We start from the raw sequence: 72,089 nt of genomic DNA, 5'->3' as shown, positions 1-72,089 counted from the left end.
CTGGAAGCAGCAATAAGGACCAAGGAGAACACCTATCTTACTCCAGGCCCAGCAGGTAAGGACTGTTGGATAGAAAACCACCACCACTTGAGAGAGTTTCAGGGCCACAGGGTCCTCAGGGGAGAGTCAGATATCAGTGAGATTCATCATCATAAAACTGGTATTCAGTGTGCAGGTGGATCAAGGATGCTAAATGTCCTGCAAAACACAGTCCCACAAAATAAAGATTTGTCCCATCCAAGAGCGTCCCCACTGCAAAACACACAATACAGTTAGGAAGTGAGAGCATTCAACTTTCAATGGAAAGGTCAAGAGTATTGGTGATTGACACTAGTGGAAGGCTTGTAGAATTTGGGAAGAGTAAGAGTTAGAGTCAGAAAAGGGGGTGTCAGAATCAAAGTCTAGGGCGCTGGGTGATGAGCCAGGAGTCCCAGGCTTCTCCTAGTGACTGTCATAAGCACAGAAGAAGGGGCAGTGAGATGGCCCTGCTGGTCTCAGGGCAGGTGGTGGTGGAGGTGGTGACGCTGTGACTGGAAGGTGGGAGGGACACACAGTTCTGGATCCACCCTGCACTCCTACTGTTGAAAGCGTGGAGTCTTGGCAAGGAATGATCTGATCTGGAGCACCCAGAGCTCAGAATGCCCTCTTGGCCCTGGAGACTGGAGAAAGGGAGGCCCTACAAGGGCACTTTGAACTTCTCAACTCCCACCATGTCTAAGCTCTGTGTGTCCTTGGGCAAGTTTCCTAATCTTGCTGATCCAGTTTCGTAATCCATAAAGTGGCACCAAAATACCTATCTCTCAGGGTTGCTTCAAGAGTAGAAATTAGACGATGTCCAGAAACATCTAGAAGATACAGCCTGGCCTGTGATCGGTGCTCACCGCTAACAGGCCCGCAGCCTGCAGCTCAGGTTACACATATCTGAGTTCAGATCCTGACTCTGACTCTCACTACTATGACCTGGGGCTAGCCATGTAACATTTCTGAGCCTCAGTCTCTTGTTTTTAAGATTGGGAGAATAATACCAGGTACACAGAACTCTTAGAAGGAACAAATGGAAGGAAAAAATGAAAGGCTAATGTAATGAGCTATTAATTTGTCTTTGCTAAAAAAAAAAAAACAACAACAAATAAATAAATAAAAAACAACTCCAAAGCATAAACGAGAAATTTTCCCTCCCTACCCCTAATGACTTCTAAAGTGAGTCAGCAGGCCTGTGTGTGCTGGGCTCCCTGGTCCCAGGGGGAATTAGGAACTTCTTTAAAAAGGGCTTTGTTTGGGAGGTCAGAGCACATTAAGGAGTAAGGCGGGATCATGCTGAACTGGAGGGCAGCACAGACTAGAGCTTGGAGTTGACATTGTGCTGTGAGTAGCCCAACCCCAAGAGAAGAGAGGGGAATTCCCTGAGATGGGGAGAGAGGAGCCCAAGTTCGCAAGGAGATGGCAGTGGTTTGGACGGCAGCCTAAGGCACACATGGGCAGAGGCAGGCCTGCTCCTGGGAGGGCACCCAGTCTCACTCCTCTCCAGCCCTGCCTCACTGAGGCTGTTCCTGCATCCTAGAAGTCAAGGGCACACGCTGTGTGCACAGCAAACATGTGGCATTTTTCCCCATCGTGTACTTGGCTCAGAGTGTCACAGTCCACCTGTTGGAGATGCAGTCAGATAGCTATGGAGTCAAGGTCATCCTCTACACAGGTAGCCCTGGAGGTCACTTCACCCTCTCTGCGTGGGCTGGTGGCAGCTGCTTGCAGTGCAGTTGCCTTGCCAGAAATCGCGGGTGCCTGGGAGGAAGTCACCTGGCATCCAGTTACTCTCGACCCAGCCTCCCAGTGTCAACCTCCTGCTTTCCACTCCTTTCTTGGTGATTTAGGGCCAATCAATCAGGTAAAACTCACTGGGAGTTAGTTTTTCCCCCTGTAAAGCGGGAGTAATCCCCATGGCATAAGATTATTGTGACTCATATGGACACTATAAACCAGGGGTGGGCAAACTTTTTGACTCTAGGGCCACAATGGGTTCTTAAACTGGACCGGAGGGCCGGAACAAAAGCATGGATGGAGTGTTTGTGTGAACTAATATAAATTCAAAGTAAACATCATTACATAAAAGGGTACGGTCTTTTTTTTTTTTTTAGTTTTATTCATTTCAAACGGGCCGGATCCGGCCCGCGGGCCGTAGTTTGCCCACGGCTGCTATAAACCCTTGAAGTGGGCATGGCAGTTAGTAGCTGTTCAATGAATGGCAGAGGTGGTGATGGTTAGAAGAACTAGTAGTAATACTACTACTACTAACATAAAGTGCTGGCCGGTCCTGAATACATCAGCCCCAACAGCCCTGAGAACGCCATTCTGCTCCCGGCTTTGACTGCCTGGTAAAGCTGGGTGAACTCCCCAGCCCTCTGCCTCTGTTTCTGTCAAATAGGAACAGTCCCACTCACTTTAGGAAAAACCCTTGCAGCTAGAAGTGTCCTTTGCGAATATCTGGTCCAACCCCTTCTCCTCTACACCCCTTTATATAGAGGCAAACCTTCGGCCGAGAATGTAAAGCAGCCACCTACCTCATCAGTAAATACTGTTGCCAAAGACGCAGAAGCTTGGTTCGTTTCTATTTTGTTTTGCTACTTGGGGGGGGGGGGGGGGGGGGGGGGGGGGGACACACAAGTGATCTGGAAATGTGACATTCTTTTCCCTTGAGAAGCTTTTTTTATTGGAAAAACAAGATAAGTCCATGGAAAAACATTTTTAAAAAATGAGATAGTGTGTAAGTTCTCTGAAAAAAATGTAAAATATCTGTATAGACAAATTATGAGAGCTGGCCTGCAAGCTGGCCCTCAGTGACCCCGTGCCCTGGTATTCACCCCTCCCACACTGTCCCGGAGCTGACATCAGTGTGACCTATAGAATGTGGCAGAAATAATGGATGTCACGTCTCAGATGGGGCAAGAAAAGACTGCTGCTTCTGTCTTGGCCTCTCTCTCGGGTCATTGCTCTAGTGGAAGCCAGCTGCCATGACAGGAGGACCTGCAGGAAGCCAGTGGAGAGGCCCATGGGGTAAGGTATCCAGCCAACAGCCAGAGAGGAACCTCACCCCTGGGAGTGAGCTTGGAAGCAGGCCCACCACCCCTAGATGCCTACAGGCCTGGGTGACAACTTGACAGCCACCTCCTGAGAGACCCTAAACCAGAACCACCAAGTTCAATCTTGCCTCCAGTCCTGCCCCCACAGAAAGCATGAGATAATACATATGTGTTGCTTCACGCTTCTAGATTTTGGGATAATTTGTCAAGCAGCAAAAGATTGCTGATACGTAAACACAGACCATCATCATTCTTCATAGAGCACCTACTGTGTGTCAGCCCTGTGCTTCCTAAAGAAGAATAGGTGGTGCCCCAGCCAGTGTGTCTTAGTTGGTTGAGCAATGTCCCATGTATCAAGAAGCTGCTGGTTCAATTCCCGGGCAGGGCACATACCCAGGTTGCGGGCTCGATCTCCAGTACGGGGCTTGCAAGAGGCTTGATGTTTCTCTCTCAATGTTTCTCTCTCTTTCTCTCCCTCACCCCCCCTCTCAAATCAATTAAATATATATATATGTTAAAGGAGAATAGGTAGCAAAAAGTCAAGAAAGCTAGGAATTAAGACTGTATTGGGCTGAGGCTTCCCTTGAAGTGTCCCTTGGGAGCAGATCATGGTACACACTAATGGGAGGAGGTGCAGCGAGCTTATCAAAGTAAATGCATGCTTTCTTCCCAGAGTGAGATCACAAGGCTCACGTGTGTGCCTGGAGGGTGTATGTGAGAGACAAAGGGGCACAGGAATGTCAGGATGGGGCCGGGGTCGCAGGCATGGCTGTTTCCTACCTGGGCCTTAAAAGGAGGCAAATTCTAAAAGGTGCCTAACAACAGGTGGAAATAAAACAGCTCCTCTAGCTTAGGACCTTCGGCAGCTCCCCTGGAAAAGTCCGGCTGCTTCTGTGAACTAGGTTTCAGCCCTCCCTACATCAGGTCAAGGTCCTTACTTGCCCACCCACCCAGTGAAAATGCAATCCGAGATGCAGTAAAGGTGCTTTGCAGATATAAAGCACTGAGTATGAGAATGAGAATAAAGTGAGACCTTACACATTAAGGCCCTCGAACAGGGCCTGGCTTGCAGTCTAACCTTAACAAAGGGTAGTGCTAGGCTCTCGCCTGGTAACAGGAGAAAGCAGCAAGGAAAGTGATGGCAGCAGGTGTTCTCTGACCTGGGCCTGCGACCAGTTGTCCCAGGAAGCCCCAGCAATGTCCTGAAACACCCCCACCTGCCCCATCCCTCCTCCACTGGACACAGCCAGCAGGAACTGGCCAGCAGGATCTGGATCGGAAGCAGGGGGCAGCCAGCCAGGAGGGGTTAACAGCTTTCTCTGCTGGATCTGAGGAGCCGGAGATGCCTGAAGGCCTAAAATGGAGTGATAAGGAATGGGAAGACTCAAAGGGCAGGAAAAGGAGCACAAAGGTTCCTTTTACCCTCTGCCTGGGGCCTGGGTACCGATTTCCGTCTCCAACTATAGGGTTAATAGGACAGCGCAACAGACATCTGCACACGGGTGTGCTTCTCTCCCAAGAACTGGTTCCATAATTCACTAGAACACTCACAGCATTCAAGGAAGCACTCCTTATGTTTACTGGTTTATTATAAATGACATTTAAAAAGATAAAAATAAACAACTAGTTGAAGAGGTATATAAGGTGAACTCTGGAAGAGTCCTGGGCACAGGAGCTGTCCCCATGAAGTCGGGGTGCACCAGCCTCCTGGCACATGGATGTGCTCACCAACCTAAGAGCTCTCAGGACCTCATCAGTTTGGGTTTATATATATATATTATTGATTTAGAGAGGAAAGGAGAAGGATCAAGAGACAGAAACATCTATGGGAGAAAACATTGATCGGCTGTCTCCTGTGCCCCCTTACTAGGGATTGAGCCTACAACCCGGGCATGCGCCCTGACCGGGAATGGAACCTGCTACCTCTCAGTTCCTGGGTCAACGTTCAACCACTGAGTCGTACCAGCTGGGCCAGTTTGTGTTTTTATGGAGGTCCCATTACATAAATAGTTGATTAAATCACTGATCATTGGTGATTAATTCAATCCTCCTTGGAGGTTGCGGGAATGGAGCTGAAAGTTTCAATCCTTTAATCATAACCCTACATGCTGTCTAGCAGCCCGCCAAGTCACCTCAATAGCATCACTTGAGGCATGGTTGAGAGGGGCTTATTTTGGGTAACAAAAGACACTCTTCTCATTCCTGTCAATCCGGAAATTACAAGAAGTTTAGGAGCTCTGCGCCAAGAACCAGGCATGAAGACTAGACATATACTTCTTATTATACCACAATGTCACATGATCCTTCCACATTGCCCCCTCTATCGCAACAACAGAGAACTGAGAACTGAACAGCACAGTCCACCTCATGCTTTGACTTTTTCTGACTTCACCACTAGATGGAGAAAGCTCTCTGCTTTTATAAGGCTCATGGGATTGCATTATGCCCACCTGGACAATCTCCCATGTGTCATGTGTCATGTCACATAACATAATCACAGAAGTAACGCCAGGGAGCAAAGGCACCATCTCAATATTCTACCAACCACACAGGTTCTAGTCTTGCCTCTGCCACTGAGTAACTTTGGAAAAGTCCCTTGTCCCTTTTGGACCACAAATTCCCTTTAACTCCAATATTTTATAACTCTCCCCCAAATCAAGTTACATTTCTTAACTTTTATGGGACATGTGTTCTTCTTGACGGTAGCAAGTTTAAAAGAAAGCTTTGTCCTCAGAGAAGGGTTGCAACCTCAATGGAGTGTCGTTCATTTTTTAATGCAAATTGGAATAATCTGAAATCTTTAAAAATACAGATGCTGTAGCCCATGGACACGGACAGTAGGGTAGTGAAGACCTGGGGGCTGGTAGGAGAATGGGAAATATCTGTAATACTATCTATACTAATAAAAGGGTAATATGCTAATTTAAAAAAATACAGATGCTGGAGCCCCATCCTCAGAGATTCGGATTCTCAGAAACTCCAAGAAAGGATAGAAGGGACCCAGGCGAACATGCCCTCCCTGTGGTGGGAGCATACCTGAAAACGGATGGGAGTCTTCTGTCTGCACTTAGAGTCTTTCAAAGATGGGACGGCAGGCTGAGAGCAGTGGCAGCGTTTTAGCACAAGACATCCCTACGACTCACATACTTTCAGTTCTGTATGTTTGCATCTCCTGGTGCCCCTAGGTGTGAGCTGAGGATACAAGTTAGCAAACACATTTCCACAGGAGCCGAAACACTATTCCAGACACACAGTTCTCTGGGTGTTGTGCCCGTTAAGCTTCAACGCTCAAATCTAGGCTACCTGTCTTTGAGAGAAATGAATGGGCTGTACCTTGTCTTAGTAACCCTATGTATGTATGAGTGTATATATGTATGTGTGTATGTATGTGTGTATAGATGTGTGTTTGTATATACTGTGTATGTATATATATGTGTGTATGGATGTAAAGTATATGCATATATACATACATATAAACATAGGGAGACTACAGATATAGATAGGTAAACAATTCTCTCATTTATAACAAATGAACAGTTGGCAGTTGAAAGCTATATTCTTTACTAAGGTCTTGGTGTACACAATGTTGCCAAGAAAAATTATAAAAATTTTGTAATGGACAAAAAGATTACTGAGTATCATTTCAAAAGAATGCTAAGTATTTGGAGAAAGTCTCCAGGGTTACCTGATTCTGAAGAGGTCTGTATCTTTTATTGTCTGACTATTTTGAAATTCTGTAGAGAGAGAAGTTAACTTCTACAAGTCTAATAGGATGCAAATGTTAATAGAAATGTAAAATTTTGTTGGATGAAGATGCAATGGAGTATTACCCTATGGATAGTACACAGTTTTGTATCTTTTATCAAATTTTTGGAACATTTTATTCTATGCAGGGGGTGGGGGACAAGCCCCCTTCCTTTTCTTTGAAGGAAAATAAACCAACCCATTTATTTATTTACTAGAGGCCCAGTGCACAACATTCGTGCATTGGGGGAGAGATCCCTCAGCCTGGCCTGAGCCCTCTCGCAGTCCAGGACCCCTAGGGGGATGTCTGACTGCCAGCTAGTGGGTTTAAGCAGGCAGTTGGACATCCCCCAAGGGGTCCTTAGAGCTGCAGCAAAGGTGGGAGAGGCTCCTGCCACCACCACTGCCCGGCTTCTGGCTGAGCAGTGCTCCCCCTGTGGGAGTGCACTGACCACCAGGGGGCAACTCATATGTTGAGAGTCTGCCCCTGGTGGTCAGTGCGTGTCATAGCGACCGGTCATTCCTCCTTTTGGTCAATTTGCATATTGGCCTTTTATTATATAGGAGGATTTTCTTCCAAAGAGAAGGAAGGGGAACTGGGAATATACAGCCAGGTAAACAAGAGAGCTAGTCATTGAGGGAAGGGTGGAAGAGAGTCTGATCTCAGAAAGTGTGAGAACTGGGTGGTCCTTTGCAAGAAAACTTTTCCAGGTCCACAGGGCTCAGATCCAGTTGAACACTGTCAATATCATGAGCAGAATGAAGCAATCAGGGAAACATCTGCCTTTTGAATTAAATTACCCTGAATCCATACTTTTGATCTACAGCTGGAACATTGTTAAAACTGATAAAAACTGATCTTTATCTGGGGGAAGTTCTTAGACAGATGTAATAGATTCAAAAATATCTGTACTGTGAATTTAAATGTTTAAGTCACAAATTGAAAACATTTCTCCATAAACTTGTACATCCTTTGCTATAAAATGTACCCAGTGTATTAATTGAGCTATATCTTTAATATTGCATATAACTCATGGCTCACATAAAGCTAAAGAGAAGTACTTGCAATTTTGCACATTTAGAATCAACTGATATTTGATATTATTAGAAAAGTATTGTATTCTATGGGAAATTCTTTGTTTACTTAATTCATGATCTTTCCCCTTTTGTAAAATATGTTTAGGCTTCTCTTAATTATCTAACAAAGTTTCCATAACTGAAAAAAAATTTTTTTTACCATCTCTTCATCTAAAATTAGAGGTGGTGTGTGTGTGTGTGTGTGTGTGTGTGTGTGTGTGTGTGTATAAGAATCAAGCAAAGTTATGAGTTCAAATTCTGTTGAAAATCTTTTAAATTTATTTCTGCTTAACATTTAATTTTGATTTCAGGTGACTGTCAATTGTGTTTTGATTGGTAAGCAGAATTTCAGTATTATTGGCTTAAAATGCTTTTACAAGACAAACACCTTTTACATTCTGTAGCAAATTGCAATTGCCATTCTTTGTGAAATTTGCAATACACCTCCTTCTAGTTTTATAAGATAAAACTGTCTAGTTGTATCTTATAGAATGTTTGTGTCCTCTCAAAATTCATATGCTGAACCCTTGTCCCCAAAGTGACGGTGTTGGGGGGTCAGGCCCCTGGAAGGTACTTGGGTCATGAGGGTAGAGCCCTCATGAGTGAGATTAGTGCCCTTATAAGTGACCTCAGAGAGCTCCCTGGCCCCCACCTGTGAGAACACAGCTGTCATGAACCACGAAGTTGGCTCTTGTCTGACACCACATCTACCAGTGCCTTGAGCTTGGACTTCACAGCCTCCAGACTGTGAGGAAGAAGTTGTTCAAGCCACCCAGTCTGTGGCACTGTTATCGCAGCCAAATGGACTGAGGCTTTATAGCACTCGTGTCTTGGTCTCCACTCAATGCTGCATCAATATCATGCCTTAATTTTAAATGTAAAGATTTGTCCACTTGTATTTGTTTAACTAAAACACTGATTTAATTATAACTAAAATAATAAGTACTCAAGTTTAATTATCAATAACAATTTATATGATGGTAGCTCATACTGTATTTAAAATGTTCAAAGAAATTTACAATACTCTAGCAATATATAGAAAAAAATTCAGTGGAACTGAAACAATCCATTGGCACCGATCAGTGGTGGGTTCGTGAGGAACACCAGAAAACTAGAAGTGCCCAGCCTGCACACTACAACGCCCCGATGGATGTATTAAGTGATGCAATTAAAGCAGCGGTTTTCAACCTGTGGGTCACGACCCCTTTGGGAGTCAAACGACCCTTTCACAGGGGTTGCCCAAGACCATCGGAACATATATATAATTACATATTGTTTTTGTGATTAATCACTATGCTTTAATTATGTTCAACTTGTAACAATGAAATTGGGGGTCACCACAACATGAGGAACTGTATTAAAGGGTCGCGGCATTAGGAAGGTTGAGAACCACTGAATTAAAGTGAAATGTAGCCATACTACAAAAATACATTTGTGTTCCATGGCAAAATGCTTTATACTGCTTTGGCTTGTAAATTTAAATTAATTAAAATAAAAATTTAAAAATCAGTTTTTCAGTCAGCCTTGCCACACTCCCAGTGCGTGGCTAGTTGTGACTGTATTGAGTGCAGTTTAGAAAGCAGAGAAGAGAGATTTGGGGAGCTGCTGGGAGATGTGGAACTTTGAGAAGAGGGAACAATCACGGAAAAGAATTTTGTTTCCTTGTTGTGCTATGCTATCTTCCCTTTGCTGTTCCCTCAAGAAAATCTACAGGAAGTATATTTTTTCCAAGGCTTTCAGAATCAGATTAGTGATTGCTTTTAGTTATTGTATTAGTTTTCTTAAACTGTTATAACAAAATATCCCTTCTGGACAGTGTCTCTTCTTATAAGGAAACTAATCCTATCAGCTCAGGGCCCCACCGCTATGATCTCATTTAAACATAACTACTTCCTTATTCCACATATAGCCACGCTGGGGGTTAGGGCTTCAACATACGAACAAGGGGACACAAACATTCAGTTCATAACTGTTAAGAGACCCATGGGCATATTTTCTTTTATCCACTTACCATTTAAAATTTTAGAAGTTTTATTTTAAGAATTTTGCTAACTAAAGAACCACAGAAAAGTGGACCAATGAGAATCCACTGGCTGGCCCAGGGTTTTATAGCAAACTTACTTTTTTTTCCTGCCCAGATTCATGTTAGCTAATAAGTAACTAAATGTACCTTTCCCTTAATCACTCTATTGGGTAGCTAATTTGAGACAACTTCTGATCTAAACTGTTTTAAGTGGGAAAATATTAATTTGGATGATTCCCCGTCTTCTCTCTCATCCTAAAAGTGGCCCATGGGATCACAGGAAGTTTGTTAACAGTGTAACATGGTGGATGGGGCAGGGTGGGCATCTGGCCATGGTTGTTCTCTCCTGGCATCATCTGCTGAAGCAACTCATCCCTCTGTTCTTCGCTTACCTCATAACCTAAAGAATCTAAATGTATTCTCCCTTTGACTTCCAGAGAGACACTCTATTCTTTAAGATTGTGTGTTATGCAAACATCATTGAAAAGAATGTTTGGAACAAAAGCTACCAGTGCTCTGCTCACAAGATGTGCAGAAATACAAGAAAAGCATAAAGATTTTCTCCCACAAGGATAACAGCACCTCTAACTACTTCAGCATGTGTACTCTAAAAATAAAGACGTTCTCATGCATAATTACCATATTATCACAAGTAAGAAATTTGACAATGATTTCATAATATCACAACTTCAATAATTCATTAATGTCCGGTCCATATTAAAATTCCTATTTTCCCAATAAACTATTTCATGGCTTAAAAAAACAAAAATAACCCCAAAATATAATCCTATCAAGGTTAATCATTCCATTTGGTTGTCTCTTTACTTTTTGTCTAACACAGAACCTTCTCCATTTTTTCCCACTGGGGGAAAAAAATCCCATATTCTAAATTTGTCTGAGAGCTTTCTTGTGATATAAGTTAACCTGCTCCTCTTTCCCATATATTCCTGACAAATTGGAAATTGAGTCTGGAGACTAGATCAGATTCAAATTAAATCGTTTTGGCAACAATACTGCATAGGTGCTATTTATTTTAAATACAATGAGAGCTCACTTAATGTCAGTTTTTCTTGCTACTGGTGATATTAAGTGTGATTACAGTACTTGGATGGCAACTGCAAGATCTCTCCTCCAAGGCACCATCTTCCTTTTGAAGTTGGTAAGAAATCTGAGGTGCGATCCTTTTGGTTTCAAGCAAACAGTTCATTCTCCAACAGGTTTTCGCACCCACTGATAATTCTTCCCTGAATTAATTATTACACAGGGGTTAGGCTTTGTTATTAGTCACGAAAGCCAAGCTTTTAACATTAAAAAAAAGGGGGGGGGGTGAAAAGGGAAGAAGCAACAAGTCTCTCTTCCTGTAAAAGTGCCGGTTTCTTAAAATTGATAGCTGTGGCTTTCAATATCTTATTTTGGAATATCACATTAGGAATTTTACTCTGCTCTTTAAGTTCTCCAGCATCCAACCCCCACCCTGGGGGTAGCAAGACTTGGCCTTAGTCCCAGCAGTGGAAGGACTATAGAATAGAGTGGAATTGTGGAGAAGGAAACACACATCAGGGACCATTTCAAGCTCAGCTATACTTAGAAAGCAATCCTTTTGAATGGTAGAGTTAGAAAATCATCAATGAATGCTAAAACTAGTGGGCAAAGGCCTGATGAGACACAAGTATTTACATAGTCTTGGCATACAGCACCATAAGTTACTTAATTTATAAAGGAAAAGAAGTGGCTTTAAAGTTGGGTGGTTTTAACCTGATCAAAGTTAACATCACGGATAATAGGACAAACTGAAGGCAGGTGCCTCCTGACGCACCTGAAACACATGTCATTTCTGTGCTTTTTCTGCCCAAAATGCAAATTCTGGATTTAATCAGGCAAATCCAAGTTCAGGGCCATGCTAGAATAACTCTTCTGTGCTCTTAAAAAATGTTAAGGTCAAGAATGGGAAAGATCACAACTGAAGAACCATTTCAGAATACAGGAAACTAAAGAGGCATAACAACTAAACGTAATATGTGATTCTGGACCAGGTCAAAAAAAGGGAGGGGGGGAGCCATAAAGGGACATTATGGAGACAACTTGCAAAATTGGAATATGGACTATAGATTAGAAAATATTACATCCATGTTAAGTTTCCTGATTTTAAGAATTATTCTACGATTATGTGGGGAAAAATGTCCTTGTCTAAGAAGATGCACACAAGGAGGGATAAAGGAACATATCTCCAAGTTACCCTCAAGAGGTTTAAAAGTGTGCAGACACAAATATATTTAGAGAACAAAATAATGAAATAGGAGGCAAATACAATTGGTGAGTCTGGGTGAAGAGTATAATTCTTGCAACTTTAAGTTTAAAATTATATTCTCTCCACCATGAAAATAAGCTACTTTTGTTTCTTTCACTTTCCTTATCTCTGCTCTAAAGTTCTGGTGGGAAAATGAGAACTGGTCCTGGAGACAGGAAACCTGGTTAAAACGCTCACAGTCAACCAGGACTTGTTGGAATACCTTGGGGCTAGACACTTTCTCTCTCCAGGCGCCTGGTTGTTTTTATCTGCATAAAATTGAAGTAGGCCCCTGCGGTTCTAGGATTCCAGGGCAGGCTGCCAAAATGGAAAGGCCTGGATTTTTTGTTCACCTATTGGGGTTTTGCTATTCACACTTCCAGATGAGGTCTTCCTCTCCAAGCTGCCATTCATTTCCCCAGCTGACTCCGAAGCCCCCACAGCAGGTCGAGTTCATTGCTCTTTATGCGGCCCCCATGTGGACAGGTGTACACTCTTGGACTGTCAGGGTAGGACACTAGCCATTTAGGTAAGGTCTCATACATGACCACCTGTGGGTTGATTTCAGACTCACAAAGCAGCTTTGTGATCACACACTGGCTTTCTGTGTGGTTTTCCTAGAGAGGGAATGAACAGACCGGCAGAAACTGACCTCTTCGTCTTGTTTCCTACTGTATTCACAATACCTGTGCATAGCACACACTTGATGAATCTTCATTAAGCAACTGAACACAAGCTTTGATCTGCTTGACAGTTACACACTCATGCTACAAGTCAGTAAACTGACCTCCTGGGTTACACACTGGGCTGAGAGAGATGAGAGAGATCCACCACGATAATTATGATTTAGAGTTTACAAAGCTGACAACCAGTGAATTTTCATGACATCACCAAGGTCACGACTCCCAAGGGCCCAGACTTGGCTACACGCTGTCCTCCCTCTGCAGCTCTTCTATCTTGCCTCATTTCTCAAACTGCTAGCTAGGCAGGGTACCAAATCTATGTCTACATTTCTACCCTTATTTATATATGACAGATTTATATATGTGTATATATTTTTTTCCTATAACTTATTTTTTGCTAATGTAGGAGACCCTTAGAATGAAAAGGTAATTTGTACCATTCCTTCCCTCCTCCATAGTAGGACAGATAACCAAAATATTTGTTTTTCTTGTTGCTGCTCTTTGGTTTTGGTAGTTTTGATTTTTGATTCTCTTGACTCAGTGGGTTATGATTTAGGTACTTTACAATCACAATCAAGAATTATCAAAAGACTCCACTATAGCCCAGCTGGTATGGTTCAGTGGCTTAGCATCAACCTATGAACCAGGAGGTTATGGTTCGATTCCTGGTCAGGGCACAGGCCTGGGTTGTAGGCTTGATCCCCAGTGTGGGGTGTGCAGAAGGCAGCTAATCATTATTGGTGTTTCTATCTCCCTCTCCCTCTCCCTTCTCTGAAATCAATGAAAGTATATAATAATAATAAAAAAAAGAGTCCACTATGTAGTTTTTTATTTTGAAGTTGAGGGGATGGGATTATGTTGAGAACCAAAGAGGCAGGGGCTGGAAGCTGGTGCTTTGAGTTAAAGAGGTGGAACTGGCTGAGTCTGCTGGGGTGATAACTTCCTGAGCCCAGGAAGAGAGTAAGAATCCTGTTTCCGAAAGTCACTACCTGCACTCAGAGTCCCCCGGGGAGGGCGTCGGTGGGTCACTATGGCGCATGGACTTGAAGCACTGCAGCTTGGAAGCGGCATTCAAGGACAGAGCGGAAGACGGCTTGGAGGGGCCCTGTGGGGAGAGCAGTGCCCATCAGAGGGCGGAGGACCAGCTCTACAGCACCACTGGCAACAATGGTGACACCAGGACCTAGGATCAGGCTCTTCCCACAGTCTGGTGCCAGGTTTGTCAAGGCCTCATGTGAACGCATGGGTTGGAGGCCACAAGATCCTAATAATGACTGAAAATGGACTTCTTAGCTACTCTTAGGACAGGTTTAATTTGCCCAGGAAAAAATTTCTTACAGAGCTTCTCGACTTTATTTCCACCTCTGTGCACGTGAACAAGAGCTGGGAGGCTATGTTAACTTGGTGTGACTGCAGATGGGTCTTCCCGCTCAGGTTTGCTTTAACATTCCTCATTCCATGCCCTATGAGTTTTTATAATCATTTGTCTTCCAGACTAACATGATCCACAAACTATTCACATATAACCAATGACTTTTAAATTACTTTGCTTTAACTTGTAAATCCCTTATAAAAAGCCCATTTCCTATAGTATTTATTTCAAATTGGTAAGGAATTATTGCATTGATCAGGTCCAAATTTGGCACATGCCAGGGTTGTGGGCTTGATCCCCAGTGAGGGGCTTGTAGGAGGCAGCCGATCTATGATTCTCTCTCCCTCTCCCTTCCTCTCTAAAAAAAAAAGACCAAATGAAGATGAGTGAGCTCAGCAAATTGATTAGTTATGTTTCTCCTCCCATTGTGATGCTGTATCAGTGAAATAAGGACTTCTGATCATGAGTGGATAATGCTATATTGAAATTCCACAAATCTACCTTAATTTCACATTTCATAAGAGCTACTAACAGTAGCTCACCTATGTGTAATGCTCAGTTCACAAACACTTCTACGTACACCATCTCATTTCATTCTGAACATAACTCTGTGATATGAGCAGGGAAGATATTACCATTTTCACCTGTCAAGTGCGAATAAGCAAAGTTCAGAGAATCAAAGTCACTTGTCCAAGGTCCCAGTTAGCAAGTTGCCAGGGTAGGACTAGAAGCCAAGAATAAAGACTCCCTTTTGAATGCCATAGCCACGGTGCCCTACTGCTTCCCGGTTTGGCAACTGAGGAACTTGGTTACAGAGGTCTTACTTTCATGTTCTTTTCCCCAAGGAGAGCTGGTGTAAGGAATTTGGGAACTGCATAAGTGAAGAAGATGACTAGATAAAACGGCAGTAATTCCCATGAGGAAATCATGGAAAATGCATTTAGATGTAGTGCTTATGACCTCAGACGTCTTTATACTGATGCACAGAAGATTAGGAATGATCACAGTAAACTTGGAATTTTAACCCAAGGGAACTATAGTCCTACTGATGTCAAGAAAACCTTGTGGGTTGAGGATCTCGCCTATGGTACGGCCCAATGGAAAGTTGAATCATTCAAAAGAAATATCTAGTAGTAGGAAAAGGAGAGTCACAAAATATAAAGAGGGTAGAGTCTTAATTGGAAATCCACAGATCTGAAATAGACACAGAGAAGAACGTTTAAGTGAAGCAAAAGGAGAGAAATTCTACCCGTGGGAGTGTGTTCTTATCTAAAAGGCTACAGCAAACATTAAGAAAGTCACACATTTCAAGACTGAACAGATTAAAAAAGGACTCCGGTTTCTTTTCTGAGGCAGGCTTCTAGACCCATAAGAACTTGCAGATCTGTCAGAGGGAAAATAGATGTTGGCAAAATTACAAAAATAAAAACAACAAAATTCCAAGTCCAATCATTTCTGATTTCTCCCATGACACATACCCCAAATTATCTGTGAAAGTGAGGAAAGACTGGACACAGGCAATGTTCAAATTTTCCAAGTGGGGAGTAGGACAGATTCCAGAAACAATAGGCCAATGGCAAGTAATAAAATCCAAGCCCGGAGTATTTAGCATAGAGTTTGCCCTTTAAAATGGAAAGCAGTGGTCTTCAGGGGGGCAGAGTCATTAAACCAAGCCATGACAAGGTGACTTCATTTATCATGGTGACTGGATTGACAGAGCAAGGGATGTAAGGATATAGAGGATTGGCCATTAGCAAAATTTCTGACATTCTTTCATGAGGTTGGACAAAGTAGAAACATGAGCTGGATGTTAATAAAATGTTCAAGTTGTGGCTTGTTGGGCTTGTCCAAAATGTGTGTGTCGATTGGTGTGTCCATGACAACTTGGGCAGCAAAAGAAAATTCTCTAATTGGCTTCTGAACTTGATCCTTGGCTCGATCAAAATTTTATTAGTAACTTGAGTAAGAACTCAGACGCTTCGGTGTGCTGAAGCTGGTTTGTGAGAGATCATTACATTTTCAGAAACCATGTGAGCAGGCAGGCATCATGTCGTTAGACTGTAATTGGTCATGGCGGGGTGTTTAGACCACAGAAATAATAAGCATTGCAAACCAGGCCACAAGAGGATGGTAAACATGTACCACCACTGAAGAGAAAGTAGATATGTCAGTCAGGACTCTTTTGACTAAAGCTAAAACTGGTTTAAGCCAACAAACAAAACCCAGCAATTTCAAGTAACTGACAAGTCCACGTTAAACCTACCTACAGGCAGAGTTGGAACCTGAGCTCGAGTGATGTCAGAAACACTCGTCTCTCTCCCTCTATTCCATTTTCTTCCATGTTGGCTTTGCTCAGTAGTAACTCAAGGTTTTGGGGTTTTTTGTCTTGTTTTGTTTTTGATCATACCAGCATTGCAACAATGTGGAAAGAGAGCCCCTCTTTCCCAGTAGTTTAAGCCAAGCATCCCATCGCTTTGATGAGATGAATAGAATGCCGATTGTTAGTCCTGGGTTATACTCCCAAATCTGTGTGCAGAGACTGACAATGAGGAAGTGGCTGGCCCAGGGAAAATCATGCTGCTTTTTCATAAAGTTACCAGGAAAAAGGGAGACGGATGCTAGGTATCTGAGGAACATGTAACCACCACGTGCATTTACTTAATCTGTAAAATGGTGGAGGAATTATAGTTCATCTAAAAAAGTGTAATAATAGAATGATTGAATTAACAGGCATATTATGTCAAATCAGGAAGTGTAAGAACTGTGCTGTAATTGCTTAACCACTCTTGGAGTACTGTATTCAGTTCTTGGCCCTGTGCTATACAAAGGGACATTAAAATTTCATGAGAAGGCTAATGAGGTTGTCCTAAAACTATGTATGCAGAAGAATGTATGAAAAACTAGTTGAACCAGGGAATGTTTGCTTTGGAGAGAACACTTATAGACTCAGGATCTCTGTTTTCACCTCTCTTCTAACAGAGGGTGTCCAATGTGAGACGCCACAGGGCAGGGGACAGATTTGGTTCAACATAAGAAACTACTCTGGAATCATGAGCGCTGCCCAGCAATGGAATGGAGTGACTGTGTCACCAGAAATGTTCGAATTTAGATGAGCAAACTTCTAGAAAGCGATGGGAAAGTTTTCTTGGGATATTGCATAATAGAGTAGCACTTTACATGAAGGCTGGGCTCTAAAGTCAGTAAGGAAAATCAGGTATAGCCAAAGTCACCTTGAAAACTACTACCTATAAAGTATGGGAATGATAGATCATGAGTTTGTGCATGTGATAGATATGTATAATACATTTAATAATTCACTGTATAATAAAGAGGGCAATCTTTTAAACACAGGTGTCATACAACCTTGTGAGGAGTATGTGGGGACCAAATAAAGCAACTACTGATTCAAGTCTATTTCACACACTATGGGGCACGTACTGACAGAGTGTAATAGTGGGTACATTGTAGACAGAACTTCACTTGTCCCTCCCACTACTCTACAAGCACATTTAGTTGAATCACTCTGTTGTACAATAAATTTGACTGGCTTTGCCCCTGGTTCCCAGGAAGGAGAAGCTCAATTCTTGTAATTGGAGTGTTTTTGTTATTCATGAACTAGTAGCCCTGCACACGAATCCATGCGCCAGTAGCTCGCTGCCACCCTCCAGTGGCTCCCTCCGCCCCCTCCCCCATAGCTTGCTGCCCTGGCCCCTCCTGTAGCTCTCCGCTGCCCACTTGTAGCTCGCTGCCCCACCCTCCTGCTGATCCGTGATCCGGTCGTTATGCCATTGGTTGGTCAATATGCTTCACGGTGTAACGGCCATTTGTATATTACATCTTTATTATATAGGATTCTTGGATCACACGGGAGTTTATGTTGAGAGATGACATGATTCAGGATGGGGGCTGGTCACCAGGAGACTGATGTGATCAGAGGGTTGAAACTTTGAGCCAGCCCCACCTCCAGGGAGGAGAGAGAGGCTGGATGTTAAGTTCAATCACATGGCTAATGATTCCATCACTCATGCCCCCAAAATAAAACCCCAGCACAAACTCTAGACATTGAGCTAAATGGAGCTTCCTGATTGGTGATCACAATTACGTACAGAGGGTGATGGGCCCCAACTCCACCGAACTCTGCACTCCAGACCCTTCCACACCTCAGCTTATGCATTTTTCCATTTGGCTACCCTTTGTAAGAAAGCTGTCGTTATAAGCATAGTGCTTGCCTGAGCTTTGTGAGTCATTCTAGTGAAGGATCGAACCTGAGGCTATTGTGGGAAACTGTGAATCTGTAGTCAGTGGTCAGAATTGCAGGAGGCTGGCAATTAAGGAAAAGGTAGTCCTGCTGGGAACCAAGCCCTTAACCTACGGAGTCCAATGCTAACTAGGCTTTTAGTGTCAAAATTGCACAGCAGGACACCAGTTGATGTCATAGCAACTGTAACTTAGAGACAGGGATGTGGTTGTACAGTACCTCAAATGAGTGTTAAAACTTCAAAAATTCTTTCTTAAAGCAAAGACCAAGCAAAATGAACACTTTTATCTATGCCCCCGCCCCCACCCCCAACACAGAAGCCATTATTAGGTAATTATCTCTCACTATCTCACTTTATGAAAATTATGTTCAAAAGATGCAAGAAAACTGGAACCTAAGAGTCTTTAGCTCCTGTGATTTCAAGTTACCAACTCATGTTACCATAAAGCAGCTCAGGTCCAGTGATACAACAACTTGTGAGACTGGGGAGAGGGCAGAACCCCTCTTTCTATGTCAGAATAGGACCTGGGAGACCCTAACACCATAATGACAAGATGAGCATGTCCACAGCCTAATGCCTTTAAGGTTGGCAAGATTTTTCTTTTTCCTTTTCCTTTCAGAGAAATATGAATCAAAAGTATCTACTGCCCATTGCACAGAAATTTAGGTGAAGCGGAAATCCACTTGCAGACTCTTCCAGGGCCACAAGGATAATGTGACTGTCCCAGTCCCTGCAGTCAGAGGCTAACAGCAGCACTATTCCTCCCAAACACAGCTCCCACTCAACCGCTCAGGATGCCCTCAGACACTGCCCGGCTCCCTTGAGAGTGGAGGGTAGGAACGAATTCCCAGAGCAGAATTGGGATCAAGGCGGGAAGTTACAGGGGGACCCTCTCAGCTGAATATAATGATTTCCTGAATGGAGAGAGGTTCCCGGGAGATTGAAAATGAACTCCCTGTCACCAGCATGTCTGAGCTGAGGGTCACTGGGGACGAGCAGACAGGAAGATGTGCATACCTGATAAGGGGTGAGGACACCAGATGACATCTGAGTCTGCAGCCCTCACAGCCCCTGGTTCCAACCCAACTGCATGTTCCAAGTAGAACCAGGGAACACAACCCCAGGTAAGGAGACTTTCAGCTGGGTCCTTACCAGACATTTCTCAGCAATAAATCCCCCTCGATACCTCCTGCATGATGTTATTTAGGGCAGTTAAGGGAGACTCTGGAAATTACTTCAGTGCTGTTTAAATTCATTATCTAATGCTAATTAAAATGATCTGTTTCCCTGTCACTAAGGAAAATCTTGTTAGGGAAACTGATGAGCTGCAGCGAGCTTTCTGTCACCGGGCTGGGAGCAGAAGCGCGCCTGGAGCACCAGGCATCCTATGTCACTGACGATTAAGGGCGAGGGAGGATTGGCCTGGTGGGGTACCCAGCCTCGGCCAGGTTCCCAGAGCCAGCCAGGCATCTGAAGGGCACTTGGCAGGATGGCAGACCTGCCTCTGACCCGCTATACCACCTTGGGGCAGTCACCTCCTCTCTCTGGCTTGGTTTAGATCAGTGGGTCTCAACCTAGGATGCACACTAGAATCACCAAGGGAACTTCCAACAATCCAGAGACCCGGTGCTCCCAGAGCAATGAAAATCCTGGAGACAGGCCGAGGCGTTAGTACTTTAAAGCTCCTTAGGTGATTCCAGTGTGCAGGTGAGGTGATCACCACTGCACTGGGTGGTCTCCAAGGACCCCTCCAGGCCTGTGTCCTCCCCATTTCCAGACTAATTGGGTGAAGAGAAGTTGCTGGCTTAGTGCATCACTCTCCTGCAGACATTGGTTACAGTGAGTCTGTCTCAGCCAGGGGTCCTCAAACTACGGCCCGCGGGCCACATGCAAATACAAATATTGTATTTGTTCCCGTTTTGTTTTTTTTACTTCAAAATAAGATATGTGCAGTGTGCATAGGAATTTGTTCATAGTTTTTTTTAAAACTATAGTCTGGCCCTCCAACGGTCTGAGGGACAGTGAACTGGCCCCCTGTTTAAAAAGTTTGAGGACCCCTGGTCTCAGCTGAAATCCACATGTGTGGCAGTGAGGAGGTAACTGTTGTTCAAACAGGGTTCACATTATACTCTGCATATGCCTAGCACATACCAGGAGCTCAGTACTCATTTAACAAAAGAATGGTGCAGAGGCCAAAAATTCAATTTGCAATTCACCTCATCTCTCTGTTTCACGTTGAGTGGCATTTTAATAATTTTGCTTTTTATCACTTAGCAGAATAAGTAGTTACTGAAGTTAAATAATGTATAGAACTCATTTTAAGTAACAGAATAGCCCCAAACTAATAGTGGCTTAAACAACATAAATGTTCATTTCCCTAACACATAACATCTTGGTTTTCAGAACATGGTCCTGGGACCAGCACACCATCCACATCACCTAGGAAATTGTTAAAAATGCAGACCCAGCCCAGATGGCATGGCTCAGTGGTTGAGCATCGACCTATGAACCAGGAGGTCACAGTTCCATTCCCAGTCAGGATATATGCTTGGTTTTCAGGCTCCATCCCCAGTGTGGGGTGTGCAGGAGGCAACGGATCAATGATTCCCTCCCATCATTGATGTTTCTCCCTTTCCCTCTCCCTTCCTCTTTGAAATCAATAAAAATACATAAAAAAAAAAAAATGCAGACCCAGGCTTTAAACTGTGTCTACTGAATCAGAAACTTTGGAGGTGGAACTCAAAACTGTTTTAATAAGGCCTGCAGGTGATTTGAGAACTGCCTTTATAAAAGACCTTCAGAGCTGCATTCTGCGGCTAGCACAGCATCTCCATGAAGTTGTCAGAGACCCATGTTCTTTTCTGCTCACCACTCCATCCCTAGGGCAAAAACCTGTCTCTGTGATCCAATGTGGCTGCTAGAGTTCCAGTCATCACATCTAAGTTCAAAAGAGCAGGATGGAGAAAAGACCAGAGAAGGGCTTTGTCTCCTTTAACGTGATCTCCTACCCGAATACGAATCCTCTTACACTTCACTGACAAAAATCTTTTCTGTGAAGGCTAGAAATGTCCGAGTCGGGCACAGGCCCCCAGCTAAAAACTGAAGTTGTTTCAGAGGTACTAACATAGGCAACTAGTTGTTCCTGCCTGAACTAGTGACTTAATGACAGCAATGAGGAAAACTAAAACTTATGCGTGCTTTCTGGGTGTCCAGGAACTGGGTTAAACACAACACAACAGTTTCTTGTTTAAGCTTCACAATTCTATGGGGAATTGTCACTTTTTGTAGATGGAGAAAAACAACAACAAAAACCTTGGGCTTGCAGAGGTTGGTTAATGTGCGGATGTCACATAACTAGAAAGTGGTGGAGCAGAATTTCCACCGAGGCAGTTTAGCTATGCTTCACAGATGAAAGTGTTGGTGGAAGAGATGAAAGATGAGTACTAACGATATTTTACATCCGTTCCTCATTAACAGGAAAAATGTAGCATTGGTTTTGCCGCCACTTAATAAGGGTGAGTGCAAAGCAGCCCCACGTACTACCGGACTGCATTTCCAGCTCACAAGACAGGCCTGCAGTGGTGTCTGCACCGGAGAAGCTCGGGCCTAATGCAAGGGAGGACGCAGGGTTTGTGGGGCCTGAAGCTTGTACAATTTAGGATCTTCCTTCAAGGAAAACATTAAATTATGAATAAAGTATTTATTAGGTAGCAGGCTTTGGAAAACGGCCCTGATACTTAAGCACCTTGGGCTTCCCAGGAAATCTGCTGCCAGCACTTCCCTTCCCGGCACTGCTTTTGCACGGGGCACAGAGGACCTGGCCTTGAGCACGCGTGCAGGTGACTGCAATCAGGCACTCAGACCATTTCATCCAGATGGGGGAGATGATGCCAATGAGTAGTTTTCTAACTTTTTGTTTTTTAGCAGCAGAACCCTGTTACAAAAGGAAATCTTACTCAAAGTCAGATCATGTTAAACAGATGTAAGTGGGGCTGCTCCCATAGGAGTCCAGGTAGTTGGTCAGGAGCCCCATCTACTCTGCCCCTGCCTCTCCCCACCCCACAACTCCCAAGGCATCCAGGCACCCTGGGTCTTCCAGGATCCCATCTGAAAAATCACCGGGTCTATTCCAAGCCCCTTTTCTTATAGAGGACAGAAGACCCAGAAAGGTTGACTAGCTCAGCCTACCGCACACACTGGTTGTTGGGGCACACAGATCTTTTCACTCTACCATAGTCGTCCTTCAATTCCCAGACCAGCCCTTAAATGCCTGTTGCCAAGTGATCTCTCACTTAATCCCCAATGCAGTGTTTGTTATACTGTAGAATCAAAGCACAAATCAAATTACCTGCTTCTATGGTAAGTCAGAACATCGCCCACCGCAGCCCTGGTGGAAGGACTGGGTACCCCTTCCACATAATTAACTGGAAGTTATTTCTATCTCTGGGCAAGTCCCTGGGAAAGATGAGTGAAAGGGAATGGAACAGACAGACAGTGTTTGTACCACCCAGAGGGAAAGAGTGGGATCCCCTGGGTTTATGGGGACATAAAATATATTTATAAGCTGAGCATAGATAGAAGTTATCTTAATAGTATGAAAAAGAAGACACAGAGATTTAAAGATATGTCACATGTAGGCACCATAGATATTTTCTTCTCCATCTTAGAAGGGTAGAGGGAAAGTTATTTTTTTCTTCCTCTAAAATATATATATTTACATATTCAACAAAAGATTACTAAAATAAGATTGCAGTTATATCGATACTGGTTCATGTTCTTTCTACAAGGCAATAAAACTTATCTTTGGAGTCATCCCTACTTTAGACAGAAATTGTTTGCAACTTATTGCTATTCTATATAACTCACCTTTCCAGAGTCTGGGTCCTAATTAATAGACTAAACCCCCCCCCCCCCCCGAAAAGTCAAATAGCCTGTAGTTTTGTAAACGGTGCTCTAGGATGTCTCTGAATGGAGCAAATCTTTTCGTCTTAGTTCTAGGCTTTGGATAATTTTACTTAACATTTGATTTTTTTAAAAAGTTGTATCTGTACACTGCAATCCTGTGACTTGGGAATCAAATAAAGCACGGATTATCTAGTCTACCTGGGGAATCGTATAAACACCGGCCAATTTTACAAGGCACCTTCTCAAGCACAATCTCATTGATTCTGACCCCAACCCTCTGAGATTTTCAGGTATTATCTCTATTTTTACAGATTAAAAAAAAACACAAAACAGAATTTCCTAAAGATTGTGACTTACCCACATTCTTGGTCAGAGCCAGGATCCTCTGAAAACAAACTCCCAGCGCTTTTCGCGAGGTACGGCTCTCCACAGCTGTAGAGAATCTTACTGTTTAAAAAGTCTTTGTAAACTGAGGGAACATGAGGCAGGTGCCTTGTTTTATAGATGAAAGAACTGAGAACCAACATCACCTGCCTAGCAAGTGGCAGAACCCACACAGGGTCCAAGATTCCCAAGCAAGTCTAAGGCTGTTTCCTCTCTAGAACCACTGCCTGGAGTTAGCACACCCCGTCTCCTGGTGCGACCCATACGCCATCTCTGGATGCCAAGACCACTATCTAAGGTGAAACCCCCCACTTCTCTTCTGTACCTAGGCCTACTGGCCCAAGAAAGTGATCCCAAAGTACCCCTTATGCTTTCTCCAAGGACACCAACTCCCTTTCCAACCTGTCTAGCCCTTAGCATTCTACTTGAACAAGTTGATAGACTGTGAAGGAAGATGTTAACTACAGATAACAGCTAAAGGTGTTATTCCTACAAGGATTGTTTGCATTTTTTAAAAATAGTCAATTTGGGGATTACCTGCAAGCAGCAGAAGCTAGAAGAAGCAAGCAAGAGTCTCCCCTAGAACAGTCATAGAGAACATGGCCCTGCCAGCACCTGGATTTCAGACTTCTAACCCCCAGAACTGTAAGACAATAAACTTCTGCTGGTTTAAGCTATAAAAATAAATAAAAATAAATAAAAATAAAAATAAAAATAGTCAATTTGGTCTCACCTGCCTTCACCCTCCGCTTGCTAACCTGTGGGCAGAAATAATGCAAGGAGCCTGCAAACCCCACCTTAACCCAGGTACCAGCTACAAATGGATTGACAGTGGCTCACACGTTTAACTACTGTTCAAATGCATACAGCTGTTCCAGATTGTAAAATAAGCATCTAAACATGGTGAATTCATGGGCTTCTATGTGATTTCTTAGCCAATATATACTCAGGAGTACAAATGTAATTTTGCATTTTGGGGCAAGGGTTGCTGAAATGTTTGATATTAAAAATCTCAACGATGGGAACTTTGACTTCCATGTCATGGTTTCATAGTTGTCACAGAGGCCTTTTTAGCAACCCCCAAATCTCCCATGATTCTACCTGCCCAAATGTGAGCCCCGTGTGTGTGTGTCAGGCCCAGTTCTAGGTCCTGTATGTACATAAGCTCACTTCACACAGTGACCCAGTGAAATGTGCATCATCTTTCCATAAATGAGGAAACAGAAGCAGAGAGGCTCTGTATCTTGCTCAAAAATTACAAAGTGGTTGTGCCAGAGCTCCCAGTCACTATCCTACACGTCTCTAATTTTACTTGATTTTCAATTTCCAAAGGGTGAAGCATGCAAATACATAGCAGGAGACACATAAGAATCTAGCAACGAAGAAAAGTTTTGAGAGGAGTAAAAATGTACAGAAAAGCAAGCAGGCTAGATAGAGGAAAAGATGGAATACTGTATTTTACCAATTGTAACATGCCCTGACTGTAAAAACCCACCATTATTTTGTGTCACTAAGAAAAAAAAGTGCCTAGCCCTGTCGGTGTAGCTCAGGGGTAGAGTGTCCACCCAAGAAGCAGGAGGTCACAGTTTGATCCCAGTCAGGGCATGTGGTAGGGTTGCAAGCTTGATTCCCAGGGGGCGTGCAGGAGGCAGCTGAAAGATGACTTTCTCATCATTGATGTTTCTCTTTCTCTCTCCCTTCCTCCTCTTAAGTCAATAAAAAAACTTATTAAAAAAAATAAGAGAAAAAAAAAGTTGCCTATTAAAAAGGATCATGCCAAGATGCCATCAACTGTAAGATGCATCCTTTCAGAGGTTAAAATAAGACAAAAATAGTTCGTTTGTACAACTGGTGACATACATCCAGGCAGGCGGCAACAGGCTAAGGAGCCGAGATCCTAGGGGAAGGGAGAGTATCTTTCATGATTTATAAGCCCCAGAACTCCAAATACCTGGGGTTTGGGCCTCCTCCAAATTCTGATTTGATGCTGCTTACTAATGAGTACACTTCACCCCATGAACTAATCCTTGTGGTCAGGGGAATGGTGTTGACTTGGGAGACCTGGGTCATGTGCAGCCAGCGGAAGCAGGTCATGATGACTTCACCCCACCCAAACAGGATGACTGCAAAATGTGGGAGACAGACCAAAACAAACGTCCACCAAGCTATTACAAGCAGACACAGCGGATTCCAACGGGTCTATATTTAGAACTAGACTTAAATATTAAGCAACACAGATAGGGCAGAATAGTTGACTTGGCAAGAAAAAGAAAACTCAAGACTTGTCCATTTCCTCAGAAGCACTTTCGTGCTGTTACACAGGTCTTTAAGAATCATGTTTGTTCTTTCTATCACTGCCCACTGTTGGGTGGAATAGCAAGCAGCAAGCCAATGTCTTTACTGGTACGTATACCAATGAGTTTTAAATGCAACAGAATTTCTATCTAAAAGGAAAGTCTGTTTTTAAGCATCTGGAAGTCATTTAAAACATCTAAATTATTCATTATTTTTAATTATAGTCACAAAGAACACAAGGCAAAATGATTCTCATAACCCTACCAGATTCCCAGCCTTCCGCTCAAGTAGTTGTCACATATCAAGTACAGCCAAGAGCTAATCATTTCCCCCAGGATATAATCAATTCCCCTAAGAACAAGACAGCATGACCAATATTTCCCATTACCACGTTATCGCAGTTCGCTTTGTCCACTTACATTCAACAATTGGCATGACTCCATGTTTAAAATTGGATAAAACATTTTGATGAAGGATTCCAAACACCATCACTTTATAGGGGATGGGAGTGGGAATATGGGCCCTATCTTCCAAGGCAACCCTTTGTTGTACATACGTGTACACAGCAGTCACCGTCTGCTGGAAACACTTTGGAATGCAGGGCAGACGTTTTGTTACTAATCATCAGACATGCAATGCAAACAGCAAACTGTATCCCCTGTTTAAAACTATTCATCTTGATAAAAAAAAAAAAAAGTGTTCATCTGGGAAAAGGTTAGGGAATTCGGGACACTTTGGTGGTGCCTTTAGATTTAGAAAAGGAGAGATGGTGTAGTTTGATGTACCAAACACCACCGACTGGTAGGCTTAACCAATAGAAATTTATCTCCTCAGGTTCTGGAGGCTGAAGTCCCAGATGAAGGAGTTAGCAGGGTGGATGGCACGCACAGGCCTCACCCTTTGGCTTGTCAATGGTCTTCTGCCTTCACATGGTCTTTCCTTTATGTGTGTCTGACTCTCTTCTTCCAAGGGCACCAGTCATGTTGGATGAGGGCCAACCCATGACTTCACTGCACCTCAGTCACCTCTGTAAAGGCCCTATTTCCAAATACAGTCGCATTCTGAAGTTCTGGAGGATTAGGATTTCTACACACAAATTTGAGGGGGACACAAACAGATGGAGGTGATTAGAAACTTAGTTCCCTTGGGTTAAGCAATCCAGAGGTGAGAAAAAGAGTGCAAGAGGAGGACTTCTGTGTTTGTTTACTTCTTCAGTTTTGGTATAGAAATAGTTTATGATTAGTGACTCAGTATTAACTGCTGCTCTTTTTGAGATTTTGTGCTCTAACCATTATTCTAAATCAGCGGTTCTCAACCTGTGGGTCGCGACCCCTTTGGCGGTCGAAAGACCCTTTCACAGGGGTCGCCTAAGACCATCCTGCATATCAGATATTTACATCACGATTCATAACAGTAACAACATTACAGTTATGAAGTAGCAACGAAAATAATTTTATGGTTGGGTCACAACATGAGGAACTGTATTTAAAGGGCCAGAAGGCTGAGAGCCACTGAAATACACACGTCTCTACAGAGTGATTAATCTGCTATAATTAAGATGTGACCTTTTCAAATTTTCATTGAAAACAAAAACAGAAGTGCCATCTCATATGTTAAAGAGCTTTGAGTTTGGCACGCAGGAAGCCATTTCCTTCAAGAGGCCCTCATTTCTGTTCCACAAACACACATCACCCCGATTAAAGGGAAAACAGGGTTCTTCCTTCCAGGCAGTGCCTGATCCCTGGGGAAACCTGGAAACTACAAAAAGCTCGATTTAAAAATTAAAGACATTTCAAACCCAGCAAGATCTTACATGGAAAATAAACCCTCCAGGTGCGTTGTTTTGAGTTTGGTTGAAACTATTTGTACATTTCTGCTTCGAATGGTATAAACTCACAGGAACAAAGTAAACCGGAGAGACCATCAGATGGTGAGCAATAGCAACAAAGGAAGCTGTGCACAAAGTAGCAGGGCTGAGAAAGCTGAGGACCAAGTGCGTGCAGAAGAGACGGTTAATTCTCACAGGAATATACAGCAAGTCCCGGCAATGAGAGATGCCAGATGCTGGGGAAAACTCAGGTGAAGCCTGGAATGGAAAACAGGGGTAGTGGCTAAAACTGGTGACCACCACGCCACACCTTGGCAGAAGGCTGACAGTTTATTTTATGGACTCATGTTGGTTTAGTTTCTCCAGACCAGGGGACTTTAGATTAAAGAGAGCATGAAAGAGAGGCACTGAATGGAGAGCAGATGGGTTAATTAAAATCTGCACCAAGTATTGAGCAAACAGAATACTGGCTGTCAGATAGATTTTTCTCTAGAGGCGATGAATGGCCCAGGACAAAAGGCTTACAGATCCTGACATCTGAAGGACGCCAGTGAAACAGCAGAATCCACACCCAGTCACCTGGGCAATGAACAGTCAACAGAAAGGTGGAGCCTGCCCCCTTTCTGATCAGTTTTTAGTATATAAAGAAAGACAAAGATCTCTAAGAAAGCCTTGAACATAAAAGACCAAAATAAACAACAACAGAAAAACAGATAGCAGAAGAGATAAAGCAACTCAAAACAAAACAAATAAACACAAAATACAACATCCCCAGAGACACAGAGACATTTTATCCAAGAAACAACAAAACAACAAAAGAATATTATAAAGAAAGGACTGGCAGTGTGTGTGGAGGAAAGATCTCACCCAGAAAAGCAAAACAAAAAGCCAAAGAACTGAAAAGGAAAACCAGAGGATCAAACCAGCATTCAAAATCTCAACAAGGAGAGTGCCAAAGAGAAAGAAGAGAGAAAACAAGGGTGGGGGATCAGCGAAATAATACAAATACAGCTCCCAGAATGAAATTTAAAAAGGCTGTTTTTCTAACTAAAATAGTTCAATAAATGTAGCATGAAGAATGATAAACAGACATACACAACACATACCAGTTCACATGACCCTGACATATAAGGCAGCTGGGGATTTAAAAAAGTCCTGTGACTTTTCAGAACCCCCCCTCCTACTCCCATCCCAAAGGCCACATACAAAAGACTGAGGATTAGGGTGGCACTGGACTTTCATAGCAATTCTGCAAGTCAAAGAAAATATTGACCAGTGCCATCAAAGTTCCAAGGCAAAATTAATTTCAAACTAGAATTCTATATCCAGCTAAATTAAGTAATCAAATATGAAAGGGCAGAATAAAGACATTCTGACATGCAAAGTCTTTAACATTTTGCCACATATGCATTCTTTCTCAGGAAGCTACTAAAGATTCAAGAAGTTTTAACCTAATTAATCAATCAACTGATCCATTAAACAATAATAGCAACAAGCAAAGGTGTTCAGCAAGAAAAAGAAATGCATGGGATCCTGGAATGGGCTTTCCATAGCAGAAATGAGGGAAGGCACAGATGATGGTGCTGGTTGTGCAACTATCCTTCAGGACATCCAGAAAGCCAGCTGGCTCCAGGAAGGGCGTATGAAGAGAGTAGAAACGCTAGTTGAGTTGTGCTGAATAGTGTGGAAATTAGTATTCAAAGACAGTCAGTTTAGCACATGTTTGGCTGCAAGTTTCTAAAGATCCGATTCAGAATGGCCTAAATGATAAACGGGAGTTTATTCTCTCACATAACCAGAGGTACAGGAGGAGGCAACTTCAGTAGCTGATTTGTTCAGCAGTTCAACATCACCATCGTTCCAGATTCTTCCTACCTGTTGCTGCTCATCTATCCTCTGCATGCTTTTAACCTTCTCAGCTACAAGATGCTGCATGCCACACTCTAAGCCTCTGATCCGCACACACCAAAGCCAGCCACAGGAAAGGGGCTCTCTTCCTTGTGGGTCTATTAGGAAACCTTCCCCAGAAACACCACTTCTCTTCTAGGGCTCCTTGGCCAGGCTCCTTCCAACCCACCGCTGACTGAAGGGATGTGCCCCAGGGTTAGTTCACAGCAGTGCTCTATTGCACTAGACACACAAGGGAAATATCTGAATAGCCCGGTGGAATAATAAATGAAGCTGTGAAAATCTCAGCACATCTGGCACCCATTCATCACATTGGGTGTGAAATGTTGAATTAGACCAGTCAGGATATCAGAGCCACAGGGTAAAGATTGTGAACATCAGAATAACATGGGAGGCGAGTGGGCTGAATAAAAAAATAAAAATAAAAAGAGGAAAATGGTACCTGCTGGAGAAGAGTTTAAGCGATTCTCATTAAAAGTTTGGTAAATAAGAGGAACGTAGGAAAGTAAGCAAATGAAAATAAATGAGACAGTTATTAATTCCAGGGTAAATAAAATGGGTTAGGAAATGACAGTTTACTAGTTATTTGAATATTTCACAATTTATGTCAGTATAACTGATTTATCAAAAATGATGCAATTATACTGGGATCATGGAGAGAAAAAAAGTGGGGCAGGAGTGGTAGTTAAGTCTTAATCTATATTGTCCCATAACAGGAAGTCAAAAGAAAGTGCCTTAATTGCTACACAAATCCCTCCCCCTACAAAAAAAAAAAAAATCCCACCAAAAATTATATATTTAAAAATTTAGCAAAGCTAAACAAGTTGGAAGTAGTTGCTTCTGGGGAGGGCCAGGCAGGATTGCAGTTTTTATTATACACTTTATAGTACTCTAACTTTTAAAATTCTGTATGTCACTTTATTTTTTTAGTCTCATAGATAGAAAATAGTGAGGTTCCCCTCACTTTTTGAACGGGCCCTTTATATGGAAAACACAAACTCACAATGTATTACTCAAACAAAAGCAAGTTCTGATGTTGCCTTTCCCCCCATTCACCTCCTCCCCCCATCCCATTCCTCCAGCTGTCCCTGTCCCACCCTTACACTGGTGGGGTCTGGGTAGTGGGGGTTAAGGGGATTCATGCCAAGGAGAAGTATGAATGGGTCAGCTCTTTTGCATTGGGTGGAGTTCAAAGTTCCAGGCAGGAGAAGGTGGCAGGTGAAGTCCTGGGAGTAGTCCTGGGACCCTGTTGTCTGGTCAGGAAAGGCCCAGCAATTCTCCAGCAAGTGTAGTTACAGTGACAGACCCCAGTGGGCATCATGTTACAGTAGGCTACTTGAGCATGAATGATCTACCAAACCTTCCAAGCTCTGTTGCTAAAAGCCAAGTGCAGTTACATAATTTAAACATCCTAACTGAATGTAATTCAAACTTCTGCACTGTTAACAAATTAGCATCTACTTCCTAACTCAAACCCTATAGGTTTCCACTACTTTAGGGATAGTCCCAAAGAAGAAAATTTCATCAAAGGAAACTATTTATAGGGAAAGCCCAGATCCAAAGATAGGCAGATTTCCCCAGTGACCTTGACCTTACCAACCCTACCCATCATGATCCCCTAACTCACCTAGCACCGTGGTCGGCAAACTGCAGCTCCCGAGCCACATGCGGCTTTTTGGCCCCTTGAGTGTGGCTCTTCCTAAGCCTTAGGAGTACCCTAATTAAGTTAATAACAATGTACCTACCTATATAGTTTAAGTTTAAAAAATTTAGCTCTCAAAAGAAATCTCAATCGTTGTACTGTTGATATTTGGCTCTGTTGACTAATGAGTTTGCCGACCACTGACTAGCACATTCTCCCTATTAGCCCTAATTTCCTCGAGTAGCTTTCAAACAAAATCTAAGGTGGAACCCAATCCATAAGGCAGCTAGGAATGTGGCTGCCCTGGATGCAGGTTACCCTCCCCTCCCTGCATCCATCCAGGCCCTAAGGTGAACAGTTCCTGAAGTTCAGCTCACAACCAGTAAGTCCTACCTCACTGCCCTCAAAACTCCCTTTAGCTCTTCTTTTCTACATCCTGCTTTCCTCTGAGGCCCTCTCAAGTCCCACCCCCTCCATGGAGCCTTCTCAGACTGCTGCTCACAAAGGATGTCTTCCCCTGAAGCAACTCATGCAACCACTTTATATGTATTTGGTTGGTCCCACTGCATCTGACCATTAAACCCTTTACAACACTCCCTCACACTGCGATTTACTTACTATTCAAGATAATAAAGAAGATGGCTGGAATTTTTTTTTAAAGGGCATTTTTAGAAAGCATTTTATAAATAAATTCATATACAAAGAAGAAGCACATACACTGAGTACACAAATTACCAGTGTGGTGGACCCCTAGCCCTTCTCTCCACTCTGGGAAAACAGATCTGACGAGAAACAATGATTCCATCTTGGTAATTGTGTCCATCTACACAGACAGTTTTTCAAGCAGCATTTCTACTCCTTTGCTGGTGCTTTTGTTTTTCTGCAATGTGGGGATCAGGCTTTTCAGTCCAGCTTTGACTTTGCTTGCAACTTCTTGATCAGAACTCTGGAGAAGGCTGAAGAGAGAAGACGAAAACTAAATTCCATAGAAATCCCTAGATTGTCTGCCAGTGCTACCTGCAGCCACAGTAAACAAAATTTATTGACTTGTGAGACAAGTCTTATAACTATAAACGCATTTTTCCATCAGATAAATGATAGGGCTAGTAGCCTATGTTCTAAAACCACATAAATAAAAACCATTTCATAGTCTTGTTGGTGGAGTCACTCAAGGAAAGTAGGAGCAACTCCGTTCCATATAGAATTGGTCCTTTCACTTTGACTATCTTAGGACTAACACCCTGCCTTAAAATTATTTTACTACACGTATTCTATCTCCCCTTCTCCACCTGAACTCAAAAGCAGAAACCTGGTGTTTTTCTCCATGGCACCACGTGTACAGAACAGACGGCCAAGAATGTTCACTGAGCCTCTGAATTCACATGAATGAACAGGTGCACAGAGAAAGGTGGGGCCGTGAAAGGGAAGCAGTTAACGGCCTCCTTACTGAACTCTGCAGCTAAAACATTTAGTGAAGGGGTGAAGAGCTTTACCTTAGCGCTTAACTGCCTACATCTGAAACCTGCCTCTGCCACTCAATAACTGAATAGCCAAGAGCAATGCTATTTAAATTCTCTAACACTCTTGACCTGTAAAGTGGGATCAACAACAGAATCACCTTTTTCCTCACAGGGTGTTTTCGGGGCTCAAATGATCTTGTATGTAAAGCACCTAGCCAGACCCTGACACTTAGTAAGCATTCAATCAGTGTGAGTCATTAAGCAAAACAACATCAGCTCTGCTTCCCGAGACCTTGCTGGAGTGATCCATCACCAGGGAACGCGGCCGCAGAGGCGGGCTACTGTGGGGAGCCCATATAGGGTTAAGCCTTGGACTGACCTGTTGGCAAAGTCACAAACAAGTCCCAGCTTAGAGGGCACAGTCCTCTTAAGCATAATTAGGCTTGACCTTATGAGGCTCCCTAGATCTTATCTGGGAAGCTAATGGGCTGAGGGAAGTGCAGCAAGAACAAGAACAAAAACAAGTGAAACTCACAAGAACAGTGTAACTTTGGTAACCACTACCTTGTTTACCTCTGACTATAAAATAAAGACTCAGTTTGCCTCCGGATCTTTCTCTGTGGCCTCAGCCAGGCACAGGAAGATCCACGGAGACTAAAGAGAGCTAGAGAGCTATGAACGCTGTCTCCGTGTAAATCATTCTTCGCCGACTCCGTCCACACCTTTGGGAACCCCTGGCCCGCCGGGGCTGGACCCCGGCACGCTACACACAGGCCCTTCTCTTTACATAGGGGTTGGGACTCAGGCAGCACACCAGGGCTGAATTTCCTGTCTTCCCCCCCCCCCCACCCCACTTCTGCAGGACATGTACATGTGAACTTCTTAAACATATGCTTGGCATTTTTTAAAGTGCCTGGTCCCTATAACTTTCATCATGTTGAGAAAGAGAAGGATAAGCTAGCAGCCCCAAGCACCATTATCTCACTCGTGGGTTACAAGCAACAAATACTGCTTGCCACCTATGAAACTGAAAAGTGCCCTTTTAATAGATCTGTGACTCACTACACAATTTTATTTTAAATACCTTGGCTAAGCACATAGTCACATAATGCACAGTGATAAAAGTTGATATTTATTGAGCATGTGTATTGGACATAATGCTAAGTATTTTATATGTATCATCTCATTTAATTTTTTTAAAACAACACAGAACTATTATTTATTTCATTTTAAAACCCAGAGAATTAAGACTCAGAAGCTGAATAAAGTGCCGAAGGCCACACAGTGAGCTGAGACTGGAACCCAGTCTGTTTGTCTAGAGCTCATGCCTGCTAGACAATTCTGCTTCCCTGGGTTAGTATTCAGACTGCACACAAGGCCGATTTTCTTTTTCACCCAGAATGCTTTTTCACTTAATGCAAAAAATATTTAGGAAAAAAAAAGAAAATTGCAAGAGTTTGAAGTAAACTATAAGCAGGCAGATCATTTTACCAAACAAGTCAAGCACATGACAATATTCTAAGAACCAAACAAAAATGATTACTGTATTAATAAATTATTAGGTTATCTATGGTTCATCTTCCCTTCTGAACCCCAAATACTTCATGTGCTCCTGCTCCAATTCTAAGCAGTGTTCCATAAGAACCTATAATATTCCCCATATGTTTGCAATCCACCCAAGGGCAGCTCAGATTGATGAACGATCTCTATAAATTAATTTTATGGCACTGTTGAAATTTCTAGTTAATTAAGTGTAATGAAAGAATGTGTCAGTAGATGGTAACCTTTCAAATGTCTGATAAAGAAATTTATATAAAAAAAGTGCATGTTTCAGCTCATAGATTCTGGGTGTTAAACATCAACTGAAAAATTAATTTTAATGGGAAATGAACAAAATGATGTGTCACCCATGTTTGTAGATACTGATATACCTGAAAAAAAGAAATGTTCATATGGAATGTGTATGTTTGTAAGTATATTATATAATTAAATTATATATTGAACAAACATAACATTTACTGACATTACAGATGAAATTGCATAGCATTTGCATATGAAATACTGAGGGAAATTCAAACTAAGATTGGTATGTTTTCCAAACCTTGGTAATACAGCAAGGAAAATCAACAGTGATTGCTTTAAAACAATCTACAAACAAACCTACTTTTAAATGAATGTTCTTAATAGACGGTTTCATCTGGGAATAGAATACACAAATTTTCGATGACCTGTAAATTATAAACTTAACATACGGTGTCTAGAGAACAATATGCAAGTTAAGCATATGCCTCAATTCACAAATTATCAGTTTCCTATCCATTTTAATTAGAAATAAACAATACTATTGCAGACTTCAGAAGCAAATGCTTTTTAAATCCTTTTAGAATAGTTGAGAACAACGAATGAAAATTACATGTAAATTCAGTCACAATTTAAAAAATAACTTGTCAACATTTTCCTAAGGATAAGACTAATTCATTAAAAAATATATACAGTCCTGGCTGGTGTGGCTCAGTTGGTTGAGCATCAACCCCTGCACCGAGGGGGCACCCATTCAATTCCAAGTTAGGGCACGTGGCTGGGTTGCGGGATCAATCCCCAGTAGGGGGCATACAGAAGGCAGCTGACACTCTCGATTTCCCTTCCTCTCTTTCTAAAAATATTAATAAAAACATGTTTCTTTTTTTAAAAAGAACACAAATACATTTTGGTCAAAACCATAAATGTGATGTGATAATTAAATGATTCTTCTGAATGTTATAATTCTATGATCCTTGACATCCAAAAGAGGGCAGATGAAAAAAACTGCAAGGACTGATTGAAAGAGTTATATGTGCTTTCTACTATTTGCTATACTTGTATAGATCATGAATGACTGAAAGTAATGCTGGACTATGGTGAGCAAATGGTGGAACGGAGAAATAAATGTGAGAAGTCTTTTGCACGAACAAGCATTCAGGATGGGGACCCTGCGCAGAGAAAGACACACATTACACATACCCCGAAAGAATGATGGCACCTCGATTTACACCAGCCCACGACTTCAGGTTCTTCATACCGACATGTTCTACAAGTGTCTTTGCAAAACAACCTGTAAAATATACTGACACTTAGTGGACATCATATACCAAGATTTAAACCCCCAATCTCCCTCTCTACTGCCCTTAGATCTGTGAGTATGTTTGAATAGAAAAGCTAGTAAAAAGAGTTCTCTCCCAAACACCGCTAAGATGAAAAATTCCTGTTCAGGTTTATATAATGCATTTTTTGTAAAGCCATTTCTTTCAAATCTGATTCAAATCCTAAGCTACGTTAGCAGTAATAACTCAAGAGAAACGCTCACTTGGTCATGTTTGTGCTTCTTTGTTCTACTGAACGACTTAACCCTTACCTGAAAGGTATTCAGGAAGTACATGTTTGACAGCAGCACCTGTGCAACACATGGAATCAATGTGTTCTACTTTTGAATCTTGGCGGGCCTTTATGTCTCACTTAACCAAGGGAGTATGATAAAAATGATGCTAAACAATTCTGAGGCTAAATCACGAAAAAATCACCCACCTACTTTGTTCTTTTAAAACCAAACCCTCCATGCTCTAAGGAAGCCCAAGCAGCAGCCTAGGGAGAGGAACTGAGGCTGTTGGCCTCAGCTGTTGCCAGCTACTATGAAAGTAGATTCCAACCCCTAGCTGAGCAGCACTCTGCACAGAGGAAAAACAAGCTCCTGATCAAACCCTGATCAAATGATTATTTTTTTGAAAACTACTGTTTTGAGGTAACTTATTATACAACAAGAGATAACCAAGACAGCTAGCCACACTCATGTGGTGCTACATGAAAATGACAAACACTTCAGGCATGTGGTAGGGCTCTCAGTGCATTTTGATTAAGAGGAATAAAACTACTAGAAAATTCCTGGACTTTGGAAAAGATGATTCAGTATATTGTTTTTTCTTCAAAATATAAGAAGCTTTTCTCTTCTATAAAAAATTTAGTGAAAAATAGCTCCACGTCTCTATTCTCAAAGGTAGAGTGAGAAGTGACAGCTCTGCTGTATTGACTGCCTTACTAACCATTAGAACTGCAACTTTCCTAAAGACATACATTCATAACCTGTCAGTTTTTTTCAAATACAGTCATAAAAAGCCCAAACTACTTAAGTGAGGAAAGTCTCTTTAGTGGCTAAAATACCAGAGGGAGTTGAATTTACTAAGAGAAGGTCTGGTCAAAGACAGGACTGAGAGGGGAATGGTATGCAACTTTTCGATTAGATAAGAGATGCTGTCCTCCTGGAGAGCTGCATTTCCAGAACAGCCATGAGGTTTATGAAAAACCAATAAATACCAACCACTGGCTTGCTCTTTGGTCACATGTACTTCAATGCCAAATAGACACCAGTTCAAAATTCTCTGATAAGGATAATTTTCTTCTGCATATCCCTTCCTCAAAACTAGAGATAAATACCATGCCTTTCAATTGGGGTAATGATACTCACAAATCCCCTCCTCACCCCCACTGTACTGCTCTCACCATCCTCAAGAAATAGAATGGTGTTTTAGAAAGCTGGCCAAGCCCAGTCAGAATTCTGAAGTAGCAGAGAAAAGAGGAGTAAGAGGGGGAAGCGGGGAAAGAGGAAAAAAATTAAAGGATTCTAGGACACAAATTTCTAGCATTTACTAAAGCAATTCTTGCAACCACTAAATCAGTTCTTATAGGACACTATTTCTGAACACTCAACAAACTCATGTGAACTTGCATGGCTGACAGCAAGTTCAGGGATGCCAAGAATTACTGAAATCTCACTTAGGCTACAACCCAAAGGTTAAGTTTAACAACCTACCTTCTCTTCCGTTTTCTTTCATCTTTTTATCTTGTTCTATTAACCACTTCAGAACAAGGTGTCCTGCGGGATGTTCTGCAATGTGAAGCTAGGAGGCATCAAGAACACATTAATTTATTTCATCCATGCCTTGGCCTACAATCCATTCTACATCACCATATACAGATAAGGACTCAGCCATGTTGAAAGTTCCATAAGGCTTAAGAGATCTTTATCTAGAATGACCATTATACCTGGAGGTCTATCCTAATCCCCAGACTAAAATGAGGACAGTTGTTCAAGACAACACAGCCACTGATAACTGGTTTAGGCTGGGCTTCACGAGTCCCGGTTTAAAAAGCACCCCCAAAAGTTCATCTTGAGATCAAACTCACCACTTTTCAGACTGCGATATGCAGTTATGAGGTACAAATACACCTATGGGACAGAACCCTTTAGCAGAAACATTGAAAACTAATGCTGAATGTTGACATACAGGCATTATCTGATTCCAGCCAAGAAAGCATCTTTTTAGCTCAATCTTACTTTTTCAAGGCCATATCATTGTTCCCACAGTACTTAGGATCTCTCCTTTTGAAGCACGGGAAACAAGGGGCCCAATTTCTTTAAAAAGAAACTTTCACTATGCACGCATCGTCCCTATTTGCTAATATGATCAGCCGTATGAGGGCAGCGGCCTGGGCTTCTCTAAGATCCACAGGCTCCCATATACATCTATCTGTTCATCAGGAACTTATCACCTAGTGCAGGGCAAGGGTCCCGCATGATCTGGCTTCTGCCTTCCTCTCCTCTTTGCTAAGCGATTTCCAACCCCTCCAACCTTCTGTTCTTACACAAGTTGAGCTCCTTCCTTCCTTCAGGCTGCTGCACGTGCTCTTCCCTCTGCCGAGAATCTTCTTTCTACCATTCTTCACTGAGCTACTAATCCTCTGGGTTTAGCTTTCACTGCCCCAGGGAAGCCTTCTTGGGGATAGGATGACTCCCACTTACAATCCCATAGAACCTGTAGTTTTCTTTCACAGCGCTTATTTCAATGTGAAATGATTTTTTTGAAATGATTATTTTTCATTTAAATATTATATTCATGTTCATCAAAATGGTAAGCTTCTGGGGAAGAGGGGCAGCGTTGACCCAAATAAATATAGGCAGAGCCTATCAGAAACAGCAAAGACTTTTTACTAAGAGGGGATTAGGGGAGATGTCACGGAGGATTCTAGGGATCCTGAAGGATGAGAAGGCTTTCTACATGGAAAGCATAGGACCACAGAGATATGGGCAACACTCGAGACTGAGGGAAGAAGCACGGGCAAATGCAAAGAGGTTCAAAAGTCCAGAAAAAAATTCAAAATAGAATTAAGAGCATAGAATACACTGGGAAGACAGCTTGGGGCCAATCATGGATAACAGAGAGACTTATTTTTACTCAGGGTGTCACTGCAAGGCAGTGTTGCAACAGCACTGTTTCGAATTCAGTTTTCAAATGCAATGCTGATATGCAGTGAGTGAGACAGTTATGACTGAAATCTTCCTTGCAGCTTTCCTGCCTGTCTAAGAGCACATTACCTCTCCATCCTTGCCGCCAGGATGCAGTTCTGCTGCTGCCAAGCTGGCGACGGCATTCATGGCAGGTTGAGCGTCTCCAATGGCAGCTCCCAGAATGCAAGGCACCAACACACAGGCAGACTTATCTAGCACCATTTCTTGAGTGTGATCTTGCATTTAGCTTAACAAAGCTGGGGAGATGGATTCTAAGAGCTCTCGGCGCCGGATTTCTGTATCTTTTTTACTGTTGGAATAGGTTGAATGAGTAGTAAGGTGAGATAAATGACAAAGGAAACATGGTGACTGTATTTTCACAAAAACCTCTAAACAATCTGTGGCATACACTACTATATCTTTCTGTTATGCATGTGCATAAGTGATTTGAGGGTGGGATGTGTCTTTCATGCTTGTGTCGTAGGATGTGACTAGCACCTGCACAGAACAAGCACTCAACAAGTGAAGCTTGCCTTATGTAATAATAATAAAAAAAAAACCCTAAACCAATCCAAAAACCAAACGACAACAAAGTATCTTATAAGACAACCCATGTTTACACCATTTTATGAACTCTACTCTCTAGAATACTCAATTATGTGGTACCAGTAGCTTTAAAAAAAAAGCAAAACCAAAACAAATCACACACCTAAGTACCTACTATGTACAAGGGGCTCACAGGCATTCTTCTGGCACAACACTTTTATTTTCAGGATAAAAATGAGTACAGGTTTAAAAATGGAATTCACTTTTTGAGTTTTGGAGAGAGAAGGAGCATGAGAAGGGGCCTGCATGCAGGAGCAGATTTCTGGAAGCAGGCACTACTGAAATTAATAAATCAGAGGACAAAGGGCGCAACCCGCCTACTGTTCTTACCTGTGTGCGTTTCCATCTCCTTTCTGCAGAACTTCAATGATTTCTCGTACTGTATGTGCAGGATCTCGGGGGCTTAGTAGGTACAACAGGACCTTCCTTCCATATTTGTCATTTAATATGTTAGACAAGGAACTAATAATTTCCTGTAAAATTACAGAAACAAAAAAGTGAATCTGTATGCTCAAAGGATGCTTGGAATCTGAATGGCAAAGAAGGATACATACTGAACTATTTCCCCCAACTCACTTAATGGAAAATGTGCAGCTAGCTGTAAAATCGTCTCATTAAAGCACCAGAGATTTACACTCAGAACACAGAACAGATTCTCTGCTGTGACTGGCATTACTGAAAAATCCAAGGAGACTTAAAAATACTTAAAGCAGTTATCTTCAGTCACTATATAACCGATATTACTTAGGCCACCATTACCAGAGCAGATCAGTTAATTTGCAGCTGCACTTAAGTGTAGCATCAGCATCGATGAAGAACATTCTTATTAGAATTTCCCATTGAGATGTATGTGGAGGGAGATAAAGAAACTGTTAAACAAGACAAGTGGATAAAGGCTTTTAAAGTTAGATTGCTCATTCATGGCAAATGAGGGCTACTTAAGAGTCGCACGAGAAAGAAAGGGGAGGGAAACGTGCAAAAAGACTCCACAAAGCAGTTACAAGTAACTACACTCTATGAACAGTAACCTTTTCTAGTTGTATGAATTTAAGAAACAATGGCAATGGCATCCCTATCTCAACTAAGCTCCTGTATAAATTTGCTGTTTTCAAAGACAGAAAATTCACTGTTTAAAAATCCCTTTACACTTAATAGAGAATACACAACAGAAAAATCATCAGCTATTTCCCCCTCTAACATTCCTATTTCATGCCACAAGCCTAACAGATACTCAAAGCCATGTAGGTTTTAGCACCAGATATTCTCGACTGGCTGGGGCCATAGAAAGAATTAGGTCCAATCACGCAGGTTTACAGATGAGGAACCCAGAAAGAGGAGAGTAACTCTGCCACAGGATGTAGAGTATCAGTGGCAGGACTCTGACAAGTTCTGGTCCCTGATTCTAACTCTAGTCTCTTTCAAAGAAAACATAAGCTCTCTATTAAGGAAATGAATTCGCTATGAGATGATATACTCAGATTTGCTATTCTCTTAAGTGCCTATTTATTACAATGAGATCAGTAATTTTAGTGCAAGGAACCAAACTAAAAATTAAGTCAGTCATCACCTCTCCCAAGAAGACATAAAAATGGCCAATATATGAAAAGATGCTCAACTTCACTAGTTATTAGGGAAATGCAAATCAAAACAATGAGATACCACCTTATACCTATCAGAATGGCTACTATTAACAAATAAGTAACATGTGTTGGAGAGGTTATGGTGAAAAAGGGAACCCTCATTCACTGCTGGTAGGAATGTAAAATGGAACAGCCACTATGGAAAACAGTATGGTGGTTCATTAAAAAATTAAGACTAGAGTTACCATATGAACCAGCAATCCCTCTTCTGGGTACCTACCTGAAAAATTTGAAAATATTTATTCATAAAGATATATGCCCTATGTTCATTATAGCATTATTCACAGTGGCCAAGATATGGAAACAATCAAGGTGTCCTTCAATAGATGACTGGATAAAGATGTGGTACATATATATAATGAAATACTACTCAGCCATAAGAAAAGATGAAACACTGCCATTTGTGACACCATGGATGGATTGTGAGAATATCATGCTAGCGAAGTAGGTCAGATGGAAAAAGTAAAAAAAAAAACCCATATGATTTCACTCATATGTGGTCATAAAACTGAAAGTGACAAATGAACAAATGAGTAAAAATTCATAGACACAGACATTAATATGGTGGTTAACAGAGGAAAAGGGGGTGAGGGGATGGAAAAAGAGTAAAAGGGGTCAAACATATGGTGACAAAAGGAGATTTGACTTTGGGGGTGAACATACAATGCACTATACAGAAGATGTATTACAGAACTGTATACTTGAAACCTATGTAATTTTATTAGTCCATGTCACACCAATAAATTTAATTAAAAATAAAATAATCTTAAAAAGAAAAAAATTAAGTTAGTCATCAACTATGGGATCATGATACAGCAAAGTCCATGACCCCGAGGTTGATGACACAAACCCAGATTCCAGACACATTTTCTCTTTTTAAATTCTCAAACATATCTCGTTTCCTGCACAAAAGTATACTGTGCTTCCTGTAAGTAGTAAGAGCAGCTAAACACTTAAGTACTCACTAAGAACCAGACCTTATCTGAGAGCGCCATGTCCATCATCTTAAACACTCTTCACAGCATGATGGATGACAAAGGTACTGTAGCTTACTTTCATTTTACATGTAAGAAGCCCAAGGTTTAAACAAGTAAGGTGACTTAACGTAGAGAAGTAAAGGTCACACATCCAGGACATGATCGCCTCTTTCCCTGACTCTAAACCCCACTCTGCTTTTCTACTTTTGAAGTTTAAGGTCATGTATAAAGATTTCCCTATACAACATAAAGGTTTCCAGAGAACAGGTGCAATAGACCTAACCACCTCAAAAAGAATAGAAATTTCAACCATTCAAGGAAAATGAACAAAAATCTCAGTAAAAAGGGCAAGACAAAACAAAATTGTACACTTCACAGAAGAGGGAGCTCTTTTGTAATTTCAAGGTAAACAAGACCCAAAGTGGATTCAACATATGCATTAAAAAAAAAAAAAAATCCTCACCTAAGGACATGCTTTTATTGATTTTAGAGAGAGGAAGGGAGAGAGAGAGAGAGAAAAACATCGATTGTTTGTCTCCCACACACCCTGACTGGGGTTCAAACTCACAAGCTGGGTATGTGCTCTGACCAGGAATGAAACCTTTGATCCTTCGTTGCCCGGGAAGACACTCCAAACAATTGAGCCACACAGATCAGGGCTCAAAATACGCATTTTTGATAATGAAGCATTTAGTGCCACAAATATAGGCTACCATTAGTATGGATTTTCCTATTTAAAGTTTAACCAACCAACTCATGAGAGGAAAGATGCTTTAACTTGCTGAAAGAAGAGAGTGAGGATACACAGCTTAGGCCAATTTCTGTAATCATTTATTGGTAAAAACCCCACAACCTTGCTGTCCTAAAATACTATTGGCTATAATCCCTTTAAAACAGTTGCTTAAAAAATAAATAAATAAAACACATACACACAAAACAAAAACTCAAAATGGGTGAAGTATTCAGTGAAGAAATATAAATGGCTGCTATTATTCCTCAGTGTACTTACTTTCTCTGTGGGTTTCACACTTAAGGACTAGGGTAATATACATAGACGTGGGCAGAAAAGCTTTCACTTCAACAAGAGAAGCTTAATTCCATGTACAAACACTATTCAAGGACTAGTGCCCAAACTCATTGCCTTTCAGTTTGTAATTTAGGAATTGAGAATCTAAAGTTATGTTTGTTTGAGTGTGAAATCACTTAATTCTCCTCGATCTCACCCTCATTCCAGCTTTCCTACCAAAAAAACATATATCTAAAAGGAAACGGTATGAGTGCTGTCATATTAGAGCACTAATTCATTTCTCTTTAACCTAGTTAGAAAGAGGAAATTTCTAGCGAGGAGAGCACTAATGAGTATAGTACATGTAGAATTAGGTAAGAAGAACCAGTCAACTATTGCAACTATTGGTATCGTTGACTTTTTGCTGAACTCAGTCTTTAAGCTCAAGCAGAGTAGCCTTTGGCAAATCTTTTAACCTCCCCACACATCAATTCCCTTATCTATAAAAGGAAATGATGCACCTGCCTGACTTGTGGGCCATTACCAGGAGCAAAGCTGAAAATTAAACGGCAAATGGCTATAAAGTGATATTTTTTTTTTTATTACACAATGCAATAGGCTCTGCAGTGGTTCGGTGGGATGGACATGTGACTCTATACACACATGTGCAGCATATTTGGCAACCCAGCAATTTTGCTAAGTAAATGACTTAGAGAAACAAGGAGACATACAAGAATGCTCATAGAATTATTTGGAATAGCAAAAAAATAGTGAGTTTTTAAAGTTTTAAAAATTGTAAATAATCTGAATGTCCATCTACAGAAAATTGAAGAATAAACTGCAGTATATTCATAGTAAAATACAATTTGGCATTGAAACAGAAATGATTTAGAACAGGGGTGGGCAAACAAAGGCCCATGAGTCAACCTGCAGCCTATTTTTGTACATCCTACAAGTTAAGAATGGTCTTTACATTTTAAAGGGTTGTTAAAGAATAAAAACAAAATAAACGGGCAGCAGAGATCATATATATCCCACAAAGACTAAAATACTATCTGGCCCTTTTAAAAAGGGCTTGCCAACTCCTGATGATGAATTCCACAAACATAATATCAAAAAAAAAGCAAGTTACATAAGAAAATATACATAATATTACTGACATGGAATCTGTAAACATGCAAAATAGTATTATATACATCTACATATAGCAAAAGGATAAGGAAATGTATGTGAATAATAAACACAAAATCCATCACCATAGGTGAGGGTGAGGGTGGATATGCAATCATGGACAGGTACACAAAGGGCTTGAACTTTTACTGTATTTGTCAAGTTTCACTTCTTTATCAGATAGTAGGTGGCTGAATATCTACTGTATAATTCCTTACACTTTTCTGTATGTTTTAATAATAATATATTTCCTTTTCTGAGAAACACTGCTGTCAAAGCAGCTGCATCATACCAACAATTCCATGGTAAAATGGATAAAATTGTATAGGTATGTTTATTTTGGAAAGTAAAGTAGGTGGGAAACAGTGTGTATCTATCTTTTTAGAATGTTTTTTATTGATATTTTTAAGGGAGAGAAGCATCGATGCGAGGAGAAACATTGATTGGCTGCCTCCCTTATGCACCCGGACCCACGGAACCCAAAACCTGGGCATGTGCCCCGATGGGGAAATGAACCGGCAATCTTTTGATGCATTGGATGACACTAAACCAACTGTGCCACACTGGCCAGGGCAGTGTGTGTATCCAGTTAGAAAGGTGAGGGCTCAGCTGACCAGTCTGTTATATCAACATGGTATTTCAGGAAGTCTGGCTACCCTGAAGAGAATTCTTAGCAACACTAAGCTTTCTTGTGTATTTTGAAAAAGAACTGCATACTGCAACAGGTTTTCTGGTAGATCGATGGGGAAAATGCAAGAGCAATTAGCATTCCAGGATTTTATCACCAGCTACATAGTGTAATGACACACAGGAGCTGTTGAGCATTTGTCAGCTAGAGGCAAGAGATCAGTAAATCAGGCCATTCTCGGAAAGCTGCCCTGAGTATGAGAAAGTCATTAGGAATGTGGGTTAAGTAGTGGTGGGAATCAATCTGATAAGCACAAGGAATTAAAACTGTTTCAACAGCAACTTTAAGTGGGCTAAATCTTTGGAAAATATCCAGCAGACAAATTGTGGCAAATCTTGAAGGAAGTATAGTTTCTCTTGAAATCTATCTGGAACAATTATGCAGATTTTACTTGTCCTGAAAATATTAAACAAAAGCAAACTTTGAATAGCCCAGCCTGTTTCCATTTTCATGAAACAACTTTGTTCATTAAAAAATCTATGGCCTCACATCACTGTCACTGGAATGAAAAACAATCATTATTGACTGGAGTCAAAAGGGTAATAAAGATACAAGGAACATGTCAAAAAACTCAGTTTGTGACATGAAAGTCTTGCCAAATGGTTTCTTCCCACAATCTTATCCCAAAGAAAGTCATCACAATCTTAAAACAGTCAAGGGGAAAGTTGGAAAATGACAGCCAGGGCATGAGAAACTCCCACACACTGGGACCTACAGCTGGCATCTAAGAAAAATCTCCTTCCCCTCTGCTAGCTGATACATTTTCCCCTACACCCAGCTCTACTGGTCTAGACAGGCTACAGAGAGAGGCCACAGCACTGCCACATGCCAACAGGTAAAGTCTCTTTCTGAACCCCATCTGCTTCTCTCTGCAGTTGGCATGAAAGTAGTTTTTGTCACTGAGATTTCTCCAAAGGCCCCATCCATGGTATCAAAGAGAAACGTTTGTGTAATTTTCAGATGAATATTTCTATACAGATTATGTGTTTTTTTCAATGTACCCAAGTTTTGTCCCTGCAACCAATGCTGCTATTTCTTAACCATACCCCTGCAACCTCTATTACATATCCAACACTACCTGCACACTATAAATAAGGAAGGGAAGAGGAGAGCACAGATTCAGAAGTCAATCATTGCAGAATGAAGAAAATGATTTTGGAATGCAGTTTTTACTTTGGAGTAGTACTTTCAAGAGGACAGCTGTTTTTCTGAAGGAAAATTTAGGGTTAAATAAATTGCATTCAATTATTACTTTATGGTCATTATACTAGGCTAGAAGGAATTGCTGAAATGTAAAAAGGAAGCTAGTATTTTCATTTTAGTAATAATTTTTAATCTGACTCTACAAAAACTTTGAAAGCTCTAGGAAGGATCACAATTGAGTTTTATCAGATTTGCTTCTCCAGCTCAATCAGGACAGATGTATTGACAGGCTGGGTAACTGTGCAGTGGTAGTTTCTCCACAGGGAGAGGGAGAAAGGTCACAGGTGTCCTCTGCCTGGATATGAGCTCCTGAATAATTGAAGAATTACTATGTCAACGAATTTCTAATCAAATCTAAGCACTGCTTTGCTAAATTTTCATTTAATATATCATATGGTCTAAAAAGTCATGTTATCCTAATTTAACCATTATTTTACATATTTAAAACAATAATTATTAATATCAAGTTACTAGATTATGGTTTATACAGGAATAAAGCAAATCCCCATTAGAGATTTAATGTCAACTAATAAATAATGAAATACCATCAAGGAACAAATAATTCCAAGTCTTTACACATATATGTGAAATAACACTTACAAATCCACAAATGATATATCAATGTAACTTAAATTCAAGACCATGATAATTACTTACAGATATGATTATCTGCTTCACAAGCTTAGTATCATCAATACAATCAAACGCCGCCAGTAAAACCAAATGGGAGTATTGGCCCTGTAAGAATCGAAAACCAGGAAAGGTTAAAAAAATTCGTAGCTTACCCTTTTATTCCACCTCTGGAGTCACTTTATAAAGGTGGTAACCTGCACAACGTAATACAAATAAGAGGGATAAAAGCCATTCAAAGGAATTCTTATCAGGACCTAGTTAATAATATTCTAGGTTGATTTTTAAAAAAGAAAAACAAACAGAAAAGCACATTCTTCAATATCAAATAGCCTGGACTCATTACATCTTTCAAAAATAGGTACTCTGTTAATGAATACCTACTAAAAAAAATTAAACTAAAAAAGAAATGCAATAGGTTTAAAAAAAACCAAGAATATAAAACATATAACACTATTATATAAACCCAAATATAATTATACATATACAAAGTATAGAAAATACATGTATACAGAAAATCCTAGAACATTATAATGTAATAGTCACCTCTGGGTTGAAGGATAAAAACTTTTCATTTTCCTTTATATATTGTCCAATTTCTTTAAAATAATTCTATATAATTAGACTAGAAATACTAAAAATAAACTAGAAGAATATACTTATATAGTGAATGAGAAATAAAAATAATTGTGTTTAAAAAGTATAACAGCAAGAGATCATACAAATACACACTGTGAATTTCACAATGTCCACCTCTTGAACCGACAGAATTATTCCAGGATGCTGATATAGTTCCAAAGAGTTAAAGAACTACTTTATAAAAAAGAAGAAAGTGCATTCAGAGTTTGAGACCTATTCTTCTTGTATTCTAGATAGTATGAACCTTTTTTTACTTTGAGAGGGCATTTGACTTTGACAACCCTCTTCAGAGCCAGGTCTGATGAGTATGGCAAATAATAACATTTCAGTTAGACAAATAACAAAGGTCTAACACCTTTACTATATAAAGACCAACAATCTACTAAAAATGGGCAAAGAAAATGAAGAGTCAGTTCACTGAAAAAGAAATACAAATGGCTCTAAGCATATGAAATAATGCTCATTAATTAAAGGCAATAATTAAAACAATAAAATATCATTTTCCACCTATTCTATAGGCAGAAGTGAAAATCCTTGATAATATACTAACTTGGCAAAGGTCTGGAGAAAAGCAAGCACACTTTTATGTTGTTGGTGAGAATGCAAAGTAGTTCCAACTATTTTGGAGGGCAACTGACAATATCTAAAAAACTTAAAGTGCATGTACTTTCTGACTCATCAACTCTAGTTCTAGAATTATCTTGTAGCCATGCTTCCACATATGCACAGTGGACATGCACTGGAGTACTATTTGAAATAACAAAAAACTAGGAACTACCTAAGCGTCCAATAGTAGGGACTGGTTAAATAAATTATGAAACTCATATAATGAAATATTATGAAGTCATAAAAAAGGTGAGGTAGATGTACATATATGTATGTTGAAATAAAATAACCCCTGAGACAAATTAAGTGAAGGAAACAAAGTAGAGAACAATGTGCATATAGCACACAAGCTTTGGTTTCTGATTTTTTTAAGTCTGACACACAGGAACATGCCCAAGCACAAAACATCTGAGTGAATACAAAAATAGCTGGTACAGAATTGAAGTGAGAAACAGACAATTCACAATTACAGTTGGAGATTTTAAGGCTTCTTTTAGTAACTCATAGAACAATGATAAATAAATTAGTAAAGACTTTGATTATCTGAACACTATCAACCACTTTGATCTAATTGACATTAATAGAGTACTATACCCTATAACTCCACAAAACACTTTCCTTTCAAGATACCAAGATAGACCATGTTAGGCCATAAAATAAGTATTTAGAAAAGGATTAAAATAATAGAGTATGTCAGGAAACCCCCAATATTTGGAAATGACACACTTCTAAACAATCCGTAAGTCAAATCCATGGGTTGTATTAATTTAACTCCCCCCTTAGAAGGAACTTCTTGAGATAAAAAATACATTGCATTGTTAATTTCTTGTTACCATTACAATGCCTTGCGGGCATTAGTTTCTTGAAAAAATTTGTTGTTAAAAATAAACATGAAGTTAAAATAATCTAATTTTATTACTTAAAAATATCTTTTACAACTAATACTTTTTAGAACTTTCTACTAACATCATGTTTATACTTATTTCTAATTTAAAATATTCAAACTAAAATGTTATACAAAAAGACTTACTTGATGATGAATAATCCTAGCTAATAAAAGACAAAAGGGTAATTGACCGTACCTTCACTACGCTTCTCATTGGCCAATCAGGGCAATATGCAAATTAACTGCCAACAAAGATGGCGGTTAATTTGCATACTAGGCTCCAACAAGCGACGGAGCAAAGCCCGCTGGCCCCCGGGAGGAGCAGCGAGCGAAGGCCGATGTGGCGAGCGAAGAGCTAAGCCTGCCACGCCGGCCCCACCCCCTGGGCCCGAGCAGCGAAGAGTGAAGCCTGCCATGCCGGCCCCTCCCAGCGAAGAGCGAAGGCCTGGGTTCCAGGTGCCAGAGGAAAACTGGTGCCAGCAGCCAAGGGAAGGGAAGGCCTATTGCACGAATCTCTTCGTGCAATAGGCCTCTAGTAAATCATAAAATATTCTTATACTCTGATACAACCCACTAGAGAATCTTATTTCATTTTGTTACAGAAAAGTTAGCTGCCTTTTAAGTGGTTTTATACTCTCCTCCTGGTCTCCAATCCTACAGAAGACAACAGGTATGTATTCATTCACACAGCAGCAAATGTGCTTGAATTAGTATTTACTACATTAAGATGCTAGTAGTTCTCATTAGATTTTTCATAGGAAAAAGTTGTTGATAATACAAATTTTAGTTCTCCAATAAATAAGAGGTTATAAAACATAATATAATAACTCAAAAAATGTTATAGTATTTGCTACTACAAATACAGGGTGGGCAAAAGTAAGTTTATATAGTTGTCAGTATGCAAAACATTAATGAGGTCATTAGGGCCTCACAAAAACTTTATACATCCTCTAATTCACCAGGAAAGCTGTTACACCTCCAAAGGATTCCAAAGAACTGAAAACTTAACTAGAATTTATTCTAGGCAGCAATTTCCATGTGTAATTAATATGATTGAACAAATTCACTAAATAATGTAGCAAATATCAAGTCTTCGAAAAGTATCTAATAAAAGTGGAAAATTTGTCACTATGCAATGTTAAATAAAGGTGAAATCTCATTTTGTGTAAGTTTAATATATAAAAATGCATGCAAATGCATAGAATAAGATTGTAATAAAATAAAGAATAAATTTCTTGGTCATTTTCTTAAATTTTCAAATTTTCTATAATAAACATGGTTTCATTTTATTAACAATTAAAAGAAATATTATTGCCGAAACCGGTTTGGCTCAGTGGATAGAGTGTCGGCCTGCGGACTGAAGGGTCCCGGGTTCGATCCAGGTCAAGGGCATGTACCTGGGTTGCGGGCACATCCCCAGTAGGAGATGTGCAGGAGGCAGCTGATCGATGTTTCTCTCTCATCGATGTTTCTGGCTCTCTGTCCCTCTCCCTTCCTCTCTGTAAAAAATCAATAAAATATATTTAAAAAAAAAAAAAAGAAATATTATTATACTTACATTAGCCACCTTTTCAACATAAGTCTTCATTGTTTTCACAATCACTTTCCTGTCCTAAAAAAAAAAAAAAAATCTCAACTTTTAATTATAGATTTAAGGTATTTCATAGATAAAATTTTGATTTAATATTAAGTTGTCATTGGAGTGGCTTTATACTATCCTCTGGTCTCCAAGTATTTTCATTAGTAAAAATAGTTATACAGTCAGAACAAAAAAATTTGCAATATATTAGCCCTTTCAGAGCTATTAGGATCTTACATTTGTATGTGATATCCATTCAGACATAAATATGAGCCATAAAATTATCAGTTGCAAGACTAACCTAGTAAAATGACCTTCTTTTACAGTGAGAAATGAGAGATCTCTCTTCCAATGTCTGAACAGTCTTCAAATATATAGTCTATGGCATTCAATACATATTTGTTGAAATTAAATTTGTATTAATGTAAAAAGTGGACAAAGTACAACTGTCTTTTAAAGGCAGAATTATACTGATCAAAGAAATGAGAATCAGTTCTGTTAAACTTCTGTAGTTAATATGGACTTTTCCCTCAAAATACTTAACATCTTTATGAGCAAATGTGTAACTGTTCATTATCTCCTCCTCCTGCTTCCTCTCCTATTAAGATAAACAAATATTGTATTGATCTGATTGACAGATCCCTTCTCAAATAATGACCACTCAAGATTTTCACACTTTACTGAAAACTCCAGCAGTGAAAAAAATTGTTATAAATAAAGTATAAAGTTAAAATAATCTGACTTTACTACTTAAAAATGTCTTACTACTACTACCTTTTAGAACTAGGCGCAAAGGCCAATTCCTGTGAGGCCCTGAGGCACAACTTTGTAAAGATAAGCAGTTTATGCACAACGTAAGACCTAAGGAGACAGAAAGTCTGAGGAAAGGCAGGTCAAGCCCTACACTTACCTTGGGCGTTCCATGCCACAGGCAGTGCATGGCCACTCTGGCACCATCGTGTGTGTGCGCCAGGTACACCACCGCCTCGCGGATGGCTTCGATCATTTCCTGGGGAACAAATGCCATCAAGGCTTTAGTTTATGCTTTCTTTCTGCCTTTAAAACTAATCTGTCTACTAGGGAGCAGTTAAGCGCAGAGAATGAAAAAGATTATAGGTAGCAAACAATTTAATTTTTCATTTTGTAGACAAGCACATGCATATATACCATCTTTCTAGGAATATTCTTTTCCATCAGGAGTGACAAATACTGCTGACAAGCAATTTCTATTAAAATACACTTCTATTTTATCAAATATGTCTATATTAAAAGACAATGTCTATCTAAAGAAGAATGCATATATACAATATATTCTAAATGATTTTTTAAGAAAAAGAAGGCTAGGAAGTGGCTATGGTAAAAAGAAAAGCCAGATAAAATAAATAAAGAAAATGCTGTTTCCTAAAAGGGAAGAGAACCAAAACACTAATTTGGCCTAAAAAGTTTCTCTTTTTTAGTTTATCACTGGATTACTTCCAAGAAATCACATTAATAATTCACCATAAAAACACTAAACAACATTTCCCTAATAAAATTAATCTCTGTATTAGACTAGGCCAACACTATCAATGACTCTTTAGTAAAAAACCAATTGTTACTTTCTTATAAGGTAGTCTGGCTTAAATTATATTTTGGAATTATAGATGTGAATGAGTTCTGGCAGTTAACAATTGCAGGGCCCCATTTTAGCCCATTCCCAGTGAAAAAATTTATATTAAATAAATAAGTACAAAGTCTCCTGCAAGGAGAGAGGAAGGTAGGTGCCTATTTTCTTCAATAAGGAACAAGCAATTCCATCCTTAATTATCTTACAATCCTTACCCAGGATGAATCTCAACAGCACAGCTTTCAACTTATGTACCTAAACTTATGAATCTCTTCAAAGCTCTCCAGCTGGAGAGCTATACATATATTCCAATTATGCTTCCACTATCCCCAAAGGGTTTTTTTGTCTCTCTTTTGAAAATGCCCCCAGGGCCAGAAAAGAGTTGCCTCATCACTTTATATTGACACTGGGTTCTCAATGATTGTTTTTGCTATTACTAAAACACATTTAACACTAAAAAGAAAGATTTTCCACCACTGAATGTATTGAAATGATCATTTTCCAGTTCTGAAAACAGTCCTGCCCCAGTACATCTAGAACTGTGAGATACTGTGCTCTGCAGGGGCGGGAGAGAATTCCCCCAAAGAGAAGCAGCAGCTGCTATGGTCACCGAGCCACAAGCTCAGGTGGGTGGTTATTCTTGGGAAATTATTTTGTATGTCAATTTCCGGCAGGTCAAAATTCCTATAACTGTTTAGTCTGGCATATGTGTTAGGAAGTCAGTGTTACTACTTTAGTGATCCCTTATTATTAGGATGAGGACAGACAATGAGCTCACTGTATGGTGAGGCAAGCAAAATTCAGGGGACTAAACGATGAATTCTCATTTGTATTCCCATCACTGAATTGAAGGGCAGTGCAATTTACCTTTAGTCTCTGTTTGTTTTCTATCACATGAGGTCCAATTTTTTATGGTTCATTTAGTTTTACATAATTGTCCTCCTCTAACCTTTTTCCCTCTCTAATCTGTTAACACCAACGTAATTTTTTTGGTATTGGTACAGGTGAATTTCAAACTACTTGAATATTCCTCTATTTGTTAGTTAATTTTTAAATTAGGTTAGCTAGAGGATACTCTGGATTATAATTAAAATATAAAAATTAAATGGAGTTGATAAAACTATGATCAATTCTATTGCCTTCTGGTAAAAATCTAAAGGCAATTAGCAGAGCTGATTAAAGGAAGTTTACTGCATTATCTTCTCTAAACAAGTAGCTCTTCAAAATTCCCAAAAGACAATGTATATCAAAGCAGTATTTTACATATTAACATGGCTCTTCTATGTTTTGGTCTAAAAACTAAAACCAAGAACTTACTGATCTTAGCTTTGGGGGCGCATAGGTAAAAAAGTCCAAGAACACTTTATGCACCAATGAGTGCTTAATCACAGCTTCCCTGGAAATAGAAAAAAGGGAAAAGAGAATACATCAGATCTGCCGCTACACTAATACTGTCATAGTAACCTCAGTTGTCCTAAAATAATCAAAGCAAGTGAAATGGTTTTAGGGAATTTAATTCATCAAAAGACAGATTATATCTTTCAGCAATATTAAGATTAAAAAAATAACGTTTAGCCCTAGCCGGTTTTGCTCAGTGGTTAGAGTGTCGGGCTGTGAACTGGAGGGTCCCAGGTTCGATTCCCAGTCAGGGCACATGCCCGGGTTGCGGGCTCAATGCCCAGCATGGGGCATGCAAAAGGCAGCCCATCAATGATTCTCTCTCATCACTGATGTTTCTCTCTCTCTCTCCTTCTCCCTCCCTCTCTGAAATCAATAAAAATATATTTTTAAAAAAACCTTTTAGATTATAGAAATATTTTAGTGCTTACCATCTATGATCAAAACCAGGATACAGATTGCTAGTATTTAACCAGCAGATGAAATCATTCAAAATACACTCTCTTAAATAAGAACATCTATATTCTTTACCCAACAATGGGCACATGATTATAAACCTATTTTCTTTTTGTCAAGCACCCTTCACAATGCATCAGTTTCATAAAATAATTTCAGCAAAGTTAAAACCCAAGTAGATCAAAACATTACCAGCAACTGCCAACACCTAATTGACCCAGACTTCCTAGTGTGACACTTGGTGAATTCAGGTGTTACAGTGGAGGCTGATGATCAGGCACCAACAACTTCAAGTTCACATTGAGTGTTTAAATAGACAGCAGAAACATATTGCTTTTAGGGGCAAAGCACTGTTCTGAGTATTCTGGAAATATCAACCCATATTCATGAAAATCTATAAAATATGTACTATTATTATCCCAATTTTATAGATATGGAAACTGAGGCACAGAAAGGTTAAGTTGCCCAAGGTCACATAGTTAGTGATTGAGGGGGCACCAGGATTCACACCCAGGCCATCTGGTCTGCGGCTACATCTTAATCCCTCCACCATGGTCCAAATGCCCAATTTCTAAGTCTTATAATCCAAATGAAATAACATCATATTTGGAAAACTATCCATCATTCTATGCAAGGGCTATACAAAACTTTCCTCCTTCAAATGCTATTTGTTAAGAAAACAACAACAGCTTTCTTACTTTTGGGCCATTGGAGTTAGAATCTGTTTCATTTCATCCATGATAAGCTCCAGTTTTTCCGGCTGTACCTTTAACACTTTGTCCAGAGTTGGGTGATCTGCTGACTGCAACAGAAAAAAAATTAAAGTCCTCTAAACTTAATGGCGTTTCTTCAGCTTCATAGCAAAGAAAACCAATAACACTCACTTAAATATACTTAAAGTTTCAGACATCCCATATTCATATAACAAAAGCCCTGCTGTAGATACACTTGTAGAGTAATTCTTGATGATCTCATTCTCAGTGTGTACACCCACCAATGTACTTACAAGAGCCATGCTAACCAACCAACTCAACAGCCAATAGGTACTTGTCAAGCACCTAGCACATGCCTAATCACAAAATCAAGTAGTCAGCTGAAAATCCTTGCCAACATGTGTTTTGTACTCACCTACAGTGACAGTTACAAAAGAAATAAAGCACTAAATTCAATCCAGGACTTGAACCTGACTGGTAGAGGCAACCCAGGAATTAATCCATATCCCTGGAGGTGAGTGTGGGCATTTATGTCCCAAGTCTGGAATAGATCCTTTAAATGTCCTATTCACATTCCTGGCCTTTTCCAGATTCAATCCCTGTGACTATATCCAACGTTGGGCCTCTCTACTCCCATTCCTCTCTAGATACAACCTGGAGAAAAGTAATCCACACACATGAAGAAACACAGGAAAAGGCAGCAACTGGGAGCCCAATGCACTTTGGCCAGAAGCTTCACTTCTGTTAAGAGTCTTGTACCTCGGTCTATCTGACTGCAGAAATGGAAGTACTGAAGTATTACACACGGCACTTGGGAGGGAGTAACGACAGTAGTTCAATTTAAAGGGGATTTAAAAATAGTGCTCCGGGTGAAAGAGAAAGTATAATCACTTGTTCACTATACTGGAGACAAAATAATTCATAAAAAAAAAAAGGGTCTTTTAAGATGGTCTCTTGAAGGACCAGCCAAAGTAAAAATACAGTTTGAAAACAGGGCATCAGAAGGTAACAGCTCACAGGAAAAGCAAAAACGCTAGAAAAATGCTTTGAAGTGCTACCTTGTAAAGCTGAAATGTGTTCCCATAGAGCTCCTCTGTCAACATGTTTCTCTGCTCTAAAATGGCTTTGTCGTTGTATGCGTACTCCACGATGGCTGAGGCTTCCGCGTGTCGGAGCATCTTTCTCACGTGGCCTTTAAAACTTCTGATTATCTCTGCAATCTGCGGTTTACCCCTAAACCCGATGAGATAATGGGAAAAGGTAAGTGACACAGGAGAAGGCTGGGTAACAACAAAACATGACTTGACACCAGCATAACTCCTGAGACCAACTCGTCATGAGGGCTGAGGGGTGTCTACCACAGAGAAATGTTGATGGGAAAGAAAATCAAACTGCCTTGTATTTCTACCTCAAGCGTCTAAGTTACTCAGCAGCCAAAACCTGGTTCTGCTTATCAGCTGCAAGACCCTGAACAAGTTATTTAACCTCTCTGTGCCACAGCTTTTTCATTCATAAAATAGAAAGAATAATGTTAATGTGAGGATTAAATGAGCTAAGATGTACTGAGAACTATGACCAGCTCGTAATAAGTGCTCAATAAATGTCAGTTCCCATTAAATTATTCAGCTTGAGAAAAGTAGGGAAAGAGAAAAGGGGAAGGTAAAAGTCAAAGATGCATAGAAATAGGAATAAAACATATTCTAAGGATGCTCTTTTAAAACAGAAGTTAATCACAGTATTTATATTACATCCTAAAATCAAGCAGCTGATAATTATAGTCAGGAATAGCTGTTGAAAATTTTGTCAACAGTACTTTTTTGTTGTTCATTAACATATTTTGGCACATTATTATACTCAGAAAGAGAAATCAAGACAAATATCAATTCCACCTAATTCAAGAAATCCTCCCATCTTGACATTTCTTCATCTTATTATTTTTTTAATTCTTACTCCAAGATATTTTTGCATTGATTTTTAGAGAGAATGGGAGAGAGAGGGAAAGACAGAGAGAAATGTCGACGTGAGAGAAACACATTGGTTAGTTGCCTCCTGCATGTGCCCCAGCCAAGGCCAGGGCTGGGGAGGAGCCTGCAACCGAGATACCTGTCCTTGACCGGAATCAAACCCAGGACCTTTTGGTCCACAGGCTGATGCTCTATCCTCAGCCAAACCGGCTTGGGCCCATCTTGACATTTCTTGACCCACTGGCTCTGCCTCTGTGGTACTCACCTGCACCTCCCAACCCTCTCCCCTCTAAATACTGGTAACAAATTACAAGTTAATTATCCTACTTCTCTTCTTCTAGGGTTTCAAAATATATACTAAGAATGGTGAAGGCAGTGCCATCAGTTTACATCAATTTCAGTATTTGTTTTTAAGATCACACTCCCTGGAAACATTACAAGCAACTGTTGAGGGTCATTCTTATGGTCACAGACTTTCAAGTAACATTTGCACACAACTGGCACCCACATCTTTAAAAAACTAATATAAATAGATTTTATAAATAAAACAACTCACCCATACATGAGAAATTTCTTAACAATATTTCTGGAATATTTAGCTTTACTTAATTCAACCAAATCATCTGGAAAACAAAATATATTACAATGACTCCTTAGAAACAAAGAACTAAATAAATGCATAATCCTGGGAATATAAACAACTAGCCCTCTGTCTATCCCAGGCAAAGAACAAATAAAAATTTAAACAGTCCTATAGAGGACACACTGCTTTCCCCCAACAGAATTCTTTTGCAGGACAGTCTTGGGTAGTTCAAGAGAAAACAAGTGACTCATTACAAATGATTAAAATTAATCTTCAAAATATAAGAAATACCTCGTAGTTCTTCAAAAGCCTGTTTTCTCTGTTCTTCATTGCCAAACTGAATGTAACACTGGATCACACGAGTTGAATCATGTGCAAATGCAATCTGTAGGAAAGACAGTTTGGGCCTTTAGACTAATTCTCTCTGAGATTTATGTTTCTATCATCCTATCTTATCATATATAATAAAAGGCTAATATGCAAATCGACTGAACAGCAGAACAACCGGTCACTATGATGCACACTGATCACCAGGGGGCAGACGTTCAACGCAGAAGCTGGCCCCTGGTGGTCAGTGTGCTCTCACGGGAGGAGCAATGCTCAGCCAGAAGCTGGGCTCATGGCTGGCGAGCACAGCGGTGGTGGCGGGGGCCTCTCCTGCCGGCTTAAGCCATCAGTCAGACATCCCCTGAGGGCTCCCAGATTGTGAGAGGGCGCAGGCCGGGCTGAGGGACCCTCCTACCCCCGAGTGCACGAATTTCATGCACCAGGCCTCTCGTATTATTTATGTTTTATTACTATCGCTTTCAGAATTCCTTGCTAGATAAAAGGCAGGGTCTCCATGGATAAAATTAAATCTAAGCTACTGGGGAGTAAAAATACCCATTTTAATGGTACAAAATGGCATTCTTTGGTTCTGCTGCCTAAAATACAGCACTGAGACAGGAACAGATTTAACTATTTTGCAAGATTCCAATCATTATTATTTAAAACCAAAAATCAAAGCAAACCTGTCTAATGATTATACATACCATATTTCTCATTCTCTGAAAGTTACTTTCCCTAAAAGGGAATTTTCTTATTCAAAAATTCTATTCCTTTATGATCTTTTTAAATCTAAGAAAGTTTGGCTTTGGCAACCAAAGATATAGATCTAAAAGAAGTCTTGCTACACAAGTCAATACACACATTGGTAATCGTAAGTTAATCCCTCCATTTCTTACATTTTTATTATGATTTCCTGAATATATATCAAATTATATTCCTAGAAATTTGTTGTATTTCAAATCTAATTCCCCAACCTACTCCCTCATCACAACTACTGGATAGATTAGGTCCTCAATGAAGGGAGGACTTGCTGATCAATTTTCTATAGCAACAACTATCAGTTATGCAAAATTATTTTTTACTATGATATAGTACCTGTCTACTTTAATAGTGCTTATTAGTTGCTCAATCTGTTTTAATTCCAATAAATCAGAAGGTGAAGGTACACACCCATCAAAGCCACAGATTTCAGAAGAATTTCCTTAAAGGATATTTATATAGACATTAATGATTAAAACCAAAACAATTTTTAAAAAATAAGGCCGCTTTTGTACATATATTGATTACTTACTACATACCCAATATACATGGTTTAAATATATTTTTCTCATTTAGACCTCAAAGCAACCTTAAGAGTGGGCTGTTGCTATTCCCACTTTATAGATGAGAAAAATAAATGTATGAGACATTAAGGAACCTGCAATCCCTGTGACCCTGGAGATGAAAGTTAACTTGTCTGAGTCTCAGATGTATGAAATGTCTCATAGTGATAATAACGTTAAGGTAAAGGAGGCAACATATGCATTAGTTAGCACAACTCCTAGCACACAGTACATAATAAATATGTTGTAATTGTCCAAAGGTACAGATGCTAAGCAGCAGAGTGAATTCAACACCAGATTTAAACACCCACGTCCATGGGCATGTACTAATAACCTAAGAGTAACTGGGAAAGGATCCTGAGTGTAAAATGTTTATAAATAGAGGATAACAGACTGCTGGAGCAGAGAAACAGTTCTTTCTAAAAAGATCTTGCCAGATGTATAAGGAAGCAGCAGCGGGGAACTTTCCTTCTAACTGCAATGTAGCCTGTTAGACCTCTGTACATGGTTTGGCACATGCTGCTCCTCCAGAGTCCCCAAAGCTACAGAGTCTGCTGTCTTACTGGTGAATAGTCGCTACGTATTTATCCAAATACATGAGTCAACCGTTTATTATAAACAGGACTAAACATCAACAATGAAAATTACGTTAGAACTCCCAAATCTGTAACATTTGAAAGATCTTTGCATGTTTGTAAAAGCATGGAAGAAAGAAGTAATAGTTTGCATCACACGCCTAAAAAGCCAGCAATTTAGAACATACAAAAGAATAGAGAGTCGAGAGCAAGACATTTTACCACATACTACTTAACTAATAAATTCTTCAAGATAACTTTCAAGAACACTGATTTATCTTAAGTAAATTATTTTAAAATGACACAGCCAAATACTTGTTTTTGTTTTGTTGTTTTTTTTTTACAATTTCCCAGCAATACATTCTCTAATTATTAAACGTTTTATTTAGTCATTATTTGAAATTTTTGGCTAAATGCATTTAAAATAACAACAATTTCACTTGTCATAAATGGCCAGCTACCCTTTACAGAGTAAGTCAATTTCAAGAGTTAAAATTGCAACTGTAAGTATGCCCTACTTACAGTTTTAATTTTTCCTTGAATCAACTTCTGCAAATCACTCATCAACTTCACTCTTTTTTCTTTGTCACAGTCTTTTCTATAAAAGAGAATAAAAGAGGGTGGAAACATAGCTTAAGCGAAGACATTTTATACACGTGAAACTAAAAACTGCTTCAGTGTATGTGCACCCAGTTAAGTGTGATTTTCTCTTTGAAGGCAGCAAACCTTTTGACATTAACATTACTATTCCAGAGCAGCCAGAGAGAAGTAATTTTCTCAAAGGCAGAAATTCATCTCACAAGGTATAATTTCATGCATCAATCTAAGCCTTCACAGCCAGAACTTCAAAAGTGCAAAAAATAATAAAATAAGTGCAAGACACCAAAGACTTAAGTATCTCAAAACCTAGCTGATAAGAAATTGTCCTTCATTGTCTCAGAAATCTTTCAGGAAGGATGTCAAACCCAATTTAACTCGAATGCATTTTTATAAACATATCTGACACCATCCTAGTGATCCCCACATTTCTAAAACAAGAAGATATCCAAATACTGATACCTCCACTGGAGTGTTATAAATGCTCCCTAAATAACCCAAGTGCTATGTCATTTGTTTTAGGACATCTCATTATTTACGAGGCATACTCTTACTCCTCCATCAAAGAGGCCAATAAAGATGCCACTAAGTAGCATTACCTTCTCACGATCTCCCAAATCTGCTTTGCCCGAACAACAATGTCATAGTTGGTTCTATCACTTAGTTGTCTGCTTTGCTTCAGTTCTTTCTTCTTCTTTTTGAAATCATCCCATTTGGGTTTCTTGGCTGCTGATTCTAATTATTATAGAAATTATTTCCAATTACATTTAACATTCTGATGCCACAGACAAGTATAAGTCAGGTACATAGGGCAATCACTGATCAGGATCTACATATACTCTATGGGGAAACTAGAAGGGGGAAATATCATTCTCTATACACTTATACTTTATTTCATTCTTTGAGCAGTTTACACATTTTAAACTTGGTTCAAACTAGCCATCCATTTATTCAGTAGCTATTTATTGATTCTTAAGAGGATACCTATTAAAAAAAAAAAAAGGAAACCAAAAGGATGGTAAAAAGCAATTCAGAACTTTTAAGCATCTTTTTCAATTGTAAAATAAAATTCTACTTTAGAACATCAAGTTCATTGGACTTTAGATATAATCAGTTCTTAAGGAAAACAAAAATTAGTTCAAATTAATTAGTCCAAATAATTAGGTTAATTAGTCCAAATTAAAACAGGAAAAACAATGTAATAAAAAAATTCACCATTCTGAGTGCTGTTATGTATTAAGTCATTTAATTCTCAGAACAACTCTATTTTAAGGTGAATACTTTTATTTATTTTTTAAGATGAGTTCTGGGGTTAGACACAGAAACAAAAAAAGACTGTAAAATCTTATGTACATGTGGAATCTAAAAATGTCAAAGACAAAAGCAGAGAGTAGAATAGCGGTTACCAGGGCAGGGAGGCGGGGAAAATGGAAAGATACTGGTCAACGGGTACAAATTGTAGCTAACAGGATGAGTAAGCCTAGAGATAATGTATAGCATGATGACTATCCTTAATACTACACATTTGCTAAGAAGTAGGTACTATTATTGCCCTCCCTTTCACATTGGGGGAACAAAGGCATAAAGTAGTTAAGCTCCCAGGTTCAAGGTCATACAACTGTAAGTGGCAGAGTCAGGATTCATATCCAGAGACAACTCTGAAACTTTATGCTCTGCTTCCTTTTACTCATGACAATGCACAATCAAAAGTTCTAAGTTCTCTACAAACAGAGCAATTCTATAAAAGTCAAGTGTCTTTCTATTAGTATTTTTTGTCCTCAAAACCAATTGAATCAAAAAGCCTAAAGAGGCCAAAGAATAACTTAATGTGTATTGTTAACATGAGTATTCTCTTTGGAGAATTAGTTTTTTCTAAATGTCTCCCTTTCTCTGATTAGAAAATACACTCATTATAAGAAACTTAGAAAATGCAAAAACAAAATTCTTCTATAATCCCAAAACTTAGATATAACCACTGACATTTTATTTCCTTCTTGTCTTTTTATCTATGCATGTTTTATATTACTCTTCCTAAAAATTCAGAATCTGTCTTCACTTAAACTTAATAACTATATTGTAAGTTTTTTTCCATGAAAATAACTATTCCTTGAAACTGTAATTTTCAATGGCTGTACAACATACAACATATGTATTCCCCTTACTGGTTATTTATTCCTGGCCTGGTAATAGAGGGTTATAGGTAGCAGAGGGCATATTTACCTTTGATATTAGACTATCATGTACTTTACTGCAGAGGACAATAACTGACTCAGAGCTCATTTAATTCCATAAACATTTGGGCACCCTTGACATATGCCATGCTAGGTTGCAGTAGACATACCAATTTGGGGGATGTCTAGTATCTAATCCCCCTCAGTTGCTAGAATAAAAATATGAGAAAATAAAATCAGAGTTCCATTTCGAGATGTCAGGAACATGTCTCCCAAAGCAGAAAGAACCCAGACTACAGCATGACAGGATCATGTGAGAATGTGTGTGTTCAAAAATCAGGTGCCCAAATCCTAGTAGGGAAAGGAAGATTTAGGAGCTATTAGAGGAAGTAGGAAAGAGAAACTATGGGGTGTGAGCGCGTGGTGGAGGGAAGACGAAGAAAAAAGGATCAAGAGAAAACATTGAAGCTGGAGCATGCAAGAACCCTGCAGACCTAAGAGAAACAATGAAAACTGTTCCTTCCTTCCCCTCTCCCAACCTCCCTGTGTAAAGGCTGCGGTCCCTCTAGTGAACAGCCCAGGCAGAGTAGAGAGCAGGGACCTGGGTTAGGGAACAAGTGAGAAGGCTGTATGGCAGTGGCCTCAGTTGGCAGCAGAGGAGCAGTGTTATGAGATACCATTTTGGAGAAAAAGAGAATGAAAGACACCAGAGAAAGTCCCATGATGCTGCAGAGAAGGTATATGTATAACAGCACATGTAAAGTGGAGACCAATGCAAGATAATACACAAGAGGGGCACACTGTACAAGAGACGGCAAGGCTCTGGTTTAGAAATGACCCCTGGAACAGCCTGACGAAGAGATGAGCAGTGTGTTTCAACAGACACATGGGAGCCCTGCCAGTACATCCCATCAGTGAGCAACTTGTCCTGAACCAATGAAAGTCAAATATGCCAGGTGTACTCTACACCCTCCTTGGAACTGCCTGCTGGACCTGAGCCATCTGATGGGTTGACCTAAGCTCTGTGAAAGGACGGTCTATATGTCTCTTGATCACCAAGGCATCCGTAGCCAATGCAGATATATATATATATATATTTTTAAATATCTTTTTTTTAAATTTTTTTTTATTTTTTTTAAAAATATATTTTATTGTCCCACTACTGACCTATTTATATGAAAAGATTTGAAAGTTCTTATGTAGACAATTATTTTCTTAAATTGATAACTTCTTAATCACAGAGAATATTGTCCCAAAACAGTGCTTATTTAAAAAATGAGCCTAATCTTAAAAAGTATACATAGAACAATATTAGTGAAAAAGAAACAGGTTGTGATGAACTAATGTGACTAAAATATATATACTTAAAGTTACAGACCTAAAGAATAAATAAGGAGAAAATTCTGTCATTGTAGAGAGAAATATGGTATATAACTCCAATTTCATTGATACGTAATCCTACTTGTTACGTTAGCTTATACTTTTTCTTTTTTAAAAACATATTTTATTGATTTTTTAAAAATATATTTTATTGATTTTTTACAGAGAGGAAGGGAGAGGGACAGAGAGCCAGAAACATCGATGAGAGAGAAACATCGATCAGCTGCCTCCTGCACACTCCACACTGGGGATGTGCCCGCAACCAAGGTACATGCCCTTGACCGGAATCGAACCTGGGACCCTTCAGTCCGCAGGCAGACACTCTATCCACTGAGCCAAACCGGTCAGGCATTTTTAAATATCTTTTTACTGATTTCAGAAAGGGAGAAGAAGAGATAGAAACATCAATGATGAGAGAGAATCATTGATCGGCTGCCTCTTGCATGCCCCCCCTCCACTGGGGATTGAGAACACAACCCAGGTATGTGCCCTTGACTGGAATCGAACCCGGGACCCTTCAGTCCGCAGGCCGACGCTCTATCCACTGAGCCAAACCGGCTAGGGCAATCCCATCTACTTTTCACCCCCACCCCACATGCTGCCTGTCAAGGAACAATGGGAGGCCACTAATAGATTTCTAGAGTCCCTGTGCACAGTGGTCCTGGCAATAGCGCAGGTAGGGCAAGCCTTCCACAAAAACCATGCCGAAGGAACCAGTGCTTACCATCACTTTTACTGTCCGGCTGGAATTTTCTCTTCTTGTTGAATTTATTTGCCTGCTGGAATTTGTTCTTTGGTATTTTATCCCCTTGTTGTTTATTCCTGAATTGTTTCACACCTTTTTTCCCTGGTTTTATGGCACTTTTCTGAAAGTTCTTAGATGTGATTTTAGGTCCACCTTCCTTAACAACTTTTTTTGGGAATGTCTTTGAAGAACCAGAATCTAGTGAGGATACAAAATGATCATTAGTTCAATAATCCTGAGCCTAGATCTCTTGTATCCACTGGGTTGTATTTGTTACAGAAAATTATACCCTCTTTAGTGAAAATACTTTGTCCTACTCTCAAATATGGAGCAAAGGATTTAAAATACCAAACCAAAATTTAAAAACTTCCTCTGATTACAAAACTGTAATAATACAAGTTCATTACAGAAAACCTATAAAGTAGAGGCATGCATAATAAAAACTATACATAATTCTAGAAATAACCAGTTTGGTATATTTCTCTATTTTAAGCATAGAGTAGAAGGGAGGAATTATTTATACACCTTTGTATTCTAATTTAATGACTCCATATCATTAGTCTTTACATATAACTTCTAAAAGTTCAATAACATCTTAGGAATCTAAAAATAGAATAAACACTTGAAATTTAAGAGGTATACCATATAGGCAAATTAAAGATGTTAATTTTTCAAAAATTCTAATTTTCGACAATAATTTTCAAACCCTATAATAAAGTTATTTGACAAAAAAAATCTTCTTTGGTCAACAAAGTTTGCAAATTAAATACCAAACAAATGAAATGAAAACTCCAACAGCTAAGACTGCTGTAAGAAAAAACAAGGAAAGATTGCTTAGGAAACATTTAATCATTTACACAGACTGACTTTTCTATTTTGCAATACTGACACCTGATGGAATATGAAGACATCACAATTAGAAATCTTGAAGATAAAAGTATATGGTTTACCAGTATTATATACTAATCAACCACAATATATCAAACATTAAAATACAATGTGGTGAACTGGTGTAGCTAGCATGAGGCAACAGTATCACTAGCTGACGACCCTCCCTCCAATTATAAAGGCCAAATAAATAACCACACCAGAAGCATATCTTGGTAAGGCTATCTTACCATTGTTCTTATAAAATCTGTTTTTTTCTTGTGACTTCTTTGTACCTTTTCCTGTGAATTTTTGTTTTGCTTTGACTTCCATCATGGCAACTCTGGAAAACAAAAACGAAACCCAAAAGGATCACTGAATTGCTGTCATCTAAGTCATTAAGTAGTCACTGCAACATTTAGTCCGAGTTCTTACATACAGGGCAACCCACACATGTCCAGGAAGTAAACAATCACTGCTTCTAAGATTTTACAATGGGAAATAAATACCAACATAAAAAATAAGAACACACACACACACACACACACACACAGACAAACTTGCACAAGTGCACCCTGGCTAGTGTGTAATTTATTCGGAGGCAACACTTCAGTAATAGTATTGGCTAAAAGCAGAACATTATTTACATTAAATATGATATACATGTCAGTATTTGTGTTTCTTATAACCTGGGAAGATTTTGTGATGAGAAACTGAAAATATTACCATTTGTTTTCTTGGGTCTCTATCCTAAAAAGCCAGAAACAATAGGTTGCATTTACCATATATTCAAATTTAATGAACAAAAATAAAAGATTATCTAAAAGTTTCCTATGTAACACAATGTAACTAAAACAAAGACTAACTTCAAATGTTTAACTTGTTAATCTTTTAAGTGTTTTCTAGTAACCCTCAAAATACTACTATGTTGAAACATTTAATATTTTGAGAAATCTGCCTAACAGGTCACTTCTGGGTACAGAAACCCCATGGTACACAGGGCAGACAACAGATAACCCCTCACTTACCCAAGGATCCTGAAAAGCAGCAGAATATGTCAAAAACAAAAGTTATTTGGCTATTTCTCCACCTTCCAAAACTGTATATTCAATTCATTCCTAAATTTCTAAAGTTGATGCCCTAGGGTAGATGTTAGGATCCCTAGACAATACCGTATTTCTGTGACAGTTTGTCAGTCTCTAATTGTTTCTCATGACTGAGATACTTTTGAAAACTACTGGTCAGGCACTTTGTAGAATATCCTTCTTTTGGGGTTTGTCTGATTGTTTTCTCACTATTAAGACTGGCTTTATGGATTTTTGGGGAAGAACATCACAGAGATGAAGTGCCCCTGACATTACATCATATTATGAGGAACATGGTATCAACATGACTGGCAATATTAACCTTGTTCACTTGGTTAAGGTACCGTTTGCCAGGTTTCTCCACTGTAAAGTTACTATGCTTCCCTTTCTACACTCTATTTATTAGAATCAAGTCACTATGTTCACATAAATTAAGGGGAGGGGAATTAAACTCTACTTCCTAGAGGAGGAGTATGAAACAATTTGTTAAAATATGTATGCTAAAATCAGCATAGCAACTAAGAAATATTTTGGGTGATATATTTGGAGATTATGCAATATTTTCTATTTCTCCCACTAATTTTAGCATTATCCAATGAATCTTCCCTGCATCCATAACTGTGGTGTTTTAATGGTGACTTTCTATTTCCTTCATTACTTCTACCTTCGTTATTTCAAATTCTTCTGCAGAGAACATTTGTTTCTTCTCCTCTGTTCATTTATTTAATCATTTAATCATTTATTTACATCAGTATGGTCTCATAGATATTTTTGTTACTTGGTTGATAACCTATTCCTTTTGTTGCTCGAATTGTTCCAACCTTGGTCAGTGGGAAATCTTTCAGTCTGCTGTGTCCTTTTGACAAGCCCCATCATGTTCCTGACACTTGTTTGAAGTTCACCTTATATTTTCCTTGTGATAGCTGTGAAATAAGTCATTTCTCCAAGGAACCAGGGTCCTTCTACTGAGAATGGTATTTCAAAACCAGATGAGTGCTGGGTGTGCTTGCTGCCGCTGGGGTGTCACTGCTTCTGGGTGTTTTCACCAAACAGGGCTAGTAACATGTGTGTGTACACTAGCCTGTAAGAACACACAAACCTGTTTCCGTACCTATTAAATAAGCTCCTATTAATGTCTCCCAGTTCGAACCAAGTGCCATGGGGTTCTCTACCCTCCTCTCCTGCTTATCTGTAACTTCTTTCTCTGACAGTGAGAAGCTTGCCTCTCTCCGTATCCACAATTTGTGTATTGTTTAACCCTAGCACACATGTAGGGGGTACAGATTGCTAACCTGTATCCCGGTGAGATACAAACTTACCATCGACAGCGCAGCGTTTATGAGCATTATAACGGAAGTATATGCAAAGTGTTCAGGGAGCCGCAGAGCTGAGAGCCAGCTTATACCACAGCAGAGATATAGCAGAGATTTCCCACAGACAGTGGGACATGGGGCTGATCTTTCTTTCACTCCTTTCAGCAGACTTAGCATTACGCTTTGAAAGTAGTAAACGTCGAATACCCAACTTCTGAATGTAGGCATTCCTCAAATCTTGCCCGCTCTCTCCAGACTTCTCCCTAGGTGACCTCATCCAATCCCAGGGCTCTCTACGCTGGAGACTCCCAAATTATCGCTCCATTAGGGACTTCTCTTGCGATCCTGACTTGTGTATCTCACTGCCTACCTGATACCTCCATTTATGTTCCTTACACTCACTAAGTCCAAAACAGAATTCTTTAACTTTACCGCCACTGCAAACAACACCCAAACAATCCTCATCTTTCCCACCCTCTTCTTCTCCATCTCAGCCAATGGCACATCAGCCACTCAAGGAAAAACAAAAACAACAAACCTAAGATTTATCTTCTCACTTATCTGCTACATTCAGGCCTGCAGTAAGTCTTGTTCAACCCCCTTTAAAAACACCTCTAACCCTCCACCTTTGATCTCCACTGCTACCACCTCAACCCAAACCATTATCAATCATCTCCAATTACATAATCAACAATAATACAAATTACAGGCCTTTTCTAAAGACAACCGGGGCCTATCATGTTTCTGCCTTGCTTACAAGTCTTCGCTGTTTTCTACAAATGGGAACAGAAATGGCACTGTATTCCCAGGTAGAGAAGACCTAAACTCCCCCACCGTGGCCTTCAAAGCCCCACAGAACCTCGTCCCACCACCCTCCCCCTCTCATTCTATCTGGTATCGCTGCACTCCGAGCTCAACACAGGGGCTCTTTTTCTATAGCTCCCAGCTCAGGGACTCAGCCCAAGTTACCGCTTCCACTGAAAGCACTTTCGCCCGGGCTTCGGGGTTTCAGGGCTGCCTCTCTTCACGCTTTAGGTCGGCTTGCAGCGGTTCTCAACCTGTGGGTCGCGACCCCTTTAGCGGTCGAACGACCCTTTCACAGGGGTCGCCTAAGACCATCCTGCATATCAGATATTTACATTACGATTCATAACAGTAGCAACATTACAGTTATGAAGTAGCAACGAAAATGATTTTATGGTTGGGTCACAACATGAGGACCTGTATTTAAAGGGCCAGAAGGTTGAGAACCACTGGCTAAGGCTTAAGGATCACTTCGTCAGACTCCCCCATCCTCCACCTCGGTTCCCAACAACTTTCCCTTCGGCGCTCAGAGCCTGGCAATGTGCATTCAGGTTGCAAACTCGGCGCCCAGCACCGACTGGGCGCAGAGTGGACGCGTGTCAAACGTACGGCAGGAAGGCTGAACGCAACTAGCACGGGCCGGGGTGTCGGAGGGTGAAAGGAGTCAGGCTAACTCTGCAGTCTCAGGACATTCGGGTGAAAGGGTCTCCAAACTCCCACAGCAGAACGGTCACTGAAGGCTGCCCGGCGAGCGACAGGTGCGAACACCTCTATCCTCTCTGGAGGCCCGAGGGCCCCTCCGACTCCAGCGCCCGGCGTGGGGCGAATCCCTCCCTTTTTTGCCGCCACCCGGCAGCTCCCGGCTCCCGCCGCCGCTTCCGCTTCCTGGACTTGCCCCGCCCCCGGGTCCACGGATTTCTTCTTCCGCTGGGGAGCGTGGGTTAAAGGGCGGGGCTAGCCGGGAAGTTTGGCATTTCTATTGGTCCACCCCTATTACCTCATCGAGAAGAACCGGGGCAGTGACACAGGCGGGTTTGGCCCTCGAAACGATCCGTCGGCGAGGGCGTGTCAGCGGCTCCCGGAAGTGACGCCGTTAACCCCGTCGCTTCCGCGCCAGGAGGACGGCGGCGTTTCTCGAGGGTAAATCCGCCTTGGTAGGCATGGCTCCTTCTGTAGCCTGAACTAATACTAAAATAGTTCACGTTTTTAGAGTGCGTTAATATGCATCTTCTCTGACAGTCTAGCGCGAAGGATCAAAGCGAAACCTCGGGATCCGGTTTGAATTGTAATCCTGGTGTTTTTTTCGCTTGCTAGCCCTGGGGCTTTGGGCAGATTATTTCGTTTCTCTGAGTCTTGATGATCTGATCAATACAACAGAGGTAGCTAAATCAAAGCTCTTAGTACAGTGAATGGTCATAAGCTCTCAATAAATGTTTACCATTTTTAAGGCCTGCCCATTCTTCCAGACTGCATTGATCCCATTTTCCCACATCCGAGAGTGAGACTAGTTCGGATAGTATCCCCATTTCACAGGTGAGAAAACGGACACCACAAACTCGGGTCAAGCAACACAGCTTATTCTCTAACAGTTCTGTAGGCTCGAAGCCCCGAGTCAAGCGGCAGGCACGGTGGTGCCCCCTTCAGCTTCTGGTCGTTCCCGGTGCCCTGTGGCTTGTGGCTGCATGACTCCGATTTCCGCCTGTTGTCGCTTGGCCTTCTCTTCTGTGTCCTGTCTATGTTATAAGGGCACTTGCCACTGGCTTTAGGGCCCATTGTAACCATCCCGGGGGTCCTCAATTGCATCTGCACAGACCCTTTTCCCAAGAAAGGTTACTTTCACAAGTATGGGGGTTCGGGCACCGACATATCTTTTCCAGGGCCACCTGGGAAGTTAAAGAATTGGAACTTGATACCAGGTGTGTCAAGTTCAGATTTTACTGTTCAGTTTACTGCCCCTCAAGGCTTTAGGCTTGAGCCTGGTACAGTAATTCACTAGACTTCTGGAGGGTGGGGCCCTGGTTACTTTCCAGGCACTTATGGCACTACTCAACACATAGGTGTTTGATAAGTACCTATTTTTTGCCTCCACCATTATATTTTCATTTCAGCTCATTTAAGTCTCATAAGAACATTTCAAGTAGGTCTCCCCTCCTCTTTTTTTTTTTTTTTTTTTTTTTTTTTTTTTATGGAAAAGGGGGAAACAAAGTAGTTTTGATCTGGTGAGCCTGACTCCAAACTCAACATGACTGCCTCTGTACTGCTTTCTTTAATCCATTAATTCTCCAGTAAATGCTCAAGAACAGGAAATGCAGCTCTATCAGCAGTGCCTATTAGGCAAATAGCATGGCACATGCTAGCAAAAAAAAAATAAAAATAAAAAATTCTTCACAAATACACCCTACCACACAATATCTGGGAGGGGTTGCATTTGTAAAGGCCTCAGATAGCAGCACCTTATATGCTCTCAGACACATCCATATGGCTGTCTTAAGTATGTACATCAAAAAAATGATTACATACCAAAGTCCGAGATTAATATTAGTAATGTTATTTATCAAGTCTTTTATGCTGTCAAAAATAGATTCACTTGAGTGTTTTTGTTTGTAGTGAGTTGAAAGTCTCTCTTGGTTTTGCAGAATAGCAACAAAGCTTATCCTGCAATTTTGCAGTTAACCAAGTAAAGCCCAACAATTCTTCAAATATCTAATAATCTTAATGTTGAGAATTATGTATATTCCTAGAAGCATAAAATGCTCTTCCTAAATAACACAGAATGCAATTTAATCAGAGCAGCTAGACTTGTACATATCCAAGAGGTTTACAGCAATGCAATGAAGGGGATTGGCATTTGGGTCAAATGAACTCTGAATCCAAGGTCTGTATGTCTATGGACAAGATAGTTAATTTGTATGGGCCTCAATTTCTGCATATGTAAAATGGGAATAACAACACTTACCTTTTGGGGTTTCTCTGTGACTCAAAGTGATAATAACTGAAAAGTTATTAGCCAATAGTAAACGTTGAGTGTTTCATAGTTTGAGAGACGGTGATAGAACCAAGTTGTGTCCATTAGAGATGCTTTTGCCTGCAAGTAGTGAGAGTTCAGTTAATAGTGACTTAAACAATAATTTTCTTCACACAACACAATTCTGAAGGCAGTTGGTTGCTCTAGTTCAATGATTTTCAACCTTTTCCATCTCATGGCACACCTAAACTAATTATTAGAATTCTGCAGCACACCAAAAAATATATATATATATATATTTTGCTGATCTGATAAAAAAAAATAGGTA

The 72,089-nt window shown here is 40.3% G+C and overlaps 1 protein-coding gene across 1 annotated transcript; it reads right to left on the bottom strand.

Annotated features, from left to right (window-relative positions):
* Positions 1–32,132: 32,132 nt before the first annotated feature.
* On the bottom strand, positions 32,133–68,019 carry PUM3 (pumilio RNA-binding family member 3). The gene is given in 18 exon segments (XM_014546303.1): positions 32,133–32,440; positions 35,945–36,035; positions 37,785–37,872; positions 39,348–39,570; positions 40,197–40,339; positions 47,208–47,288; positions 50,870–50,923; positions 51,801–51,899; positions 53,814–53,892; positions 55,049–55,152; positions 56,122–56,296; positions 57,584–57,650; positions 57,902–57,995; positions 60,357–60,432; positions 61,031–61,166; positions 64,707–64,925; positions 65,846–65,937; positions 67,999–68,019. Coding segments are annotated over 17 exon segments (1,947 nt in total). The 5' UTR covers positions 65,931–65,937; positions 67,999–68,019; the 3' UTR covers positions 32,133–32,307.
* Positions 68,020–72,089: the final 4,070 nt, after the last annotated feature.

Source organism: Myotis brandtii, unplaced genomic scaffold (genome assembly GCF_000412655.1).
Source record: "Myotis brandtii unplaced genomic scaffold, ASM41265v1 scaffold44, whole genome shotgun sequence".
Lineage (NCBI taxonomy): Eukaryota > Metazoa > Chordata > Mammalia > Chiroptera > Vespertilionidae > Myotis > Myotis brandtii.
Note: the sequence above shows the minus strand (reverse complement) of the source record. Positions and strands in the feature narration are given on the sequence as shown.